General features: G+C 39.8%; 4 protein-coding genes and 1 non-coding gene across 5 annotated transcripts; 3 read left to right on the plus strand and 2 right to left on the minus strand.

The window, feature by feature from the left end:
• Positions 1 to 7,920: 7,920 nt before the first annotated feature.
• On the minus strand, positions 7,921 to 9,081 carry LOC133631830 (transcriptional activator protein Pur-beta-like). The gene has a single exon (XM_062023994.1). It carries the CDS (start codon positions 9,070 to 9,072, stop codon positions 8,110 to 8,112), a length of 963 nt encoding a protein of 320 aa, XP_061879978.1. The 5' UTR covers positions 9,073 to 9,081; the 3' UTR covers positions 7,921 to 8,109.
• A 3,188-nt stretch (positions 9,082 to 12,269) lies between these two features.
• On the plus strand, positions 12,270 to 21,506 carry LOC133631831 (histone H2A.V). The gene is made up of 4 exons (XM_062023995.1): positions 12,270 to 12,398; positions 16,490 to 16,681; positions 16,750 to 16,879; positions 19,399 to 21,506. The coding sequence occupies exons 1-4, from the start codon at positions 12,396 to 12,398 to the stop codon at positions 19,458 to 19,460; spliced, it is 387 nt and encodes a 128-aa protein (XP_061879979.1). The 5' UTR covers positions 12,270 to 12,395; the 3' UTR covers positions 19,461 to 21,506.
• A 6,091-nt stretch (positions 21,507 to 27,597) lies between these two features.
• On the plus strand, positions 27,598 to 33,517 carry rnmt (RNA (guanine-7-) methyltransferase). Its single transcript, XM_062023996.1, has 2 exons — positions 27,598 to 27,905; positions 32,062 to 33,517. The coding sequence occupies exons 1-2, from the start codon at positions 27,654 to 27,656 to the stop codon at positions 32,911 to 32,913; spliced, it is 1,104 nt and encodes a 367-aa protein (XP_061879980.1). The 5' UTR covers positions 27,598 to 27,653; the 3' UTR covers positions 32,914 to 33,517.
• A 4,168-nt stretch (positions 33,518 to 37,685) lies between these two features.
• trnai-aau (transfer RNA isoleucine (anticodon AAU)) lies at positions 37,686 to 37,759 on the plus strand. Its single transcript has one exon. It is a non-coding gene; the product is annotated as a tRNA-Ile (tRNA).
• Positions 37,760 to 49,275: 11,516 nt separating this feature from the next.
• On the minus strand, positions 49,276 to 68,177 carry hs3st1l2 (heparan sulfate (glucosamine) 3-O-sulfotransferase 1-like 2). The gene is made up of 3 exons (XM_062023997.1): positions 68,116 to 68,177; positions 53,447 to 53,795; positions 49,276 to 50,416 (listed from the first exon to the last, which is right to left on the minus strand). Exons 2-3 carry the CDS (start codon positions 53,684 to 53,686, stop codon positions 49,751 to 49,753), a joined length of 906 nt encoding a protein of 301 aa, XP_061879981.1. The 5' UTR covers positions 53,687 to 53,795; positions 68,116 to 68,177; the 3' UTR covers positions 49,276 to 49,750.
• Positions 68,178 to 72,089: the final 3,912 nt, after the last annotated feature.

The following is a 72,089-nucleotide window of genomic DNA, read 5'->3' on the forward strand; positions in this document are numbered from 1 at the left end:
AAACACTTCCGTGGACCTCGCGACGTCACGCGCATACGTCATCCTCCAAAGGCGTTTTGAACCGGAAGTTCCCCGGGAAATTTAAAATGTCACTTTACAAGTTAACCCGGCCGTATTGGCATGTGTTGCAATGTTAAGATTTCATCATTGATATATAAACTATCAGACTGCGTGGTCGCTAGTAGTGGCTTTCAGTAGGCCTTTAAATGAAAGAATTTGATCAATACAAAAAAAATACACAAGCCGAATTTGTACCCGCAAGTGCTTTACAGATGCATGCAATTGCAAGAAGGCAATCATTAAATCTAATCCTGACCTAATTCAAATAAACTTCAGAGTGTAGATAAAATAATTTCAGTTGTCATAATGCACAATTAAATAAAAGTGTTTTCATTTGACCGTTCCGGATTTCATGAGCGTAAAACCGAATTTCAGTCTTAACCAGGTTTCAGGTCCCGACTCTGGGCACCAGCAAGAGACCACTCCCTGAGGTTCTCAAAGGCCGAGATGGTTCAAATAGTTCTAGCATGTCAGACACGTACTTTGGCGCAAGACCATTAAAAAAAGTTGTTTTGAAGTCTATTCTCTTACACTGGACTAATACGGTTGTAGTTCCTGGTTCTAGTCAGGACTCGAGCAGCAGTATTCCGTATGTACTGCAGCTGCTTTGCGGCTCGTTTAGAGAGCCCAGTGAGACGACCATTAGAGTAGTCTAGCTCAGTGTTTCTTAACCATAGGGCCCATTGTTGGCTGCCAAAAAAATTCTGTTTCTCTATTGTGGTCCTTACGGGCCACAGCGGTACTCAGTTAAAATACAGTTTTCCACCACTTGTGGCAGTAATGACAATCTCAAACAAACAGAAGAAGTCTGGAGCTAAAGTCATAGAGAAGTTTCTTAAGCACCAAAATTATGATTACAATTTTATTGACAGTTTCTGTAAGAAAAATGTGTATTATTCATTATTAATTTAGTTAGAATGTATTTATTTCACCACTTTGTAATTGTATGTACATTTATTTTTCATCATTTTTTTATGAGTCCTTTCTTTTGCAGTGTATTTGATTAGTATTTATTTTTGTAATTAGACCTGACCTACACCTTGATTATAATCTTTGTGATTAACACATGGTTTAATATCCTGTTAAACTGTAAGTAGGTTAGATGTCATTATTGAACACGAGTAAGATGATCAATTCAGTCTTAATATTTGAGATCCCCCTGTGATGGAACATTTGGGGCCCTAGGTAAAAAAGGTTAAGAAACCATGGTCTAGCCTGCTGTAGCTCCATATTAGCTGGCCTACTACCAGCATATACAAGTTGAGCAATAGGGGTCCTATGACTGACCCCTGAGGAATCCCACTGATCATAACCTTTGATTTCGGCAATGTTTTGTGGGTGGTAAAAAGCTGCTGATATTACTGACCTAACGGGGTCACATTATGATTTGTTTTCCTACATTTAAAACACTTCCTTGTGGTCTACATAACATGTAATGGTAGTTCTTTGGTTGCGTGGATTATGTTTTACAGACCATTTTGAAGCCGCTTTCTGACCGTCTCTTTAGGATGCGCTGTTTTGTGGGCGGCTTTATTCAGAGGAAAAAGAAGGAGCTTATTGACTACAGCGCCAGACTACAATGGCGGACTAGCGCAAAGCTCTTCGGGTAAACCTCTACCGTTTATGGAGATATCTGCAGACGTCACAATTGGAAAAAACAACAGAGGTTGTGCAAATTACAAATGGCTTGTTCGGAAGAAGTAAGCCATGGTTGGATTTCACAATTTTGTGACTAACGCAGATCCCAAATACACAACAGCAAGATTATTATGTTCCCTTTGACTCTAATGTGGCCGTTAAAGTCCATGTTTGAAACGGAATGATCTTTATTGTCATTGCAGAAGTACAACAACATTTTGTTTGACTCCATGACTACCCATAACCTGATCATTAGGTTTCCAAGTGAGGGTCTCAAGAAGACTATTAACATTTCAGTCAGTGAAACGTAGATCTGAGTGTCATCTGCAGAGTTGTGGTAGGACACATTCTGGCTGCATATTAGCATGTACAAGTTGAACAATAGGGGTCCCATGATTGACTCCTGAGGAACCCCACAGGTCATAACCATTTGGTCAGAGACACATTTACCAATTCCAACAAAATATGTCCTGTGATCGAGCTAGGACTTGAACCAGCTAAGAGCAGAACCAGATATTCCCACTTAGTTGGTCAGAGACACATTTACCAATTCCAACAAAATATGTCCTGTGATCGAGCTAGGACTTGAACCAGCTAAGAGCAGAACCAGATATTCCCACTTAGTTGGTCAGAAACACAATTACCAATTCCAACAAAATACATCCTGTGATTGAGCTGGGACTTGAACCAGCTAAGAGTAGAACCAGATATTCCCACTTAGTTGGTCAGAGACACAATTACCAATTCCAACAAAATATGTCCCGTGATCGAGCTAGGACTTGAACCAGCTAAGAGCAGAACCAGATATTCCCACTTAGTTGGTCAGAGACACAATTACCAATTCCAACAAAATATGTCCTGTGATCGAGCCGGGACTTGAACCAGCTAAGAGCAGAACCAGATATTCCCACTTAGTTGGTCAGAGACACAATTACCAATTCCAACAAAATATGTCCTGTGATCGAGCCGGGACTTGAACCAGCTAAGAGCAGAACCAGATATTCCCACTTAGTTGGTCAGAGACACAATTACCAATTCCAACAAAATATGTCCTGTGATCAAGCTAGGACTTGAACCAGCTGAGAGCAGAACCAGATATTCCCACTTAGTTGGTCAGAGACACAATTACCAATTCCAACAAAATACATCCTGTGATTGAGATGGGACTTGAACCAGCTAAGAGCAGAACCAGATATTCCCACTTAGTTGGTCAGAGACACAATTACCAATTCCAACAAAATACATCCTGTGATTGAGCTGGGACTTGAACCAGCTAAGAGCAGAACCAGATATTCCCACTTAGTTGGTCAGAGACACAATTACCAATTCCAACAAAATATGTCCCGTGATCGAGCCGGGACTTGAACCAGCTAAGAGCAGAACCAGATATTCCCACTTAGTTGGTCAGAGACACAATTACCAATTCCAACAAAATACGTCCTGTGATTGAGCTGGGACTTGAACCAGCTAAGAGCAGAACCAGATATTCCCACTTAGTTGGTCAGAGACACAATTACCAATTCCAACAAAATATGTCCTGTGATCAAGCTAGGACTTGAACCAGCTGAGAGCAGAACCAGATATTCCCACTTAGTTGGTCAGAGACACAATTACCAATTCCAACAAAATACATCCTGTGATTGAGATGGGACTTGAACCAGCTAAGAGCAGAACCAGATATTCCCACTTAGTTGGTCAGAGACACAATTACCAATTCCAACAAAATACATCCTGTGATTGAGCTGGGACTTGAACCAGCTAAGAGCAGAACCAGATATTCCCACTTAGTTGGTCAGAGACACAATTACCAATTCCAACAAAATATGTCCCGTGATCGAGCCGGGACTTGAACCAGCTAAGAGCAGAACCAGATATTCCCACTTAGTTGGTCAGAGACACAATTACCAATTCCAACAAAATACGTCCTGTGATTGAGCTGGGACTTGAACCAGCTAAGAGCAGAACCAGATATTCCCACTTAGTTGGTCAGAGACACAATTACCAATTCCAACAAAATACATCCTGTGATTGAGTTGGGACTTGAACCAGCTAAGAGCAGAACTAGATATTCCCACTTAGTTGGTCAGAGACACAATTACCAGTTCCAACAAAATATGTCCTGTGATCGAGCCGGGACTTGAACCAGCTAAGAGCAGAACCAGATATTACCACTTAGTTGGTCAGAGACACAATTACCAATTCCAACAAAATATGTCCTGTGATTGAGCTAGGACTTGAACCAGCTAAGAGCAGAACCAGATATTACCACTTAGTTGGTCAGAGACACAATTACCAATTCCAACAAAATACATCCTGTGATTGAGATGGGACTTGAACCAGCTAAGGCAGAACCAGATATTACCACTTAGTTGGTCAGAGACACAATTACCAATTCCAACAAAATATGTCCTGTGATTGAGCTGGGACTTGAACCAGCTAAGAGCAGAACCAGATATTCCCACTTAGTTGGTCAGAAACACAATTACCAATTCCAACAAAATATGTCCTGTGATCAAGCTAGGACTTGAACCAGCTGAGAGCAGAACCAGATATTCCCACTTAGTTGGTCAGAGACACAATTACCAATTCCAACAAAATACATCCTGTGATCGAGCTAGGACTTGAACCAGCTAAGAGCAGAACCAGATATTCCCACTTAGTTGGTCAGAGACACAATTACCAATTCCAACAAAATATGTCCTGTGATCAAGCTAGGACTTGAACCAGCTGAGAGCAGAACCAGATATTCCCACTTAGTTGGTCAGAGACACAATTACCAATTCCAACAAAATACATCCTGTGATTGAGATGGGACTTGAACCAGCTAAGAGCAGAACCAGATATTACCACTTAGTTGGTCAGAGACACAATTACCAATTCCAACAAAATATGTCCTGGGATCGAGCCGGGACTTGAACCAGCTAAGAGCAGAACCAGATATTCCCACTTAGTTGGTCAGAGACACAATTACCAGTTCCAACAAAATATGTCCTGTGATCGAGCTAGGACTTGAACCACCTAAGAGCAGAACCAGATATTCCCACTTAGTTCCCTAACCTCGGTCATAAAATAACACAGTCAATTATGTCAAAGGTAGCGCTAAGGTCCAGCAGAACTCGGATTGAGGCTGCGTCTGTGTTCAGGCGGATATCATTCGCCACCTTGACCAGAGCTGTTTCAGTGCTGTAGTGTGGCCTAAAGCCTGATTGGAAAGTATCAAGCACATTGTTATACAGAAGTGACCTCAAAAACCTGTGTATTCAGTTAATTCCTAGTTTATTTTTCAAAAACGCTTCTCGGTTGCCTTGGTGGAGGTCTGCGTTCGAGTAAGGAAATGACCACACGTGTCATGGGCAAAAAAACATTTTTTTATTATTATTATTTCTGGTTGCAAAGAACTTTACAGCAGAACACACATGACCAAAACAGCTGCCATTTCACAGAACACAGTACAGAAAGTATGGATGTCTTTCAATCTCATGTGTTATATATCTCTAAATATATCTATATATTATACCTATGTCAATAAAAAAAGAACAAAACTATTGTTCCCAGGTGATTTTATCATGTGTCATTTCTCGCTGTTTGAGTAAAATCCAACGCAAAAAGGAAGTGGGACAATGACATGATTCCCCAAAAGCGCCTTTTGTTTAAAACGTTTATCATCGAGCTTAGAAGTAAGCTTCTTTTTTTTCTTCGCCATACACAATATGGTCTGACATTTTTTGGGGGGGATAAATACCATCGTGTAGAGCACTCAACATCGTATATGCAAAGAAAAAGAACACAAGGCAGCGAGAGCAGGCATGCAAAAGCATTGGGGGTAGGGCGTAAAAGAACAAATAGTTGACGATGGAGGCGTTTTCTTTCTTTTTTTTTGGGAAGCTGATCGAGGACAAAAGGTGACAAAAAAAGGAGCGCTGATGCTCTGTAAAGTGAGCTGGAGTGCCAACAATTTGTTACATTTCCTCTAAGGCAGGGGTGTGCAAACTTTATCCACCAAAAAAAAAAACATACGCTGTGGCCATTTAGAAACAATTCAATGTAGGTCAATCTATACCGGGGGTCAGCAACCCGCGGCTCTTTGGTGCTGCCCTAGTGGCTCCCTAGAGCATTTAAAAAAAAAGTTGTTTTAGTATGTTTTTTGTTTGAGGACAAACATGACACAAACCTTCCCAATTGTTAGAACTACCACTGTGTAATATGTTTGTGTGTATGCTTCACTGATGACAGTATTTAGCGAACATCGTTTTGTCCTACTAATTTCGGCGGTTCTTGACCTCGCCATAGTGTGGACTGTGACACAACAGTTTGTTTACATGTAAAATCTTCCACTCCTTTGTCTCATTTTGTCCACCAAACGTTTTATACTGTGTGTGTGAATGCACAAAGGTGATCATTGTTGATGTTATTGACTTGTTGGAGTGATAATCAGGCATATTTGGTCAGTGCATGACTGCAAGCTAATCAATGCTAACATGCTATTTACTAATGTTTTTTAATGTAAAAATGTGTAGAATATTACATTTCATCATTTCTGTCAACAAAGATTTGCTTGAGCCTGCGACAGTAATTTTGATAGTAGGCTATTATAGCTAGACACTTACATCACGTGTTGCCTTCGTTATAAGACTTATATAAGGTTTTTCATTTTTTGCGGCTCCAGACAGACAGACTTGTTTTTTGTATTTTTGGTCATATATGGCTCTGTCAATGTTTTGGGTTGCCGACCCCTGACCTATACTAACTAAAAATATATGTTTTGAATGCCATTTCAGAATACAAATAAGCTTCGGTTACAATTTGGACACCCCCGCTCTAAAGGAAAACAAAAGCAGGTATGAAGAAATATCAAAATGTAGTGTTTGTTAAATAAGCCACTTTTTTCTTTAAATAAAAGTCTCATTTGAGACAATATATATCTCTTTTTGAAAAATAATTGTATCTATAATTGTTTTTTAAATCTCTCCCAGTATACATTTAGTTATTTTGCACCTTTTTGTTTCCCCACAGCACCTCGTTTGTCTTACATTCGGGCATTCAACAGTTCCTCGGGTGGAGAGATCCGGATGACGGCTTTGACCCACGGGACATAGTCCTCCAGAGTGTAGATGGGGACGTGCCGGTTCTAAAACAAGTAGCACCTTGAGGGGGACACACACCAAGAAGCATGGAGGTAAGGGACAGGTGTGTGTCGGGCCGTCGTCCATATAATCCAAACGGGCCGTGTGCTTGTAACAGAACACCTGCCGGGGTGTGAGTCGGCCGTCCAAGCTGGACACCCTCAAGTTGGCCAGTCTTGGTCCGAAGAGGCGGGTATAAGTCACTACTGACGCCGTCCAAAACACAAACGACAGGTGAGCTCTTTTGATTGGCTCTCAACCAGGAAGTAGGGTGCGCCTGCTCGATCGTACTGCTATCAAATGGACAAGTCAACATAATGATGCATCTCATTTAGAATATTGTTTTAAAAAGTATGCTCGTTTCAAAGTGACAGATTATTTTGCTAATTTTACGAAGTATAGCTCAGGTTATATATTAGCAAATAGGTTTGACAAAGCAAGAAAACTCAAACAGGGAAAGCTACGATTACGGCCGCTAATTCTATCAACCTCAAGTCTTTTATAGTCGCCAAGTGAGTGAGCTACAAAAAAAAAAAATCCAAATTGGCGTCAACTAACATTGGCATTAACATTTTACGTAGGAGTGGTTGCCATTTTAATCTACGCGTCGACATGCACTTTAAAATGTGGCTACTTTGCTGTTGGTGCAGACATGATGCTACTTGTATTCTAGACATTAGCTACACGGAGGGAAATATTTACAGATTTCATTTGGTCTTTTGAGTCCAAACTGACTCCAGAAATAAAGAAAACAAAAACTTTTGCCCAATATTCTAATTGAGATGCACCAATATATATATATATATATATATATATATATATATATATATATATATATATATATATATATATATATATATATATATATATATATATATATATATATATATATATATATATATATATATATATATATATATATATATATATATATATATATATATATATATATATATATACATATATATGCAATATATACACATATATATTCAATATATATATATATATATATATATATATATATATATATATATATATATATATATATATATATATATATATATATATATATATATATATATATATATACACATACATATGTACATACATATATATATCTCAACCAATAGGGATCCACACTCATTTCTCCATCTACGTTTTAGAATATATATATATATTTTTTTTTTAACTCTGAATTTTAAAAAGTCATGCACTCTGGATCTCGTTTTATCTCCCTGGCTTTGTATCGTCTGGTCAGCTGGATCAACAAACACAAACAAGTGGGGAGTCAGTCGTCATCCACGTCGTCGCCCTCGGACTCCTCCGCCGCCCGGTGCTCGAACGCCTTGTCCCGGTGCCGCTCCTGGATCTCCTTCATCTCCTCGGCGTAGCGGCTGAACGCGCCCCCGAACTTGCCCCAAGCCTTGAAGGGGATGGTGATAGAGTTCCGGTAGCTGGGCTTCACCTCGCTCACCCGCAGGAAGACGCCGTACTTGTTGGAGCCCACGTCGAAGAAGAAGCGCTTGGAGTCCACCATGATGGAGGTGCCCTCCGGGAGCTCGCTGAAGCCCGCCGTGCCTCCGCCGCCGCCCGCCAGCTCGTCGTCGTCGCCGCCGTAGTCGTCTATCAACTTGGCCAAGGCGTCGCGGAACTCTATCAAGCCCTGGGCCGGCAGGGCGATGGTCTGTCCGGCCTGCATGCCGGCTACGGGCATGCCGCCGACACCGAAGCCGGGGCCTCGGTTCACGGTCTGGCGGATCCGGAGAAAGCGGCCCCGCTGGTTCTCCTTAAGGTCGAGGTAGTACTTTCGGTTCTCACGCACCAGGAATTCGCTCTTCAAGGCCCGCCGAGGCCCGCTGTCATCGCCGCCCGATGACTGGGCGATCTGCTCGGGAGTGCTAGGCCCCAGCTGCGCGTAGTGCTCGATGAAATCCCCGAGGTAGTCGCGGAACTCCGCCGCCACTGACATGGAGAGAGTCAGCCGACTTTTTGATCCTCCGGCGCCGACCTCGGCGATCTTGATGAACCGGCCTTTGGCGTTTTGCTTCACGTCAAGATAGAAGCGTTTGTTCTGGATGTCCAGCCGCTTGGAGGCCAGCTCCTGGGTCTCCGGCTCCCGCTGGTAATGCTGGAAGCCTCCGCCACCACCACCACCACCGCCGCCGCCTCCTCCTCCACCACCACCACCGCCACCTCCTCCCCCTCCGCTGCTGCTGCCACCGCGCTCACTTCCACTGTCCCCATCCGCCATCTTCGCCACCAGCAGCCCGTTTCTCTACGCAGCTTTCACTCCCACCCTTTGCCAGCCAGTTCACTGAGGAAAATAAGCCGGATGCTGAGGATTGGACAGTGATTGGCCACCTTGGAAGCCACTCGTAACGTCCTGCGTTTTAATTGGCCAACCTCCTGTCCGTCAAGTGAGAGACAACCCCTCTTGATGACGTAAGAAAGTCAGATTTACAGCAGAAAACAGCAGTGTGAGTGTTATAGCTACAAGTGCTTTGACCTTTTGGGTGTAAACGTTTATCGATAACTAAACATGGTAATTGGGCGATCGGCAGGTTTAAGTGTCGCTTAGAGTAATATGATATCCACATTCCACAACTACGATGTCTTGTATTTCGTACATTTTGAGGAAGAGTCCCCCTGGAAGGACACTCCACAAGTCCCGCCTACTTTTTTTTTCCTTCTTTTTTTTAATAGATTTTTTATTTAAAAACAAACATACATTTATAATTCACACAAAAGTCAAGGCAATTTCAACATCAAAAAAAGAAAACAATAGCAAATACAGATATAGTAATAATACTAAAAAATGAAAAGAAAAAAAAAGTAGGGATGTCCGATAGTGGCTTTTTTGCCGACATCCGATATTCCGATATTGTCCAACTCTTAATTACCGATATCAACCAATACCTATATATACAGTCGTGGAATTAACACATTATTATGCCTTGGACAACCAGGTATGGTGAAGATAAGGTCCTTTTTAAAATAATTAATAAAATAAAATAAGATAAATAAATTTAAAAAAAAAAATTGAATAAAAAAGAAAGTAAAACAATATAAAAACAGTTACATAGAAACTAGTAATGAATGAAAATGAGTCAAATTAACTGTTAAAGGTTAGTACTATTAGTGGACCAGCAGCACGCACAATCATGTGTGCTTACGGACTGTATCCCTTGCAGACTGTATTGATATATATTGATATATAATGTAGGAAGCAGAATATTAATAACAGAAAGAAACAACCCTTTTGTGTAAATGGGGGAGGGAGGTTGCCTCCTACTGATATGGAAGAGTATAACATGGTTACTCTGCCGATCTCTAGACGGCACCGACACTCAACAACGGCCCATTATTTGCAGACTATAATTGCTGGTTTGCAAAAAATATTTTTACCCCAAATAAGGGAAATTAAATAATCTCCCACGGCACAGAGGTTGAAAAACACTGCTCTACAGCTCCACAGATATAACAGCCATCAACCTCCATGTTAAATTTAAGTTTCAAAAAAATCCTTTGAAGGGTATAGTCCAGACCTGGGCAAATTAAGGCCCGGGGGCCACATGCGGCCCGTTAAGCTTTTCAGTCTGGCCCGCCGGACATTCCCAAATCATTTTTTTAGATCTTTAAGATGGAAAGTCTAGCTGCCATTATGATGTGCAGTGATGTTTTCTAATGACCGTAAGTCTTCAACTATACAAAGCATTTCAATGGTTGGAATCTGCGTTTATGGATGACATACCAGTTACTATGGTCATCTAATTAGTTACTATGGTCATCTAATTAGTTACTCTGGTCATCTAATTAGTTACTATGGTCATCTACGTCACAGCAGCTCAGACGAGGCACCAGGCAATGTGGGCGGGATGCGTTTCCACAGACGAGGAAGGAGCTTTTCACAACAAAGTTCTAAAGCTTAGTGACGTATCAGATTGTAGGTGGGTTTATTTTGTACCCTTCGCGTTCATATTTCATGGTTTGTTGTATTTATGTTGCGTTTCACTTGATTGTAAACTATGTCGATCGAAAGGGGGTGTGACATTCATATTTTGTCAATATTCAATGTTTTATCGTTCATATAAAAATTTACCATTCCATTACGTTTTTAAGGCGGTCTGTCATAACGTTTTTAGCATTCAATCAGACATTATTGTGAAGTTTTGTGTTAGTGTCCCTAAAAATAGATATACCGGCCCCCAGACACATTTTTTCTCTAAATGTGGCCCCCGAGTCAAAATAATTGCCCAGGCCTGGTATAGTCCATTAATAATTTTGAATTGGATTTCTTTAATTTTGGGAAGAATTGGGTAGGTAATATATCTTGTCCTTATTTTCCTTAGCTCAACTTTTGTAAACTCCTGCAGGATATATTGTCTATGAACTGTGCCCTGAACTTTTTTATTTTTTTTAATTTTTTATTATTATATATATTTTTTGACTTCTTTGTCTTGTCTTTATTGCACAATATGCAATTTAACCACACAACTGTGTTTTTTTTTATTATTGAACAACAAACATACATTTATAATTCACACAAAAGTCAAGGCACTTTCAACATCAAGGAAAGAAAACAAAAGCAAATACAGAGTAATAATACTAATAAATAAACATACAATAAAAAGGGCTACCTAAATCACTTTAAATGTTTTTAACAAAGATATCAATTAAGGGCCTTTTAATTCTCCAAGATTTGATTGATAATTGTAACCCATTAAGCCAAATAGAAAATGTGGGCCTTACTTTCATAAATCGACATTTATGTAGAAAAACAACTCCCGGCAATAGTTTTATTTTTATATTTTTTATTTTATAAACCTTTATTTATAAATTGCAACATTTACAAACAGTTGAGAAATAATAATCAAAATAAGTACAAAAACAGTACAAAACTCCCGGCAATATTTTATTTATTTTTTATTTTATTTTTTGTGTGCCCTGAACTTTGCTAGCCAGTTTACTGAGGAAAAGAAACCGGATGTTAAGGATTGGGCAGTGATTGGCCGCCTTTGAAGCCACTCGTAACATCCTGCGTTTTTAATTGGCCAATCTCCTGTCCGTCAAGGGAAAGACAACCCCTTTTGGTGACGTAAGCAGTCAGATTGTATTTACAGTGGAAAACAAGTGTGAGCGTTATATCTACAAGTGTTTTGACCTGGTGTAAACGTTTATCGACAACTAAATGTGCTAATTGGGCGATCGACAGGTAGAGTAATATGATGTCCACATTCCACAACTACGATGTGTTTTGTACATCTTGAGAAAGAATGGAAGGACACTCCACAAGTCCCGCCTACTTGTTGGTTCCGTGTGCAAAAGGCAGGCGCTTCTTGTGAGGGGGGGTGGGGGGGATGGGAAGACGTCCACCTTGCAAGCCGAGCGCCTATTGGCCAAGGCGAACACTCCGAAGTAGCAAGCCGCTATCTGATTGGGCGCCGGGCCGAGTTGGGCTGCCACCGGGGTTGGAGTGTAAAAGGCTTCGCGAAGGGATTTATTATTTCTTTTCCCATCGGAAGCTGAAATTGGTTTGCTATCCACGCAAGGCTTCGGTCAGATAAAGAGTGGGAAATGGTACGTGCGCCTCTCCTGCTATTGCAATAAGCGTGCGGTGGAACGCGGACAATATATTTTATTGGCCGTGCGTGTAGCGAGAAAGTGCTGTTGGGAATCACAGCCTGTCATAGAGCTACAGCGCTAGCATTAGCGCTAATATCAAACTGTTCATTATAACATCGTTTATTGACTTTAAAGGGTTACAAATTAAATGTTGCACATCAATGTCGTGGGTTTGTGTTTAATATTAAAAGGCTAGTTTTTTCTCAAGCGAAATTAGTTTTAAATGTAGACCCCAAATTGACCTCGAATGACCAGGGTTGAAACTTTTTGACAGTCTAATCAACTATAATGTGACTTGAGTTTCTTAAATGTTTGTGTTGTTTTTTTTAATGTTTTTATTTTTTGCTGCGATTGGCGTGACATGCAAAGTTTCTGCACACATTTTTCCGGCCACAGTTTAATTTGCTGGCGCATTTGTTTTGTTTTGGTTGTGTTTGGCGGGAAGGCGTTGACCAGTCCTCGGCCTGCACATGTGACAAGTGTCAGAGGCCGATACTTTTCGTATCACTTGTGTGTGTGTGTGTCCTATTTTCAGAAACACTAATACAAAAATTCACAATGTTTGATTTTTTTTTACTGAATGAGACACCCAAATGTACAAGAAAAATGTGGGATTTACAATATTAACTATGAACGATAAAACACTGAATATTAAAAAATAATAAAACAATTCTGTATCACATTCAAATGAGGGCCAGTATCGACCCTGATTTAGATTGCATCTTCTTAATATGTTGCAGATAATTTATTAATCAGGATCGTAATGCCCGGGCAATAGTTTTATCGATACTCCTAATATATTCGATATGTACTGTAGATTCAACAGTATTAGTCAATGTAACAATTTGGGCTGCAGCTATCGATTATTGTAGTAATCGATTAGTTTGTTCGATTAATCGAGTAATCAGATTAAACACACTTCATTATGTTCCGCTTACCGTCTTAACAGTATTTTATCTTGTTTTATATTCTATATTCCCTTCTATTTAACTTAAGTCTTTACCTTTTATTTACCTTATTTTACAGTCTATTTAACTTATTTGATCTTTTATTTACTGTCTTTACCATGTTTGATTTTCTTTTACCTTTTTTATATTTATTCCTATACCTTTTGATTTACCTTCAATTCAACTTATCTTCTATATTCCTTCTATTTACTTTTTATTGTCCTTCTGTTTAATAATAATAATAGATTGTATTTGTAAAAAGCACTTTACATTGAGTAAACAACCTCAAAGTGCTACAGTGTATTAAAAAAAAAAAAAGATAATGCTTTACTTTTAATCATCGTATTTTACCCTTTATTAATTAAATTTTTTACCTTTATTTACCTATTCCTTGTTTACCTTTTATTTACCTTTTTTTTTTACCTACTTTTACCTTTCTCTACCTTCTTTTACCCTTTTTCATCCTATTTTACCTTTTCCATGTCTTCTTTTACCTTTTCTATATTCCTCCTATTTTACCTTTTAATTCACTTCTATTATTTTCTACGTACCTTTGACCTTGTATTCAGCTTTTATTTACCTTTTTTTTTGCAGCCCAGATTTTACAATTGTTCATTAGTTGCACTCAAAAAATTAATCGCTGCAACAGAACATAAATCTATGCTTTATTCTAATCAAATTAATCGATTAATTGTGGTAGCCCGAGTAACCATATCAACAAAATGATACAATTGTATTTCCTTTATTACATTTATTATTGTTTTAGCACAAAAAACTCAAGAAAAGTAAATACCACTATAGATTTTCTATTTAAATCATTGTCTTTTCCCCTTAGAGTGCTCCTTTTTCCAATAAACAAGTTAATATGATATATGAATAGCAAAGCAGCAATATAAACAACAAAAGAGATATATGTTAAAATAAACTTAACAGATAAATTCAGGAAATATATTAGTACGTTCATATTGGGTACTGATTTTGGTATAATTACTGTTTATATTTGAATCGATCCACCACCTACGAGTGACAGCAATTTAGTTACATAATAATAATAATAATAATATATTTTATTGGTAAAAAGCACTTTACATTGAGTAAACAACCTCAAAGTGCTACAGTGTATAAAAAAATAAATAAAAACTAGAACAGCCAAATAGCTAAAACTAGTATGCATACATCTAAAAAAAATGCTTTTTTAAAAAGAAGGGTTTTTAAGCCTTTTTTAAAAGCATCCACAGTCTGTGGTGCCCTCAGGTGGTCAGGGAGAGCGTTCCACAGACTGGGAGCGGTGGAGCAGAAAGCCCGGTCTCCCATTGTTCGTAGCTTTGTCCTCGGAGGTTAGCCTCTCTTATTATATTTTCTTATTCTCATTAGAGGTGCAGAGTGAATGAAATGTGAAATAAAAAAATATGATTCAGAGCAATTTCTAAGTGAGATAAACAACAGCGCCCAAAGAACGGATTTTCCAAAGCATTTTTTGTGTCATTTTAATAATTAGTTTTGTCTTTAAATATAACAAAATTTAACATGGCAGGTTTGGATTTTTTTTATTTATTTGACTAAATATTTTAAATTAATGTATTTAATATGTGAAATAAATGAACTGAAATTGTCCCTGAATTAAGCTGTTATTTATTGGTTGAATTATGGAATAGATTTAACCTGGGTTAAAGGCCTACTGAAATGATTTTTATTTATTTAAACGGGAATAGCAGATCCATTCTATGTGTCATACTTGATCATTTCGTGATATTGCCATATTTTTGCTGAAAGGATTTAGTAGAGAAAATCGACGATAAAGTTCGCAACTTTTGCTCGCTGATAAAAAAAAAGCCTTGCCTGTAGCGGAAGTAGCGTGACGTCACAGGAGCTAGTATTCCTCACAATTCCCCGTTGTTTACAATGGAGCGAGAGAGATTCGGACCGAGAAAGTGATGATTACCCCATTAATTTGAGCGAGGATGAAAGATTTGTAGATGAGGAACGTTACAGTGAAGGACTTGAGAGGCAGTGATGGACGTATCTTTTTTCGCTCTGACCGTAACTTAGGTACAAGCTGGCTCATTGGATTCCACACTCTCTCCTTTTTCTATTGTGGATCACGGATTTGTATGTTAAACCACCTGGGATACTATATCCTCTTGAAAATGAGAGTCGAGAACGCGAAATGGACATTCAGTGCCTTTTATCTCCACGACAATACATCGGCGAAATGCTTTAGCTACGAGCTAACGTGATAGCATCGTGCTTTAACTGCATATAGAAACAAAAGAAATAAACCACTGACTGGAAGGATAGATAGAAAATCAACAATACTATTAAACCATGGACATGTAAATACACGGTTAATGCTTTCCAGGCTGGCGAATGTTAACAATGCTGTGCTAACGACGCCATTGAAGCTAACTTAGCAACCGGACTGCACAGAGCTATGCTAAAAACATTAGCTCTCCACCTACGCCAGCCAGCCATCATCTGCTCATCAACACCCATGCTCACCTGCGTTCCAGCGATCGGCAGAAGGACTTCACCCGATGCGTTTGGCGGCCCGGAGACGTAGGAAGTCAAGGTGAAGTCGGCGGCTAGCGCGGCTAGCGCTCCAACAAAGTCCTCCTGGTTGTGTTGCTGTAGTCCGCTGCTAATACACCGATCCCACCTACAACTGTCTTCTTTGCAGCCTTCATTGTTCATTAAACAAATTGCAAAAGATGTCCAGAATACTGTGGAATTATGAAATGAAAACAGAGCTTTTTGTATAGGATTCTACTTGGACTTCGTCACACGCATACGTCATCATACCGCGACGTTTCAGCCGGATATTTCCCGGGAATTTTAAAATGTCACTTTATAAGTTAACCCGGCCGTATTGGCATGTGTTGCAATGTTAAGATTTCATCATTGATGTATAAACTATCAGACTGCGTGGTCGCTAGTAGTGGCTTTCAGTAGGCCTTTAAGGTTGTTATTGCAGGTTCAAGTAAAAATAATTCCTCTTCTTAATTGATGGTTGACTGACTACATTTCTCACACTTTCCTGTTATGTGAAGTCATATGTGTGTGTTAGTACGGAGTAAATGGTTGTGTATTGTGTCATGGCAGGCTGGTGGCAAGGCAGGAAAAGACAGCGGCAAAGCCAAGGCAAAAGCGGTGTCTCGCTCGCAGAGGGCCGGGCTTCAGTTCCCGGTGGGTCGCATCCACAGGCACTTGAAGACCCGCACCACCAGCCATGGTCGCGTTGGAGCCACAGCAGCCGTGTACAGCGCCGCCATCCTGGAGTACCTCACGGCTGAAGTACGTATCGCAGTGTTTTTTGTGCCGTTTGTCTTATTTTACCTTACGACTTGCTCTCCTTGCCACAGGTGCTGGAGTTGGCAGGCAACGCGTCCAAAGACTTGAAGGTGAAGCGCATCACTCCTCGTCACTTGCAGCTGGCCATCCGTGGCGACGAGGAGTTGGACTCGCTTATCAAGGCCACCATCGCTGGCGGAGGTGAGCCAATGTTGTTGCTTTTATGCCCACATTTCACGTATTGTGAATAAGAGGACACGCAATGCAAGATTAGGAATTGGGACTAGGTTTCAATCAATGTACCTTACACAAGCACAATGTACAACATTATTACTAGGGGTGTAACGGTAAACCAAAAATGTCGGTTCGGTACGTACCTCGGTTTAGAGGTCACGGTTCGGTTCATTTTCGGTACAGTAAGAAAACAACAAAATATACATTTTTGGGTTATTTATTTACCAAATTTGAAAAATCTTCCACCAAAAATATTTTTCTTTGTGTAATATTTGATGTGAAGTAATGGGAACCTTGGATAGGTCAATAATTCATAATAACATTGATTTTGATTCAATATTATGTTTTGAGCAATGACAGTTTGAAAGAAAAAAAACAGCTTTGTTTTACTAGTCAACATTGCAACCCTCAGGAAGAGGTGCTTTAAGACATGGCTAGCTCGCTAGCGGCTAATGTCCATCCGCAGTGTTTTAGCTACTTCTAAATCACTAATCCTGGCCTCCATGGCGACGAATAAAGTGAGTTTCTTACAAGTAGCATTATCACTGCAGGATGAGGAATAGCTAAACATGCTTCACTACACACCGTAGCTCACCCGCGTCACAATGTAAACAAACGCCATGGGTGGATCTACACCTGACATCCACTGTAATGATATCAAGTACAGGGGCGTATCTAGTCGATACTACTACGATTACATCTTTTTTCCTGTTTATAAAATGTATATTATGTTTATAAAGTCAGTAAATACGTCCCTGGACACATGAGGACTTTGAATATGACCAATGTATGATCCTGTAACTACTTGGTATCAGATTGATACCTAAATGTGTGGTATCATCCAAAACTAATGCCAAAGTATGAAAGAAGAGAAGAATAAGTGATTATTACATTTTAACAGAAGTGTAGATAGAACATGTTAAAAGAGAAACTAGGCAGATATTAACAGTAAATGAACGAGTAGATTAATAATGAATTTTGTACCGCTTGTCCCTCATAATGTGTACAAAATAATAGGTGTATAAATGACACAATATGTTACTGCATACGTCAGCAGACTAATTAGGAGCCTTTGTTTGTTTACTTACTACTAAAAGACAAGTTGTCTTGTATGTTCACTATTTTATTTAAGGACTAAATTACAACAATAAACATATTTTTAACTCTTAAGGCCCAAGCTGTTTGTTTACATGCTTTTTTTTATTTCTCTTTGCTATTTGGGATTATTGGACCCTAATTACAATAAAAACTAAGACTCATCTTTTGATATGATGTAATTAGTCCGGGGGTCGGCAACCCGCGGCTCTAGAGCCGCATGCGGCTCTTTAGCGCCGCCCTAGTGGCTCTCTGGAGATTTTTCAAAAATGTATGAAGAATGGAAAAAGATGAGGGAAAAAAATCTATTTTTTTGTTTTAGTATGGTTTCTGTAGGAGGACAAACATGACACAAACCTCCCTAATTGTTATAAATCACACTGTTTATATTAAACATGCTTCACTGATTCGAGTATTTGGCGAGCGCCGTTTTGTCCTACTTATTTTGGCGGTCCTTGAACTCACCGTATAGTTTGTTTACATGTACAACTTTCTCCGACTTTCTAGGACGTGTTTTATGCCACTTCTTTTTCTGTCTCATTTTGTCCACCACCCTTTTAACGTTGTGCATGAGTGCACAAAGGTGAGTTTTGTTGATGTTATTGACTTGTGTGGAGTGCTAATCAGACATATTTGGTCACTGCATGACTGCAAGCTAATCGATGCTAACATGCTATTTAGGCTAGCGATATTGTACATATTGCAGCATTATGCCTCATTTGTAGCTATATTTGAGCTCATTTAGTTTCCTTTAAGTCCTCTTAATTACATTTATATCTCATGACACATGTAATATGGCTTTTAATTTTTTGCGGCTCCAGATAGATTTGTTTTTGTATTTTTGGTCCAATATGGCTCTTTCAACATTTTGGGTTGCCGACCCCTGACTTAGTCCATAAGTACACAAACGTGTATTTCATGTTTAGTGACATGCTAAATCTTATTTTTACACTTTTTTTTTTCTTCAAATCCCATTGTATGTTATACTCTTCTGACACCACCAGGTGGCAGTATAAGTGTCCACATAAGCGGTCATAAGACCCCAATTCAGTAGTGTGCACCATTTTGGAAATCAGAGCTAAAAGGAGCTGTCCACGCATGTGGCCACTAAGGCCTTCAGATTAATGTACCCTAACATGTTTTTGTTAAAATAAAGCCAATAATGCAATTGTTTTGGTCCCCTTTGTTTAGAAAAGTATCGGAACCCATTTTGTTACCGATACCCTACTAGCTATGGGTCAGAGTTGGTGTCACAACCATGAGGGAGGAGGTTTTTCTCTCATGAAAAGTCTCCACTCCAAAAGCGAGCGTCATAGAAAAGTCACTTTTGCAAGATAAGGGATCTTTTCATGTGTGACCTCACTCCTGTTTGTCCCTGCGTGTGTTTCCAGGCGTCATCCCCCACATCCACAAGTCCCTCATCGGCAAGAAGGGCCAACAGAAGACGGTATAAACGCCGCCTTGACCTTCGCTCCCTGGGCTTGGCTTTTGATTGGACCAGAGGTTCACAATTGTCCTTTTTGTTGTTGTTGTTGTTATTTTTACTATTAATGTTTTATGATGGCAAACCAAGAGTGAGTGTCAGCCCCCCCCAACTAGGAAAAAGAAACACTTAATGACTAGAGATGTCCGATAATATCGGACTGCCGATATTATCGGCCGACAAATGCTTTAAAATGTAATATCGGAAATTATCAGTATCGGTTTCATAAAGTAAAATGTATGACTTTTTAAAACGCCGCTTCTCCTCCACACAAACAGCGTGCCGGCCCAGTCACATAATATCTACGGCTTTTACACACACACACAAGTGAATGCAAGGCATACTTGGTCAACAGCCATACAGGTCACACTGGTCACACTGTGGGTCTGACATAATATTGTGAAAGTCCAGTCCATAGTGGATCTAACATAATAGTGAGAGTCCAGTCCATAGTGGATCTAACATAACAGTGTGAGAGTCCAGTCCATAGTGGATCTAACATAATAGTGTGAGAGTCCAGTCCATAGTGGATCTAACATAATAGTGTGAGAGTCCAGTCCATAGTGGATCTAACATAATAGTGTGAGAGTCCAGTCCATAGTGGATCTAACATAATAGTGTGAGAGTCCAGTCCATAGTGGATCTAACATAATAGTTTGAGAGTCCAGTCCATAGTGGATCTAACGTAATAGTGAGAGTCCAGTCCATAGTGGATCTAACATAATAATGTGAGAGTCCAGTCCATAGTGGATCTAACGTAATAGTGTGAGAGTCCAGTCCATAGTGGATCTAACATAATAGTGTGAGAGTCCAGTCCATAGTGGATCTAACATAATAGTGAGAGTCCGGTCCATAGTGGATCTAACATAACAGTGTGAGAGTCCAGTCCATAGTGGATCTAACATAATAGTGTGAAAGTCCAGTCCATAGTGGATCTAACATAATAGTGTGAGAGTCCAGTCCATAGTGGATCTAACATAATAGTGTGAGAGTCCAGTCCATAGTGGATCTAACATAATAGTGTGAGAGTCCAGTCCATAGTGGAGCTAACATAATAGTGTGAGAGTCCAGTCCATAGTGGGTCTAACATAATAGTGAGAGTCCAGTCCATAGTGGATCTAACATAATAGTGTGAGAGTCCAGTCCATAGTGGATCTAACATAATAGTGAGAGTCCAGTCCATAGTGGATCCAACATAATAGTGAGAGTCCAGTCCATAGTGGATCTAACATAATAGTGTGAGAGTCCAGTCCATAGTGGATCTAACATAATAGTGTGAGAGTCCAGTCCATAGTGGATCTAACATAATAGTGTGAGTCCAGTCCATAGTGGATCTAACATAATAGTGAGAGTCCAGTCCATAGTGGATCTAACATAATAGTGTGAGAGTCCAGTCCATAGTGGATCTAACATAATAGTGTGAGAGTCCAGTCCATAGTGGATCTAACATAATAGTGAGAGTCCAGTCCATAGTGGATCTAACATAATAGTGTGAGAGTCCAGTCCATAGTGGATCTAACATAATAGTGTGAGAGTCCAGTCCATAGTGGATCTAACATAATAGTGAGAGTCCAGTCCATAGTGGATGTAACATAATAGTGAGAGTCCAGTCCATAGTGGATCTAACATAATAGTGTGAGAGTCCAGTCCATAGTGGGGCCAGCAGGAGACCACCTCAAGCGGAGACAGGGCAGAGATGTCCCCAACTGATGCACAGGCAAGCGGTCCACTCCGGGTCCCGACTCTTGTTACATTGTTTAATGCATCCAGCGGGGCATCACAACGAAATTAGGCATAATAATGTGTTCATTCCACGACTATATATCGGAATCGGTAATTAAGAGTCGGACAATATCGAAATATCGGCAAAAAAGGCCATTATCGGACATCTCTATCAATGACCCTTTGTGTGTGTCGTTAGAATGTTTGACTGGGAGTTGAAAAACAGCGACAGTGAATTTGTTTGATTGGCCTGTTATGTTTTGTATTGAAAAGAAAAAAAAAAAAAATTGTTAAATACTGTATATATATATATATATATATATATATATATATATATATATATATATATATATATATATATATATATATATATATATATATATATATATATACAGTATATATATATATATATATATATATATATATATATATATATATATATATATACAGTATATATATATATAAGTCAAATTAGTTTTACGGTTACTACCTTGATGATATTTACTATAGTGCACAATATTTTTGAACGGCGTTTTACAGAATAAAACTTAAATGTGCGACGGTGCTTTTCACCTTTTTGTTGTTTTCTGATCCGCACAATTTTAAGAAGTATAAAGAGCTTCTTTTATTTTTGTATGACATTGAAATGAAAACATTGTAAGAGCAAGCAGGTGTAGTTGGAGTGCAAAAGTATTAAGAAAACTTGAACATTTGTTGGCACTGAACCCTGCAGGTTTGGCCTCACTGTGACATATCACCACCACGGTGACATATTACCACCTCTGTGACATATCACCACCACGGTGACATATCACCACCACGGTGACATATCACCACCACGGTGACATATCACCACCACGGTGACATATCACCACCACGGTGACATATCACCACCACGGTGACATATCACCATCACTGTGACATATCACCATCACTGTGACATATTACCATCACTGTGACATATTACCACCACTGTGACATATTACCACCTCTGTGACATATCACCACCACGGTGACATATCACCACCACGGTGACATATCACCACCACGGTGACATATCACCACCACGGTGACATATCACCACCACGGTGACATATCACCATCACTGTGACATATCACCATCACTGTGACATATTACCATCACTGTGACATATTACCACCTCTGTGACATATCACCACCACGGTGACATATCACCACCACGGTGACATATTACCACCTCTGTGACATATCACCACCACGGTGACATATCACCACCACGGTGACATATCACCACCACGGTGACATATCACCACCACGGTGACATATCACCATCACTGTGACATATCACCATCACTGTGACATATTACCATCACTGTGACATATTACCACCACTGTGACATATCACCATCACTGTGACATATTACCATCACTGTGACATATTACCACCACTGTGACATATCACCATCACGGTGACATATCACCACCACGGTGACATATCACCACCACGGTGACATATCACCATCACTGTGACATATCACCATCACTGTGACATATCACCATCACTGTGACATATCACCATCACTGTGACATATTACCACCACTGTGACATATCACCACCACGGTGACATATCACCATCACTGTGACATATTACCATCACTGTGACATATCACCATCACTGTGACATATCACCATCACTGTGACATATCACCATCACTGTGACATATCACCATCACTGTGACATATTACCACCTTTCCTGGACCTCAGCAGGGCTTTATAGCACTCAAACATTGTGTTTACCTTTGTGCGTCTATGTGTTTGTGTGTGTGACACTTTGTGCGTCTATGTGTTTGTGTGTGTGACACTTTGTGCGTCTATGTGTGTGTGTGTGACACTTTGTGCGTCTATGTGTGTGTATGACACTTTGTGTGTGTATGACACTTTGTGCGTCTATGTATGTGTGTGACACATTGTGCGTCTGTGTGTGTGTGACACTTTGTGCGTCTATGTGTGTGTGTGACACTTTGTGCGTCTATGTGTGTGTGTGATACTTTGTGCGTCTATGTGTGTGTATGACACTTTGTGCGTCTATGCATGTGTGTGACACATTGTGCGTCTATGTGTGTGTGTGACACTTTGTGCGTCTATGTGTGTGTGTGACACTTTGTGCGTCTATGTGTGTGTGATACTTTGTGCGTCTATGTGTGTGTATGACACTTTGTGCGTCTATGCATGTGTGTGACACATTGTGCGTCTGTGTGTGTGTGACACTTTGTGCGTCTATGTGTGTGTATGACACTTTGTGCGTCCATGTGTGTGTGTGACACTTTGTGCGTCTATGTGTGTGTGTGACACTTTGTGCGTCTATGTGTGTGTGTGACACTTTGTGCGTCTATGTGTGTGTATGACACTTTGTGCGTCTATGCATGTGTGTGACACATTGTGCGTCTGTGTGTGTGTGACACTTTGTGCGTCTGTGTGTGTGTGTGACACTTTGTGCGTCTAAGTGTGTGTGTGACACTTGAATTGAACTCCATGACATTCTTTGAATGAAAATCACAAGCATTTCTTCTTTTATACAATCTTTGTAAAGAACTTGACTATTTTGTGTTTTTGAATAAAAATCCCTTTGTATGCGATTACGGACCAAACTTTTTATTTGAAACCGGAAAGTCAGGTTACGTGTTCATTTATCTTTTTGAAATATTATTTGACTAAATTCCTCTCAGTAGGCTCTGGGGGGCTTTGTTTTTTTTAATATTTTATGTTTTGTATATATTGCCGAAAATTGCTATCCTTTGTCTTTCAAGTTATGATATAAAACACGAAATAATGCGTATCGGAAGTAGCAATTATACAGTAGGAAGGGAAGCCATTTGTCGCAGTTTACCTGATGAATGAAACGTGACGAATTGGGTTGTTGCATTATCCACTTTAGCAGCCAGATGGCAGTAGAGTGTTGTATATCTTCAAATGTGTTCTGTCCAAAGCATCAGTTGCGATGGAGGCTTTCCATCTGCATTGCACAATGTTTACCCCCCCACCTCATCACAGGGCCTGGGAGATTCACTCATTCACCCATTTATTTATTTTTTAAATCCCTTTTTTTTTTTTTTTAATGGGAGATTCACTCATTCACTCATAAAACTATTTTAAAAAATCACTTTTTTTTTTATGGGAGATTCACTCATTCACCCATAAAAAAAAATACAAAAATCCCATAATATTTTTTAAATGGGAGATTCACTCATTCACCCATAAAAAATTAACAAAAATCCCTTTTTTTAAATGGGAGATTCACTCGTTCACCCATAAAATTTTTACAAAATCCCTTTTTTTTTATAATGGGAGATTCACTCATTCACCCATAAAAAAAAAATCCCATACATTTTTTTTATTTATGGGAGATTCACTCATTCACCCATAACATTTATTTTTTAAATCCCATATTTTTTTTTATGGGAGATTCACTCATTCACCCATAATTTTTTTTATTTAAATCCCATAATTTTTTTTAATGGGAGATTCACTCATTCATCCATAATTTTTTTTTAAATCCCATAATTTTTATTTTTTTTATGGGAGATTCACTCATTCACCCATAAAATTTTTACAAAATCCCTTTTTTTTTTTTTAAATGGGAGATTCACTCATTCACCCATAAAAAAAAATCCCATACATTTTTTTATTTATGGGAGATTCACTCATTCACCCATAACATTTTTTTTAAAAAATCCCATAATTTTTTTTAAATGGGAGATTCACTCATTCACCCATAATTTTTTTTTTAAATCCCATAATTTTTATTTTTTTTATGGGAGATTCACTCATTAACCCATAAATTTTTTTTTGAAATACCTTTTTTTTAAAAAAAATGGGAGATTCACTCATTCACCCATAAAAAAAAAGCTTCCCTACAGTAAATATTAAAAAAGCTAATCATATCACCCATAAAACTATGTATTTCCAATAAATTAAATAATACTTTATTGGAAACACATGGTGGTTTTACAGATACCTTTTTTATTATTATTATTATTATTATATAATTAATTGTATATGATTACTTGTCTTAGTGTCTTATCAATGCTAAACATCCATCCATCCATCCATCCATTTTCTACCGCTTATTCCCTTTGGGGTCGCGGGGGGCGCTGGAGCCTATCTCAGCTACATTCGGGCGGAAGGCGGGGTACACCCTGGACAAGTCACCACCTCATCGCAGGGCCAACACAGATAGACAGACAACATTCACACTCACATTCACACACTAGGGACCTTTTAGTGTTGCCAATCAACCTATCCCCAAGTGCATGTCTTTGGAGGGGGGAGGGGCCTATCCCCAGGTGCATGTCTTTGGAGGTGGGAGGGGCCTATCCCCAAGTGCATGTCTTTGGAGGTGGGAGGGGCCTATCCCCAAGTGCATGTCTTTGGAGGTGGGAGGGGCCTATCCCCAGGTGCATGTCTTTGGAGGTGGGAGGAAGCCGGAGTACCCAGAGGGAACCCACGCAGTCACGGGGAGAACATGCAAACTCCACACAGAAAGATCCCGAGCCCGGGATTGAACTCAGGACTACTCAGGACCTTCGTATTGTGAGGCACATGCACTAACTAACCCCTGTACCACCGTGCTGCCTATATTGTTTATATATACATATAATAAATACATAGAGCAATATTGCCCCCTTGTGGTTCTGTGCTGTCACAACTCCCTCCTCCAACCATAACAGTATATTCCGGCCAATTTATTAAGGACCTGCACTAACCCCTGTGCCACCGTGCTGCCCTGTTTAACTAATCATTGCTCCCAAAAAACAATGAATTAAAATCAACGTTGCTATGGATTATTGATCTATTTAAGGCTCCAAGTACTTCACATATTCCACTTGTGGAGGGAGTTTTATGCCATTTTTTAAATAAAAAAACCTATAATTGACGTATGGATTTGAAGTGAAATGCAGGCGTTGAAAGTAAAAATTAAATAATGTATGACCTATTATTTGACACCTTTATGAGTGGGGCCATTTTGGATGCCCAATGTTATGAATTATTGACCTATTTAAGGCTCTGATTCCTTCAATTCAATTATTCCGTTTTTTCCCCACAAGAAGATTTAGAGGAGGATATATAACATACCTAATTCTTCCCAAAATTAAAGAAATACAGTTAAATGGTTTCAAATGATCAATTAAATATTGGAAAAATGATTAAAAGTACAAAAGCCCTTAAATTGATATCTTTATTGAAAACAACTAAAGTGATTTAAATTAGCCTTTTTTTTTTTGTCTTTTTGAATTTTGTATTTTATCATATTGTTTATTATTTTGAATACTGTATTTGTATTTGCTTTTATTTTCTTTCCTTGACATGTTTTGTTATGTTTACGTTGACAGGTAAATGTTGCAATTTATAAATAAAGGTTTATAAAATTAAAATAAAAACTAATACATAAATACAAAAAATAAATAAATAATGATAAATATCTAAACATGGCCGCCACCAAAGAGAAAGAAGCTTTTGCTATGGAAATCTTGGAAAATGATTAAAAGAACAAAAGCCCTTAAATTGATATCTTTATTGAACACATTTAAAGTGATTTAAATTAGCCTTTTTGAATTTTGTATGTTATCATATTGTTTATTATTATTATTTTTAATACTCTATTTGTATTTGCTTTTTATTTTCCTTCCTTGACACGTTTTGTTAAAGTCATCATTTGGTTGAATATGTTGAAAGTGCCTTGACTTGTATGTACATTGTGGATATGTGTTTGTTGTTCAATAAAAACTAAAAAACTAAATAAATCAATAAAAACTTCTGACGCATGCGCAAACGGATCGGGCAGCTCACTAAATCGAGCAGTGATAGGCACTAAAAACGTTTGGACAATACCAATTACAAAACGTGTAATAAATTACACATTCCAAATCCATCCAATCCTTCCATTTTCTACCTCTTCGACGGGGTAAATCTCGGTGGTTTTATCGTTGTTTTTTTTTTCATCTCTTCTAACATAGGAAATTCCCATTTTTGACCCGGAAGCGACTAATGCGACTTTGATTGAAGTGACATGTTTTGTTAAAGTCATAATTTGCTCAACCTTGGTTGAAAGTGCCTTGACTTGTATGTACATTGTGGATATATGTTTGTAGTTCAATAAAAACTAATAAAAATAAAAATAATTCTGACGCATGCGCAAACGGATTGGGCAGCTCACTAAATCGAGCAGTGATAGGCACTGAAGACGTTTGGACAATACTAATTACAAAATGTGTAATAAATTACACATTCAAAATCTACGATGTAAATCTCGGTGGTTTTATCGTTGTTTTTTTTCATCGCTTCTAAATTCTAACATAGGAAATTCATATTTTTGACCCGGAAGCGACTAATGCGCATGTTCTATCTCGGCCCGGAAGTGAATAATGCGCATGCTCATCGTCTGACAATAAACATTCAAACATGGACGCCAGCAAAGAGAAAGATGCTTTTGAGACAGAAAGACCTAACTTAAAGAAGAAGCACGATGAAGACGAAGACGAGCGACCTTCCAAGACGAAGAAACTCGACGTGGACCACAACACGAACGTAGCCAAGCACTACAATCAGCTGCAGGAGGTCGGCCTGGCGGCGCGTAGTCAGAGTCGCATTTTCTACATGAGGAACTTCAACAACTGGATGAAGAGTGTCGTCATCGGAGAGACCCTAGACAAGGTTAATTATTATTATTATTATTATTATTATTATTATTATTACGTGTGAAGAGTGTCGTCATCGGAGAGATCCTAGACAAGGTAAACATACTATTATTATTATTATTATTATTACGTGTGAAGAGTGTCGTCATCGGAGAGACCCTGGACAAGGTTAATTATTATTATTATTACGTGTGAAGAGTGTCGTCATCGGAGAGATCCTAGACAAGGTACATTATTATTATTATTATTATTAAGTGTGAAGAGTGTCGTCATCGGAGAGATCCTAGACAAGGTAAACATACTATTACTATTATTATTATCATTACGTGTGAAGAGTGTCGTCATCGGAGAGACCCTGGACAAGGTACATTACTATTATTATTATTATTAAGTGTGAAGAGTGTCGTCATCGGAGAGACCCTAGACAAGGTAAACATACTATTACTATTATTATTATTATTATTATTACGTGTCAAGAGTGTCGTCACCGGAGAGACCCTAGACAAGGTACATTATTATTATTATTATTATTATTATTAAGTGTGAAGAGTGTCGTCATCGGAGAGACCCTAGACAAGGTTAATTATTATTATTATTATTATTATTATTATTATTATTATTACATGTGAAGAGTGTCGTCATCGGAGAGATCCTAGACAAGGTAAACATACTATTACTATTATTATTATTACGTGTGAAGAGTGTCGTCATCGGAGAGATCCTAGACAAGGTAAACATACTATTATTATTATTATTATTATTACGTGTGAAGAGTGTCGTCATCGGAGAGATCCTAGACAAGGTAAACATACTATTACTATTATTATTATCATTACGTGTGAAGAGTGTCGTCATCGGAGAGACCCTGGACAAGGTTAATTATTATTATTATTACGTGTGAAGAGTGTCGTCATCGGAGAGACCCTGGACAAGGTACATTACTATTATTATTATTATTATTAAGTGTGAAGAGTGTCGTCATCGGAGAGACCCTAGACAAGGTTAATTATTATTATTATTACGTGTGAAGAGTGTCGTCATCGGAGAGACCCTGGACAAGGTACATTACTATTATTATTATTATTATTAAGTGTGAAGAGTGTCGTCATCGGAGAGACCCTAGACAAGGTTAATTATTATTATTATTACGTGTGAAGAGTGTCGTCATCGGAGAGACCCTGGACAAGGTACATTATTATTATTATTATTATTATTAAGTGTGAAGAGTGTCGTCATCGGAGAGACCCTAGACAAGGTAAACATACTATTACTATTATTATTATTATTATTATTACGTGTCAAGAGTGTCGTCACCGGAGAGACCCTAGACAAGGTACATTATTATTATTATTATTATTATTATTAAGTGTGAAGAGTGTCGTCATCGGAGAGACCCTAGACAAGGTTAATTATTATTGTTATTATTATTATTATTATTAAGTGTGAAGAGTGTCGTCATCGGAGAGACCCTAGACAAGGTTAATTATTATTATTATTATTATTATTAATATTAAGTGTGAAGAGGTCCATTACTATTTTTATATTATTATTATTAAGTGTGAATAGTGTCGTCACCGGAGAGACCCTAGACAAGGTTAATTATTATTATTATTATTATTATTAAGTGTGAAGAGGTCCATTACTATTTTTATATTATTATTATTATTATTAAGGGTTGTCATCAGAGGGACCCTAGACAAGGTCCATTATTATTATTATTATTATTAAGTGTGAAGAGTGTCGTCATCAGAGAGACCCTGGACAAGGTTAATTACTATTACCGGTATTATTATTATTATTATTAAGTGTGAAGAGTGTCATCATCGGAGAGTCTTGGACAAGGTTAATTACTACTATTATTATTATTATTATTATTATTATTATTATTAAGTGTGAAGAGTGTTGTCATCGGAGAGACCCTAGACAAGGTTAATTATTATTATTATTATTATTAATATTAAGTGTGAAGAGGTCCATTACTATTTTTATATTATTATTATTATTAAGTGTGAAGAGGTCCATTACTATTTTTATATTATTATTATTATTATTAAGGGTTGTCATCGGAGAGACCCTAGACAAGGTCCATTATTATTATTATTATTAATATTAAGTGTGAAGAGGGTTGTCATCGGAGAGACCCTAGACAAGGTCCATTCATACTATTATTATTATTATTATTATTAAGTGTGAAGAGTGTCGTCATCAGGGAGACCCTGGACAAGGTAAACATACTATTACCATTATTATTATTATTATTAAGTGTGAAGAGTGTCGTCATCAGGGAGACCCTGGACAAGGTACATTCATACTATTTTATATACCGGTATGTCAAATTCCAGTTAAGGATAGTATTAATGACCTAGGAATACTTATCACTAAAAATCAGAGTTCTAGATCGGTCTTGAACTTTACTCCAATTGTAGAAAAAAACAAGAAAAGATTTAACTGATGGCCAAAGAGAGATTTATCCTTAAAAAGGCACAACCTTGCTTTCCAAAGCAGAAGGTATCTCCAGGCTTACGTATGCGGCTATTTCTTTACATGTTTACCAAAACAACTATTATGTTAGATCCACTATGGACTGGACTCTCACACTTTAATGTTAGATCCACTATGGACTGGACTCTCACACTATTATGTTAGATCCACTATGGACTGGACTGTCACTATTATGTTAGATCCACTATGGACTGGACTCTCACTATTATGTTAGATCCACTATGGACTGGACTCTCACACTTTAATGTTAGATCCACTATGGACTGGACTTTCAAAATATTATCTTAAATCCACTATGGACTGGACTCTCTCACTTTTATGTTAGATCCACTATGGACTGGACTCTCACACTTTAATGTTAGATCCACTATGGACTGGACTCTCACTATTATGTTAGATCCACTATGGACTGGACTCTCACACTTTAATGTTAGATCCACTATGGACTGGACTCTCACACTATTATGTTAGATCTACTATGGACTGAACTCTCACACTATTATGTTAGATCCACTATGGACTGGACTCTCACACTATTATGTTAGATCCACTATGGACTGGACTCTCACACTATTATGTTAGATCCACTATGGACTGGACTCTCACACTATTATGTTAGATCCACTATGGACTGGACTCTCACACTTTAATGTTAGATCCACTATGGACTGGACTCTCACTATTATGTTAGATCCACTATGGACTGGACTCTCACTATTATGTTAGATCCACTATGGACTGGACTCTCACACTATTATGTTAGATCCACTATGGACTGGACTCTCACACTATTATGTTAGATCCACTATGGACTGGACTCTCACACTATTATGTTAGATCCACTATGGACTGGACTCTCACACTTTAATGTTAGATCCACTATGGACTGGACTCTCTCACTTTAATGTTAGATCCACTATGGACTGGACTCTTACACTTTAATGTTAGATCCACTATGGACTGGACTCTCTCACTTTAATGTTAGATCCACTATGGACTGGACTCTCTCACTTTAATGTTAGATCCACTATGGACTGGACTCTCTCACTTTAATGTTAGATCCACTATGGACTGGACTCTTACACTTTAATGTTAGATCCACTATGGACTGGACTCTCTCACTTTAATGTTAGATCCACTATGGACTGGACTCTCTCACTTTAATGTTAGATCCACTATGGACTGGACTCTCACACTTTAATGTTAGATCCACTATGGACTGGACTCTCTCACTTTAATGTTAGATCCACTATGGACTGGACTCTCACACTTTAATGTTAGATCCACTATGGACTGGACTCTCTCACTTTAATGTTAGATCCACTATGGACTGGACTCTCTCACTTTAATGTTAGATCCACTATGGACTGGACTCTCACACTTTAATGTTAGATCCACTATGGACTGGACTCTCACTATTATGTTAGATCCACTATGGACTGGACTCTCACACTTTAATGTTAGATCCACTATGGACTGGACTCTCACACTATTATGTTAGATCCACTATGGACTGGACTCTCACACTATTATGTTAGATCCACTATGGACTGGACTCTCTCACTTTAATGTTAGATCCACTATGGACTGGACTCTCACACTTTAATGTTAGATCATATAATGTATTCTCTTCCTTTGCAATCTACTAATGAAAGCTTCAATCAATGAAGGTGCGCGGGGAGGACCACCGCCGCCGCGTGTCCGTGTTAGACCTGGGCTGCGGCAAAGGGGGGGACCTGCTGAAGTGGCGCAAGGGCGGCATAGACCACCTGGTGTGCGTGGACATCGCCGGCGTGTCCGTGGAGCAATGCCAGAGTCGCTACGAGGACATGAGGAGGAAGAGCCGGGCGGGCGAGAGGGTCTTCAGCGCTCAGTTCCTCACCGCCGACTGCACCAAGGAGGTCCTGTCCGAGAAGTTTGACCAACCCAACCTGAAGTTTGACATATGCAGCTGCCAGTTTGTCTACCATTATTCCTTCGAGAGCGAGGCCAAGGCGGATTTGATGCTGAGGAACGCCTGCGAGAGCCTCAAACCCGGGGGGTTCTTCATCGGCACCACGCCGGACGCCTACGAGCTGGTCAAGCGCCTGGAGGCGTCCGAGTCGCTCTCCTTCGGCAACGACCTCTTCCGGGTGTCCTTCCGGTCCCGAGGGGACTACCCGCTCTTCGGCTGCGAGTACCACTTCAGCCTGGAAGGGGTGGTGGACGTCCCCGAGTTCCTGGTCTACTTCCCCCTGCTGGAGCGCATGGCCCGGCGCTACGGCATGCGCCTGGTGTCCAAGCACCGCTTCTCCGAGTTCTTCCAGGAGAAGATCAAGCTCAGCCACCACCGCAGCCTCATGATGAATATGTCCTCGCTGGAGGCCTACTCCGGCGAGGACGGGCGCGGCGGCGACGAGTACGGCCACGCGCGGGAGCACTGCGACAAAGCGGGCTCCGGAACCCGGCTGGGGACGCTGAGCAAGTCCGAGTGGGAAGCGGCCAGCATCTACATGCTCTTCGTCTTCCAAAAGATGTCCTGATGTTGCCGGGCACTACAACTCCCAGAATGCACGGCGGCGCCGAGACCACATCTTCCTCATCAAGGTCCTCACACTGCTGCTCAGGTACCTCCTGAGACATTTTTGCTCAAAAGAAGAACGTCCATCATGGAAGCATCTTATTTTCAGAAATTGAAGTCAAATTATTATTTTTATTATTATAATTAGTAGTAATCTGAAGCACAATAGAAGAATGAGTCACACGGTCCTATTGTTGTAGCATTGATACAGAATATTAACCAGGAGGTTGCCTACAGCCATAACCCATGTTTTTGTTTCACCTCGTAGGCGTTTATTTTGCATCAGGCGACTATGGGAGGTCGTGGTTACCTTAATTAAAGTGTTGTTTACTTTAGTAATATTATTATGGAGTCTGATGTCATCACAAGTTAAAACTTGTTTTTTATCTAAAATAAGAAACTTTTTTTTTTTTTTTTTTTTTGCGGTGTTTGTATCCTATATGCTATAATATAGTTTGTGCATTTTTATGTTATGCACGTATTTTGTCGTCAGGAAAAAACATAAAAAATTAAAATATAATACTGCATCTTTTTTATTGCCCTTCCATGTGGGGAAACTCGAAAAACATAAACATATAATATACATTTGGGTTGTTTTTCAAAATGTAACATATGTAATATTTACACATATTATGTATACTGATATATTATTATGATTTTATATAATTTTTATTTAATACATTTGGAAAAAAATTAAATAAAAAAAGTAGAGATGTCCGATAATAGCGGTCTGCCGATATTATCGGCCGATAAATGCGTTAAAATGTAATATCGAAAATTATCGGTATCGGTTTTTTAATTATCAGTATCGTTTTTATTTTTTTATTTTTTTTTTTTATTAAATCCACATAAAAAACACAAGATACACTTACAATTAGTGCACCAACCCAAAAAACCTCCCTCCCCCATTTACACTCATTCACACAAAAGGGTTGTTTCTTTCTGTTATTAATATTCTGCTTCCTACATTATATATCAATATATATCAATACAGTCTGCAAGGGATACAGTCCGTAAGCACACATGATTGTGCGTGCTGCTGCTCCACTAATAGTACTAACCTTTAACAGTTAATTTTACAAATTTTCATTAATTACTAGTTTCTATGTAACTGTTTTTATATTGTTTTACTTTCTCTTTTATTCAAGAAAATGTTTTTAATTTATTTATCTTATTTTATTTGATTCATTTTTTTAAAAAGTACCTTATCTTCACCATACCTGGTTGTCCAAATTAGGCATAATAATGTGTTAATTCCACGACTGTATATATCGGTTGATATCGGTATTGGTAATTAAAGAGTTGGACAATATCGGCATATCGGATATCGGCAGAAAGCCATTATCGGACATCCCTAAAAAAAAGTATTTTAACATTCTCATTGTAGGGCATTGTGGGTACAATTTTGGATTATTTACATTTTGGAATAAGGCTTTAGCATAAAATAAATGGAAAAGGTGAAGTACTATGAATACTTTCTGGAGGCACTGTATCACCGGGGGCAATTTTGCAGCAGATTTTTGGAAATACTACAGCAAAATCAGGTATTTTAAGCCCAAACTATCACAAAATAGCACACATAACCCTAAACTAGAGGGACTGGTTATTACACAATTTCCCCCATCGTTTGATTATTATAATTGTTTACCAACAAGCTAATGGAATACTTGCTTTGGAATCAAAAGTTAAAAGACAAGCACATATTTTAGTTCTGTAGGTGTAGAATTTAATCTGAAAGGGTGTCAATGACGAAAAAACTTGGAATAGTTTGTAATATTATACATCAAGTTAAAAACTGCGTTTACATGCATAATTGTTTTAGTTTTTAAAAGTGAATTACATTAATCATTAAAAATGAAATGCCCTATTGACACACATTATGTCCAGGACTTTGCGGGCAGTTTATGGGAAGAACTTCTAAAAATCCAGGTATATTAAGATCCTGTGTGGACCGATACATTAATCTCAATGTTTAAAAACGTTTAATTTATTTTGTTACAATTGTTCAAATTCTGTGCTTTTTGGGGTTATTGTTACAAAAAAAACTAACTTTTCATTTTTAAATTTTTTTTTTTATGGGAGATTCACTCATTCACTCATAAAACTTTTTTAAAAAATCACATAATTTTTTTTTTATGGGAGATTCACTCATTCACCCATAAAAAATTAACAAAAATCCCTTTTTTTAAATGGGAGATTCACTCGTTCACCCATACATTTTTTACAAAATCCCTTTTTTTTTAAATGGGAGATTCACTCATTCACCCATAAAAAAAAAATCCCATGCATTTTTTTAATTTATAGGAGATTCACTCATTCACCCATAAAAATTTTAAAAGAAATCCCATAATTTTTTTTTTATGGGAGATTCACTCATTCACTCATAAAACTTTTTTAAAAAATCACATAATTATTTTTTATTATGGGAGATTCACTCATTCACCCATAAAAATGTTTACAAAAATCCCTATTTTTAAAATGGGGGATTCACTCGTTCACCCATAAAATTTTTACAAAATCCCTTTTTTTTAAAATGGGATATTCACTCATTCACCCATAAAAAAAAAATCCAATGCATTTTTATTTATTTATAGGAGATTCACTCATTCACCCATAAAAATTTTTTTAAAAATCCCATAATTTTTTTTTATGGGAGATTCACTCATTCACTCATAAAACTTTTTTAAAAAATCACATAATTATTTTTTATTATGGGAGATTGTTATAAAAAAATAACAAAAATCCCTTTTTTTAAATGGGGGATTCACTCGTTCACCCATAAAAATTTTACAAAATCCCTTTTTTTTAAAATGGGAGATTCACTCATTCACCCATAAAAAAAAATCCCATGCATTTTTTTTAATTTATAGGAGATTCACTCATTCACCCATAAAAATTAAAAAAAAAATCCCATAATTTTTTTTATGGGAGATTCACTCATTCACCCATAATTTTTTTTAAAAAATCCCTTTTTTTTAATTTTAATTATATATATATATATATATATATATATATATATATATATATATATATATATATATATATATATATATATATATATATATATATATATATATATATATATATATTAATGGGAGATTCACTCATTCACCCATAAAAATTAAAAATAAATCCCATAATTTATTTTTTTATGGGAGATTCATTCACCCATAACATATTTTTTTCCATTTATTTATTTATTTATTTCAGGCAATGACATAAAAAAATACTTAAAAAAAAAAAAAGTACATAGTTGACAACACATAATAATATAAATGAATATAGTGCAAAAGGTAATGTATAGTATGTAATGCATGATTGTCCAGTTTTGCCTGATAGGGAGTGGGAAGAAGATTATTTATTTAATCCCACCCCCATAATATATATAATACAATAGGCGATACTGCATATTTGAGTATCGATCCGATACCAAGTATTTTCAGGGGCAGTATTGGTCATATCAACTTAGACTTAGACAAACTTTATTGACCCACTTAATGCACACAAGGGCACCAAAAAGAGGGAGAAATCAAAAGGTATAAAGTAGACAAACAATTTACCATTCTAGCAATATAAAATATAACATATATGTAATATTCACATATTATATTAATATATATATAGTATATGCATGGAGAGGAGCCAGATGAGGTGGTTCGGGCATCTGGTCAGGATGCCACCCGAACGCCTCCCTAGGGAGGTGTTTCGGGCACGGGGAAGACCCAGGACACATTGGGAAGACCCAGGACACGTTGGGAAGACTATCTCTCCCGGCTGGCCTAGGAACGCCTCGGGATCCCCCGGGAGGAGCTGGACCAAGTGGCTGGGGAGAGGAAAGTCTGGGTTTCCCTGCTTAGGCTGCTGCCCCCGCAACCCGACCTCGGATAATCGGAAGAAGATGGATAGATATATTATATGTACTGATATATTATTATATTATATTTTTATATAATATATACAATGCTGATACTTCAATTTTTTCAGGATCATTACAATTATATTACAGTTATAAACAGACAAGAACGATATCAAGTAGGTACTTACATTATTTCCTTATCCTAAACTGTAAAAAGAAAAATCTGCACAATTTACGGTAAAATGTGGAATTCACCGTGAAAAAATACAGTCACGGTGTGTAGGATTAGGACATTACGGTAAGTTGATGTCGAATCCGTAACAAATAACAAATAAAGAGTTAAAATACACATTTACTACAATAATTATATCATAATTTAGTGACACAAAATGTTGTGACAAAATAATATGTCTTTACTTGCTCGCTTAGTACTGCGATAACGTGGTCATGTCTGTGCAAAGCCACTAGAGGGAGCCCGTCTCATTCACCAACATCTTCAAAGTGACCACTTCAAAAAACTTCCCCAGGTACAAAGTTGTTGTTCTCTAAGATATAAAAGATGAACGTTTGACTGAATCGAGTGGACAAACAACGACAGCGTTGAGCCACTCGAGCGGTTTTTGAAGGAAGCAGGCGTCTACGTCGTGGACTTTGCTAGCTCGCTAGCAATGGCGGCTATGCTCATTATATATTTGTCACTTTATAGCACTTTTGACGGAGTTACATCCACGGCGGGTTAACTGGCTTGGTTAGAGCGTGGTACTAATAACGCGTGGAGTTAGCTAGCTATCGAGTAATGACGGCTATGTGAACATTATAAGTATTGCCAACAGTCATGTTAGTGTATAGATAAAGCACGTTAGACTGCGCTTCAACATGGCCGGTTAGCTCAGTTGGTTAGAGCGTGGTGCTAATAACGCCAAGGTCGCGGGTTCGATCCCCGTACGGGCCAACTGTTTTGAGTCGGTAATGTTGTCTCTGTTGATATAAACCTTTGTTTTTGTAGCCCAGCGGTCCCCAAACTACCAACCCGCGGTGTGTCTCAAGTATTTATTTATTTTATTTGTTAGCTAGCTCTCTTTGCTTATAATGTCTATTTTCTGCTGGATCTACTCTCTATTTTATGCTGCCCTTTTTTTGTTTTTTTTGATTGATTGATTGAGACATTTATTAGTAGGTTGCACAGTGAAGTACATATTCCGTACAATTGACCACTAAATGGTAACACCCGAATAAGTTTTTAAACTTGTTTAAGTCGGGGTCCACTTAAATTGATTCATGATACAGATATATACTATCATATATACTATCATCATAATACAGTCATCACACAAGATAATCACATTGAATTATTTACATTATTTACAATCAGGAGTGTGGAGGGGGGGTGGGGTGGGGGGTGTGGGGGGGTGGGATATGGACATCAAGTAGTGGACATAGAGAGAGAGAGAGAGAGAGAGAGAGAGAGAGAGAGAGAGAGAGAGAGAGAGATCAGAAGGCATAAGAAAAAGAATCTGCATTTGATTGTTTACATTTGATTATTAGCAATCCGGGGAGGGTGTTAGTTTAGGGTTGTAGCTGCCTGGAGGTGAACTTTTATAGCGGTTTTGAAGGAGGATAGAGATGCCCTTTCTTTTATACCTGTTGGGAGCGCATTCCACATTGATGTGGCATAGAAAGAGAATGAGTTAAGACCTTTGTTAGTTCGGAATCTGGGTTTAACGTGGTTAGTGGAGCACCCCCTGGTGTTGTGGTTATGGCGGTCATTTACGTTAAGGAAGTAGTTTGACATGTACTTCGGTATCAGGGAGGTGTAGCGGATTTTATAGACTAGGCTCAGTGCAAGTTGTTTAACTCTGTCCTCCACCTTGAGCCAGCCCACTTTAGAGAAGTGGGTAGGAGTGAGGTGGGATCTGGGGTGGAGGTCTAGAAGTAACCTGACTAGTTTGTTCTGAGATGTTTGGAGTTTAGATTTGAGGGTTTTGGAGGTGCTAGGGTACCAGGAGGTGCATGCGTAATGGAAAAAGGGTTGAACGAGAGTTCCCGCCAGAATCCTCAAGGTGCTTTTGTTGACCAGAGAGGAAATTCTGTAGAGAAATCTCGTTCGTTGGTTAACCTTTTTGATTACCTTGGTTGCCATTTTATCACAGGAAAGGCTAGCCTCTAGAATGGAACCTAGGTAGGTGACCTCATTTTTCCTGGTGATGACACTGTCACCTACTTTTATGGTGAAGTGATTGACTCTCTTAAGTTTGATGTGGGACCCAAACAGGATGGATTCTGTTTTACCCAAGTGGATGGATAGCTTGTTGTCAGCGAGCCAGGTGCAAGTTCTACAGAGCTCAGCACTGAGGATTTTCTCCACCTGTGACTTGTCCTTGCCGGATACCAGCAGGGCAGAGTCATCCGCAAACAAAAACAATTCACAGTCACATGCCGATGACATGTCGTTTATGTATATTAGGAACAGTAAAGGTCCCAATATACTGCCTTGGGGGACTCCACAGCTCACCGAGAGGGGGGGGGGGACATGGTGCCGTTCACCTCTACCACCTGTTCCCTCCCCTCCAAGTAAGATTGCATCCAGCTCCATGAGGTTTTGTTAAATCCGATTGCTCTGAGCTTATCCAACAGTATAGCGTGGTTAACGGTGTCAAAGGCCTTCTGAAGGTCCAGCATGACCATGCCGCAGTATTTGCCCGCGTCCACCTCATGTTTGATGTGGTCGGTCAGATAGAGAAGGCATGTCTACGGAGACAGCCCTCGCAAAAATGACTAATGATCTATTGCTAACGATGGATTCTGATGCGTCATCTATGTTGCTGCTTCTTGATCTTAGCGCCGCTTTCGATACCGTCGATCATAATATTTTATTAGAGCGTATCAAAACACGTATTGGTATGTCAGACTTAGCCTTGTCTTGGTTTAACTCTTATCTTACTGACAGGATGCAGTGCGTCTCCCATAACAATGTGACCTCGGACTATGTCAAGGTAACGTGCGGAGTTCCCCAGGGTTCGGTTCTTGGCCCTGCACTCTTTAGTATTTACATGCTGCCGCTGGGTGACATCATACGCAAGTACGGTGTTAGCTTCCACTGTTATGCTGATGACACTCAACTCTACATGCCCCTAAAGCTGACCAACACGCCGGACTGTAGTCAGCTGGAGGCGTGTCTTAATGAAATTAAACAATGGATGTCCGCTAACTTTTTGCAACTCAACGCTAAGAAAACGGAAATGCTGATTATCGGTCCTGCTAGACACCAACATCTATTTAATAATACCACCTTAACATTTGACAACCAAACAATTAAACAAGGAGACTCGGTAAAGAATCTGAGTATTATCTTCCACCCAACTCTCTCGTTTGAGTCACACATTAAGAGTGTTACTAAAACGGCCTTCTTTCATCTCCGTAATATCGCTAAAATTCGTTCCATCTTGTCCACTAGCGACGCTGAGATCATTATTCATGCGTTCGTTACGTCTCGTCTCGATTACTGTAACGTATTATTTTCGGGCCTCCCTATGTCTAGCATTAAAAGATTACAGTTGGTACAAAATGCGGCTGCAAGGCTTTTGACAAAAACAAGAAAGTTTGATCATATTACGCCTATACTGGCTCACTTGCACTGGCTTCCTGTGCACTTAAGATGCGACTTTAAGGTTTTACTACTTACGTATAAAATATTACACGGTTTAGCTCCAGCCTATCTCGCCGATTGTATTGTACCATATGTCCCGACAAGAAATCTGCGTTCAAAGAACTCCGGCTTATTAGTGATTCCCAGAGCCAAAAAAAAGTCTGCGGGCTATAGAGCGTTTTCTATTCGGGCTCCAGTACTCTGGAATGCCCTCCCGGTAACAGTTAGAGATGCTACCTCAGTAGAAGCATTTAAGTCCCATCTTAAAACTCATTTGTATAATCTAGCCTTTAAATAGACCCCCCCTTTTTTAGACCAGTTGATCTGCCGTTTCTTTTCTTCTCTCCTCTTCTCCCCTGTCCCTTGCGAGGGGGAGTCGCATAGGTCCGGTGGCCATGGATGAAGTGCTGGCTGTCCAGAGTCGGGACCCCGGGTGGACCACTAGCCTGTGCATCGGTTGGGGACATCTCTGCGCTGCTGACCCGTCTCCGCTCGGGATGGTTTCCTGTTGGCCCCGCTGTGGACTGGACTCCCGCTGATGTGTTGGATCCACTGTGGACTGGACTTTCACAATGTTATGTCAGACCCACTCGACATCCGTTGCTTTCGGTCTCCCCTAGAGGGGGGGGGGGGGGGTTACCCACATATGCGGTCCTCTCCAAGGTTTCTCATAGTCATTCACCGACGTCCCACTGGGGTGAGTTTTTCCTTGCCCGTATGTGGGCTCTGTACCGAGGATGTCGTTGTGGCTTGTACAGCCCTTTGAGACACTTGTGATTTAGGGCTATATAAATAAACATTGATTGATTGATTGATGTGTCAGTGGAGTGGTTAGTTCTGAAGCCGGATTGGAATTTGTACATGAGTTTATTAGTGGCAAGGTAACTATCGACCTGTTCATAAACTATTTTCTCCATTACTTTCGAAATGGAGCTGAGAATAGAAACAGGTCGGTAGTTGCTGCAGCTCTTACATATACTGTAATATTGACATATTATATATACAGTATATTATATATACTGATATATTATTATATTATATTTGTATATAATATATACTGTACTATAATTATTATAGTACAGTAATAATGCTGATACTTCAATTTTTGTACATCAGGGGTGACCAGCTAATTTTAGCTCAGGGGCCGCATGGAGGGAAATCTGCGCACACGCGGGCCGGACTATTAAAAATCATGGCATTAAAAATAAAAAATAAAGACAACAATGAATACGCCCCGCCAGCGTCAAATCCAGTTTTTTTTTTTAAATTTGTCCAAATCGTAATACATTTTTAAAAATGTTTAAAAAAATCTATTCTGTTACAGACTAAAAACATGCTAGTAAAATGATTGTTTGTAGTCGATCTATATTTATTTCCTTTTTTGTATGCGTTAAAGGCCTACTGAAATGATTTTTATTTATTTAAACGGGGATAGCAGATCCATTCTATGTGTCATACTTGATCATTTCGCGATATTGCCATATTTTTGCTGAAAGGATTTAGTAGAGAAAATCGACGATAAAGTTCGCAACTTTTGCTCGCTGATAAAAAAAAGCCTTGCCTGTACCGGAAGTAGCGTGACGTCACAGGAGCTAGTATTCCTCACAATTTTCCTTTGTTTACAATGGAGCGAGAGAGATTCGGACCGAGAAAGTGACGATTACCCCATTAATTTGAGCGAGGATGAAAGATTTGTAGATGAGGAACGTTACAGTGAAGGACTTGAGAGGCAGTGATGGACGTATCTTTTTTCGCTCTGACCGTAACTTAGGTACAAGCTGGCTCATTGGATTCCACACTCTCCTTTTTCTATTGTAGATCACGGATTTGTATTTTAAACCACCTGGGATACTATATCCTCTTGAAAATGAGAGTCGAGAACGCGAAATGGACATTTAAAGTGACTTTTATCTCCAAGACAATACATCGGTGACACACTTAGCTACTGAGCTAACGTGCTAGCATCGTTCTCAAATGAAGATAGAAACAAAATAAATAAACCCCTGACTGGAAGGATAGACAGAAGACCAACAATACTATTAAACCATGTACATGTAACTGCACGGTTAAAAATTCTCAGCCTGGTAAGGCTTAACTATGCTGTTGCTAACGACGCTAAGGCTAATTCAGCAACTTAGCAACCGGACCTCACAGAACTATGTTAAAAACATTAGCGCTCCACCTACGCCAGCCAGCCCTCATCTTCCCATCAACAGCCGTGCTCACCTGCGTTCCAGCGATCGACGGCGCAACGAAGGACTTCATCCGTGGGTTTGGCGGCAAGCATCGGCTAGGCGTCTGCTATCAGGGTAAGTAGTCCTTGTTTTGTTGCTGTAAGTATTGTACTTAGCCGCTAAGACACCGATCGATCCCACCTACAACGTTCTTCTTTGCAGCCTCCATTGTTCATTAAACAAATTGCAAAAGATTCACCAACACAGATGTCCAGAATACTGTGGAATTTTGTCGAAGAAAACAAGAGGTTTTTTTATCGGGTCCGATGGGGTCCAACCACTTCCGTGGATTTTGTGACGTCACGCGCATAAATCATATCCAAAGGAGTTTTTCAACCGGAAGTGTGGCGGGAAATTTAAAATGTCACTTTATAAGTTAACCCGGCCGTATTGGCATGTGTTGCAATGTTAAGATTTCATCATTGATGTATAAACTATCAGACTGCGTGGTCGCTAGTAGTGGCTTTCAGTAGGCCTTTTATAACATTAAGGATGTAATGTTGTGCAGAGGTGTACTTATAAAAAATGTTATGGATAAATGATACAATTTATATTCGCGGCGGACAGTGGGGTGGGGGGTTCGCGGCAAACATTTCCTTCTTATTAGGGGTCGCGTAACAGAAAAGAATTGCGAAGCACTGCCTTTGTCCAAAATGAAACAATACAAATACAAACTAGAAAATTCCCTCCGAAATGTTGAATTTGTCTTGGGTTCCGGGTCGTGAACTTGCGGCCTTTTGGGCAGTTGCTTTAAAGACCAATGCAAAATTAGTTAAAAAAAACGTTAGCATGTTAACATTAGCATAGTCAGGTCCTAGTAGGGGTGTAACAATACGTTTATTTGTATTGAAGCGTTTCGGTACGGAGGTTCCGGTTCGGTTCGGAGGTGTACCGAACGAGTTTCCACACGGACATATTAAGTAGCGTAACGCACGTTGTGTAAACAATGCACACCGAGGCACAACACACGGCATGCTAGTAGCTAACGGGCTAGGATACGTCCTCTTTTCACCGGACATGTCCTCTTTTGCGGAGCTGTCAGGGCGGAGTTTCTTAAATGCCTCAAATGTCCGGCATTTTGAGTTAGTGTATTTTCAATGTACGTTCAGGGTTAAGAAGGGGTTAAAAACAAAACAAATTGTGTGCGCAGGGAAGGGCAGAGACAGAGAGAGAGAGAGAGAGTTATGATAAACGCGCATGCGTCGCCAAGCTCTGCTTTTTATCCATAGATTTATCACATTTAATGTTTTATTATCTATAGCAGGGGTGTCAAAAGTGTGCCCCGGAGGCCATTTGCGGCCCACAGCTAATGTTTTAAAGGCCCACGGCACATTCTAAAAATACTATTACAATAAACAAAAAGTGAAATAAAAAAGCTCAAAGGTTAAATGTAATTTAGAAAAAGTTGCAATGTTGACTAATAAAACAAAGCTGTTTTTTTTCTTTCAAACTGTCATTGCTCAAAACATAATATTGAATCAAAATCAATGTTATTATGAATTATTGACCTATCCAAGGTTCCCATTACTTCAATCCAATCCAATCCACTTTATTTATATAGCACATTTAAACAACAAAAATGTTTCCAAAGTGCTGCACAACAATATTAAAAACAATATTCAAATGTTATCCTTAGCTCCACCAATGACTGAATAAAAAACAAAAAATAAATAAATATAAAAACAATATAAAAATAAATATGATTAAAAACGATTTTAAAGGGTAAAACCAATTAAAACAGTAAATAGAAATCAAAATTTATTAAAAAAAAAAAACCCAGAGAGGACAACAGAGGACCACACAACTCACGTAGTGTTAAAAGCCAAAGAATAAAAGCGGGTCTCAAATATTCCATTAAGAAAAACATTTTGGTGGAAGATTTTGCAAATTTGGTAAATAAATAACCCCAAAATGTATATTTTGTTGTTTTCTTACTGTACCGAAAATGAACCGAACCGTGACCTCTAAACCGAGGTACGTACCGAACCGACATTTTTGTGTACCGTCACACCCCTAGGTCCTAGTGTTAGCATGCTAACAATGAAGCAGTTTACATACTTACATGATGAATCCACAATTTCTGGGTTCAAATGTACAACAAAGCTAAATCTGCAGAATAAAATGTCAGCAGGCAAATGTTAGCGTTTTAAAGAAACATTGTGCAAAAAAACAAAATGATGTAGTCGTGCTTCATACTAGGACGTGTAGCAAAGCCTGGACTTTAAAGCATCTGAGAGCGATCACAGATTCTCACTTTGGGGACACAGAAACAAACATATTATTTGAAGAATATCTTTAAAAAGGCCACATTTGTATTTTATTTTGACACAAATTGCGTTGTATCAATTGAGACTTTTATTTTGATGGATTACAAAAACACACACAAATTATATGACATTAGTCTTGGAAAAAACCAGAAGAGGTGCATCTAAAAAAATGGCATCCATAAGTCACCCTAATGTGCGGGTGTCAAACTCAGTTTTATTGAGGGCCACATCACAATCATGGCGGCCCTCAGAGGGCCACATGTAACAGTGACCATATATGAATACAAAAGTATGATAGCCTTGTTGCACAATTTTTGATTTATTAAATTTTTTGCACATTGTTGGTTTACTTGCTTTGAAATTGTAAAGGAGATGATAATCACATATTTAAGTGTTGATTTTTAAAAACCAAAAAAAAAATGCTTGCAACATGAGATAATATTCAAGTGTAGATTCTATGCAAGTTGATGTCATAATTGCAACAACAAATACATTTAGCCAGAAAGTACTTATTTTTAATTTCCAGCCTTTCGCATGACACTTAAATGACCACATAAATTGATTTGGCTGGCCACATTAAAAAATGTGGTTGGCCACTTTTGCGTTGACCAGCATTCCTCCAATGGGGAATTCAAATTGCTAGTCTCTCCCAGATTCTTTTTATGGCAATATGCTGATGTTTATATTCAATCACCAGGCAGAAGTTGGTATTTTGTGGTTTATTCTCCAAGCTTAGAGGACAAACCTGAGACCAATCTAGCACACCAGCGTTCCCCAGCCCGGTCCAGATCGGTCTGCTCTCCACCTCCTGTCCCCCCAAGCTCAGCACTGCCCTGTGCTCCTTATCTTAGGAATGTTATGGCAGTCTCAACAGCGCTCTGCCTGTCTATTCAAGGACACTCGAATCCAAGCACTTTGTACCACACGAGACATTAGCTGATGTAAATATGACTATAGGAGTTTAGAAAGAAGTAACACTTAAATATGGATATGATTCTGATCTGCTTCCCACACCACTTTAAAAAATGTGGCTGGTCACACTAAAAAAATGTGACTGGCCACATAAATGAAGCGGCAGATTATATACAATGGTGTGGTAGATGACATAAAATGACACGGCGAGCCACTTTAAAATGATGTGGCAATCCACAATAATCTAATGTGGGGGGCCACAATAAAATGGTATGGTTGACCACATAAAGTCATCGAAAGTTTAAAAAACACCTTATTTTGCTGTACCTGTGCTAATGTATCTAGAATGAAAAATAAATAACATTTTTATTTAGTTTTTTTTGACGTGGTGGACCACGTAAAATAATGGAATGACATGGAAGGCCACATTAAAAATTATGTGATTGGCCACATTAGAATTTTATGGCACGGGCCAAATTAAAAAGAGGTGGCTGGCCACATAAATGATGTGGCGGATCACATAAAAAGGTGTGACAGATCACATAAAATGACATGGAAGGCCACTTTAAAATGATGCGATGGGCCACATTAGAATTATGTGGGGTGCCAAATTAAAATTATGGGACACATTAAAAAGAAGTGGTGGGCCGCTATAAAAAAAAAAGGGCTGGCCACATAGATGATGTGGCGGATCACATGAAAAGGTGTGGCAGATCACATAAAATGACATGGCGAGCCACTTTAAAATTACATGAAAGGCCACTTTAAAATGATGTTTTGGGCCACATTAGAATTATGTGGCGTGTCAATTTAAAATTATGGGACGGGACACAATAAAAAGAAGTGGTGGGCCGCGTTAAAAATGTAGCTGACCACATAGATTATGTGGCGGATCACATGAAAAGGTGTGGCAGATCACATAAAATGACATGGCGAGCCACTTTAAAATTACATGAAAGACCACATTAGAATTATTTGGCGTGGCACTTTAAAATTATGGGGCGGGACACATTAAAAAGAAGTGGTGGGCCACATTAAAAAATGTGACTGGCCACATAAATGATGTGGCAGATCACATAAAATGATGTGGCGCGCCACATTAAAATTACATGGAAGGCCACTTTAAAATGATGCGGTGGGCCAAGTTAGAATTATGTGGAATGCCACTTTAAAATTATGGGACGGGACACACTAAAAAGAAGTGAGGCCACATTAAAAATGTCACTGGTCACATAAATGATGTGGCAGATCACATGAAAAGGTGTGGCAGATCACATAAAATGACATGGCGCGCCACTTTAAAATTACATATAAGGCCACATTAAAATGATGTGATGGGCCACATTAGAATTATGTGGCGTGCCACTTTGAAATTATGGGACGGGACACATTAAAAAGAAGTGGTGGGCCACATAAATGATGTGGCGGATCACATGAAAAGGTGTGGCAGATCACATAAAATGACATGGCGAGCCAATTTAAAATAATGTGGAGGGCTACTTTAAAATGATATGGCAGTCCACAATAATTTAGTGTGGCAGGCCACAATAAAATGATACGGTGGACCACATAAAGTCATCGCAAGTTAAAAATAACAACTTGTTTTGCTACTCGTGCTAATGTATTAAAAATGAAATAAAAATACTAAATTTTTTCGTTTGTTTTATGTGATGTGGCGGGGACCACGTAAAATGACGTGGCGGGCCACTTTAAAATGTCGTGGAGGGCCACATTAGAATTATGTGGCGCACCATTTCAAAATTTTGCGACGGGCAATGTTAAAATGAAGTGGCGGTCAATAATAAAATAATGTGGCAGTCCACAATAAAATAATGTGGCAGTCCACAATAAAATAATGTGGCGGGCCACAATCACATGTTATGGTGGACCACATAAAGTAATCGCAAGTTAAAAAGAACAACTTGTTTTGCTACTCGTGCTGATGTATTTAAAATGAAATAAAAAAATCCAAAAAAATCTTTTGTTTTACTTGACGTGGGGGATCATGTAAAATTACGTGGCGGGCCACATTAAAAATGTTGTGGAGGGCCACGTTAGAATTATGTGGCGCACCACTTTAAAATTTTGCGACGGGCAATGTTAAAATGAAGTGGCAGTCCACAATAAAATAATGTGGCAGGCCACAATAAAATGATACGGTGGACCACATAAAGTCATCGCAAGTTAAAAAGAACAACTTGTTTTGCTACTCGTGCTGATGTATTTAAAATGAAATGAAAATACTACATTTTTTTCTTTTGTTTCACTTGACGTGGGGGACCGCGTAAAATGACGTGGCGGGCCACGTTAAAAAGTGGCCACATTAAAATTATGTGGCCCAGCACTTTAAAATTTTGCGACGGGCAATGTTAAAATGAAGTGGCGGTCAACAATAAAATGAGGTGGTGGTCAACAATAAAATAATGTGGCGGGCCACAATAAAATGAAATGGTGGACCACATAAAGTCATCGTAAGTTAAAAAAAACTACTAGTTTTGCTACTCGTGCTAATGTATTTAAAATTAAATAAAAATACTAAATTTTTTCTTCTGTTTTATGTGATGTGGCGGGGACCACGTAAACTGATGTGGCGGGCCAATTTAAAATGTCGTGGAGGGCCACATTAGAATTATGTGGCGCACCACTTTAAAATTTTGCGATGGGCAATGTTAAAATGAAGTGGCGGTCCACAATAAAATAATGTGGCAGTCCACAATAAAATTATGTGGCAGTCCACAATAAAATTATGTGGCAGTTCACAATAAAATAATGTGGCGGGCCACAATAATATGATATGGTGGACCACAAAAAGTCATCGCAAGTTAAAAATAACAATTTGTTTTGCTACTGGTGCTGATTTATTTAAAATGAAATAAAAATATGAAATGTTTTTCTTTTGTTTTACTTCACGTGGGGGACCACGTAAAATGATGTGGCGGGCCACCTTAAAATGTCGTGGAGGACCACGTTAGAATTATGTGGCATGCCACTTTTAAATTATGGGACGGGACACATTAAAAAGAAGTGGTGGGCCACATTAAAAAATGTGGCTGGCCACATATATGATGTGGTGGATCACATAGAATGACATGGCGAGCCACTTTAATTAAAATTACATGGAAGGCCACATTAATATGATGTGATGGGCCACATTAGAATTATGTGGCGTGCCACTTTAAAATTATGGGACGGGACACATTAAAAAGAAGTGGTGGGCCACATTAAAAATGTGACAGGTCACATAAATGATGATCACATGAAAAGGTGTGGCAGATAACATAAAATGACATGGCGAGCCACTTTAAAATAAAGTGGAGGGCTACTTTAAATTGACGTGGCGGGCCACAATAAAATTATACGGTGGACCACAAAGTCATCGCAAGTTAAAAAGAACAACTTGTTTTGCTACTCGTGCTGATGTAATAAAAATAAAATATGTGATGTGGCGGGCCACTGTAAAATGTCGTGGAGGGCCACATTAAAATTATGTGGCGCACCACTTTAAAATTTTGCGACGGGCAATGTTAAAATGAAGTGGCGGTCAACAATAAAATGATGTGGCGGACCCAATTAGAATTATGTTACGGGCCACATAAAATGAAGTGGCTGGCCAGATTTGGGCCCCGGGCCTTGAGTTTGACACCTGTGCCCTACTGTAACAAAATAAGTAATCGAAACAACTTTAAAGTTGGGTACACAAAATGTTTGAAGAGTTCCCAGTGCAACATTTCTCTTGTATTTCAATCAAAGTTGATGAGTCGCTATGAAAGAAGTGCTAGTGGAAAATGGCTCGGGTGGAGGCGGCAGCACGCTTCTAAAAGTTTGGCGTGGCCCCCGTCGGCCATTTTGTACCTGAGCGCTATGGTTTGTCGTCCCTGAACGTGTCAGCACCAGGAGAAGGACCTCCCGACCATGCTGAAGAACATCTTGTTGGGCTCCCTGAAGTAGCGGCAGAGCTTCCAGAAGGTGTGGGTGCTCAGGGGCGCGTGCGGCCGCCCTTTGGACTCGTCCAGGCACTTGTCGTGTCCTGCCGACAGGAGGCAGTAGAAGCCCTTGGTGGTGTTGTAGTAGAAGTTGTCCGGCGTGATCCGCGGCGGCAGCTCCAGGAACCGCTCGGCTTCCCTCAGCTCGGGGAAGGGGTCTCGGATGAGCGCGTCGCCGTCCACCACGTGGATCTGCTCCCGGGGGAAGACCTCCAGCCAGCGGGCCAGGTGCTGGTGGTACAGGCTCCTCTGCAGCGCTCTGTAGCCCGGGTCGACGGAGCCCTCGTGGAGCAGGAGCTCCTCCAAAGGCTGGTAGGGCTTGCGGCGCGCCAGGCGGTTGTGGAGGACTTGGGTGTAGTCGGAAATGAGCCTCTGGGCCGGGTCGCGGACGATGAGCAGCAAGCGGACGGCGGGGTTCATGGCCCGGACCCGCGCGGGAACTTGTGGGGCCGCAAAATAGCCGGGGGTCTTCTCCACGGTCAGCTGACCGGGCAGGGTGAAAGGCATCTGGGTTCGATACCAAGCCAGGCCTCGGCGGTAGTGCTCCTCCACGTTAAAGTAGTGCACCTGTGAGGATACGTACAGTAAAAATCGATGACATTTGGTAATTTCCCGACCAACAACGTGGATTCAACGTTAGACACCAACGTTGTCTAAATTGACAAATACAACTATTTTGCCACGTTGTTTCATAGTCAGTTTTAAAGGACATGTACGTATAATCAACGTTGTATCAATGTCTTGTGCCTGCTGGCATGTTCATACTCAAAACTCCATCCATTCTCTACCGCTTGTCCATACGGGGTCGCGGGGGGTGCTGGACATGTGTAAAGATTTTATTTGCAAGTTATGGTAAGTTTTTGTGTGTGCTGATTTGCTGAAGCCTTCAAAAATGTTTTAGTTGGTGTACCAATAATATTAGGAAAGAATAATAAGGAAACAATGAATATCTCAAGGTGTTAAGGCAGGGGCGTCAAACCTACAAACAGGTTTTATCCGTCCTGCGTGATGAGTTTGCCAACTTGTAAAATTAGCTGATTTTTTTTAACGAAAGAAACTGCTGTTCTAAATGGATGTCACAATAGCAATTCTGGTAGGCAAGCAGACGGTTTATACCGGGGCCAAGCAAGAGGTACACAGTAAAGGGTGACTGTGGCTCCTCCTCCTCGACCCGCATGAAACTTAAAACCTGCCGTTTTACGTCTTCTGCGTCGAACACACGGTCATTTGGCACCCTCGTTACCCCAAAATGTCTCCGTAAAACACGAGAAAAGTGAACTTAATCCTTTTGAATAGTTTTTATCTCCGTTTCTTAGGGTTTGTTGAGTTAGCTCTGGATTGATACGTGGACACGACAAAGGAGATATTTGATACCTAAAAGAGTTTACTTGTTGTGTTTTTTGTTCAATCCCAGAAAGACTGTGACTTAAAATGTAATCCTGGCTTTGTAGATACACTGAGACCAAGTCTAAGCTCATTGTGGTTTTTGAAATTGCACCAATTTCCTCAGAATTTTCACCAAACTGAGTGTTTTGTCCAGAGGATTATTTGTTATTTGTACATTTTCATAATGTGCTTGTTCTTGTAAATAATGTAAATAATTCAATGTATATATTAGGGGTGTAACGGTACACAAACATTTCGGTTCGGTACGTACCTCGGTTTAGAGGTCATGGTTCGGTTCATTTTCGGTACAGTAAGAAAACAACAAAATATACATTTTTGGGTTATTTATTTACCAAATTTGCAAAATCTTCCACCAAAAATATTTTTCTTAGTGTAATATTTGATGTGAAGTAATGGGAACCTTGGATAGGTCAATAATTCATAATAACATTGATTTTGATTCAATATTATGTTTTGAGCAATGACAGTTTGAAAGAAAAATTAAAACAGCTTTGTTTTATTTGTCAACATTGCAACTTTTTCTAAATTACATTTAACCTTTAAGCTTTTTTATTTCACTTTTCTTATGTTTTTGTTTATTTGAATAGTATTTTTAGAACGTGCCGTGGGCCTTTAAAATATTAGCTGTGGGCCGCAAATGGCCTCCGGGGCACACTTTTGACACCCCTGCTATAGATAATAAAAAATTAAATGTGATAAATCTATGGATAAAAAGCAGAGCCTGGCGACGCATGCGCGTTTATCATAACTCTCTCTCTCTCTGCCCCTCCCTCACCAATGCTGCACAATTTGTTTTGTTTTTAACCCCTTCTCAACCCTGAACGTACATTGAAAATACACGCAACTCTAACTCAAAATGCCGGACATTTGAGGCATTTAAGAAACTCCGCCCTGACAGCTCCGCAAAAGAGGACATGTCCGGTGAAAAGAGGACGTATGGTCAGTCTATCCTAGCCCGTTAGCTGCTAGCATGCCGTGTGTTGTGCCTCGGTGTGCATTGTTTACACCAGTGTTTTTCAACCTTTTTTGAGCCAAGGCACATTTTTTGCGTTGAAAACATCCGGAGGCACACCACCAGCAGAAATCATTAAAAAACTAACTCAGTTGACAGTAAAAAGTCATCGCAACTGTTGGATATGACTTTAAAGCATAACCAAGCATGCATGACTATAGCTCTTGTCTCAAAGTAGGTATACTGTCACCACCTGCCACATCTTATTGGACTTATTTGGAGTTTTTTGCCGTTTAGTTCTTGTCTTGCGCTCCGATTTTTGATGGCTTTTTCTCTTTTTTTGGTATTTTCCTGTAGCAGTTTCATGTCTTCCTTTGAGCGACATTTCCCGCATCTACTTTGTTTTAGCAACCAAGACTATTTCAGTTGTTTTTATCCTTCTTTGTGGGGACATTGTTGATTGTCATGTCATGTTCGGATGTACATTGTGGACGCCGTCTTTGCTCCGCAGTAAGTCTTTGCTGTCGTCCAGCATTCTGTTTTTGTTTACTTTGTAGCCAGTTCAGTTTTAGTTTCGTTCTGCATAGCCTTCCCTAAGCTTCAATGCCTTTTCTTAGGTGCACTCACCTTTTGTTTATTTTTGGTTTAAGCATTAGATACCTATTTACCTTCGCACTGCCTCCTGCTGTTTCAGACATTTACAAAGCAATTAGCTACCAGCTGCCACCTACTGATATGGAAGAGTATTACACGGTTACTCTGCCTAGCTTTAGACAGCACCGACACTCAACAACAACACATAATTTGCGGATTATAATTACTGGTTTGCAAAAAATATTTTAAACCCAAATAGGTGAAATTAGATAATCTCCCACGGCACACCAGACTGTATCTCACGGCACACTAGTGTGCCGCGGCACAGTGGTTGAAAAAGACTGGTTTACACAACGTGCGTTACGCTACTTAATATGTCCATGTGGAAACTTGTTCAGTACACCTCCGAACCGAACCGGAACCCCCGTACCGAAACGTTTCGATACAAAAACACGTACCGTTACACCCCTGTGTTAAGGGTATCCACATCTGCTTGGTTACCTTTAACACCAAGCTGTCTTGATTGATCTAAATTGTATGGCTTTAATGGACAAAATGCATCAAGTTGCCCTCTCATCCTTCCTTTGTTCTGTAAAAGTCTGGAGACGCCTTGCTTAATGAAAGGTCGATTAATGATGTCCTACCTCTGCCTTTGCCACCTCCACGTCCGGGTGCAGGTTGAGCATCTCCAGCAGGGCTCTGGTGCCACCTTTACGCACGCCAATGATAATGGCGCCCGGCAGCCGCTGTTTGCTGGCGCTGTAGGACGACGGCGAGTGGACGGAGGGCCCGGGACCCCTGCTGCGGAATCCTTTGAAGCAAACAGACAGCTGAGTGTGCAGCAGCAGGAGCGCCAGCAGCGCCAGCAGCAGCGTCCACAGCATGGTGACACACTCGCACACACACACAGCGGAGGTTATGTCCAAACACTCATGGACCTTCCAGACGTGTTCTCGGTTTCAGGCAGCGGGGGAGGCTCTTCACTGATGTCACCTGTGACAAAGATCAGACATTCTGTCAGGTCAGGGGTGTCAAACTCCTTTTCATGGCAGTTATGGATGCCCTCAGAGGGCCGCATTTAACAATGAGTATTATATGAATATACATGTATATATATATATATAGTGCAGGGGTCGGCAACCCAAAATGTTGAAAGAGCCATACTGGACCAAAAACAACAAAAACAAATCTGTCTGGAGCCGCAAAAAATTAAAAGCCATATTACATGTGTCATGAGATATAAATGTAATTAAGAGGACTTAAAGGAAACTAAATGAGCTCAAATATAGCTACAAATGAGGCATAATGATGCAATATGTACATATCGCTAGCCTAAATAGCATGTTAGCATCGATTAGCTTGCAGTCATGCAGTGACCAAATATGTCTGATTAGCACTCCACACAAGTCAATAACATCAACAAAACTCACCTTTGTGCACTCACGCACAGCGTTAAAAGTGTGGTGGACAAAAATGAGACAGAAAAAGTGGCATAAAGCACGTCCTAGAAAGTCGGAGAAAGTTATACATGTAAACAAACTATACGGTGAGTTCAAGGACCGCCAAAATAAGTAGGACAAAAGGGCGCTCGCCAAATACTCGAATCAGTGAAGCATGTTTAATATAAACAGTGTGATTTATAACAATTAGGGAGGTTTGTGTCATGTTTGTCCTCCTACAGAAACCATACTAAAACAAAAAAATAGATTTTTTTTCCCCTCATCTTTTTCCATTCTTCATACATTTTTGAAAAATCTCCAGAGAGCCACTAGGGCGGCGCTAAAGAGCCGCATGCGGCTCTAGAGCCGCGGGTTGCCGACCCCTGATATAGTACATTAACAATATATTTTTTGACATAAGCTGCTGAAGTGTATTCCCGGTCGTGTCATCCTTCTGCTTTTGCTTCAGTAAAGCGTCTCCGACTTCTCTTTTGATGCAGCCGCGCTGCCATGTGTTACAATCATTGTTTGTAAGTTATCACAAAAAAACTTTGTGTTGAAATGAGTTCCTAGCAAGAAGACAAAAGCTGTCTTTGAAACCTACCAAGAAGAAGGCTCGTAAAACTCCACTGTGTAAGGGGGAGAGCCGCATGAAGGGTTTTCTGTTTTCTCTCGTGTTTGGTAATCAACAGAAAGATATTGTTCTAACCCAGGGGTCACCAACGCGGTGCCCGCGGGCACCAGGTAGCCCGTAAGGACCAGATGAGTAGCCCGCTGGCCTGTTCTAAAAATAGCTCAAATAGCAGCACTTACCAGTGAGCTGCCTCTATTTTTTAAATTGTATTTATTTACTAGCAAGCTGGTCTCGCTTTGCCCGACATTTTTAATTCTAAGAGAGACAAAACTCAAATAGAATTTGAAAATCCAAGAAAATATTTTAAAGACTTGGTCTTCACTTGTTTAAATAAATTCATTATTTTTTTTACTTTGTTTCTTATAACTTTCAGAAAGACAATTTTAGAGAAAAAATACAACCTTAAAAATGATTTCAGGATTTTTAAACACATATATCTTTTTACCTTTTAAATTCCTTCCTCTTCTTTCCTGACAATTTAAATCAATGTTCAAGTAAAAAAATTTTTTTTTATTGTAAAGAATAATAAATACATTTTAATTTAATTCTTCATTTTAGCTTCTGTTTTTTCGACGAAGAATATTTGTGAAATATTTCTTTAAACTTATTATGATTAAAATTCAAAAAAAATATTCTGGCAAATCTAGAAAATCTGTAGAATCAAATTTAAATCTTATTTCAAAGTCTTTTGAATTTCCTTTAAAATTTTTGTTCTGGAAAATCTAGAAGAAATAATGATTTGTCTTTGTTAGAAATATAGCTTGGTCCAATTTGTTATATATTCTAACAAAGTGCAGATTGGATTTTAACCTATTTAAAATATGTCATCAAAATTCTAAAATTAATCTTAATCAGGAAAAATTACTAATGATGTTCCATAAATTCTTTTTTTTATTTTTTCAAAAAGATTCGAATTAGCTAGTTTTTCTCTTCTTTTTTTCGGTTGAATTTTGAATTTTAAAGAGTCGAAATTGAAGATAAACTATGTTTAAAAATTTAATTGTCATTTTTTTCGTGTTTTCTCCTCTTTTAAACCGTTCAATTAAGTGTAAATATCATTAATTATTAATAATAACATAGAGTTAAAGGTAAATTGAGCAAATTGGCTATTTCTGGCAATTTATTGAAGTGTGTATCAAACTGGTAGCCCTTCGCATTAATCACTACCCAAGAAGTAGCTCTTGCTTTCAAAAAGGTTGGTGACCCCTGTTCTAACCCAAGGACTTCAAAGCGGACAGATGGAAGGATCTGCCCAATTTCCAGACAAACTCTTTTTGAACTATTTTACGGAACTCTTTATGAACTATTTTACAAACTCTTTTAGAACTGACCTTTCCTGTGAATTGTTTACGACCTTCTCTGTGAACTTTTTGCGACCTTTGTCCTTTGGAAACAAAGGTGGCCATGTGGTCGGGGGAGGGTCCAAAATAAAAGAAGGAGGCATGCAATCTTTTGGCAGAGCGTGCTGAGATACTGTACAAGGGTACAGTGTAAAGGCGACTCTCCTCAATATGTTGAGTCCAAATTGAATTCTGTCTCTGTTTGCTTCTTTGCTTCTTGTCTTGTTTAATAGATGTCATCAGTGTTTAAACCTGACACCATGTCATCCTTCTGTCCGGACGAGGATGACAAGACCGGAAATACACTTGACTGCAATACAAATCTATACATTTTACTTTAAAAACTGGCAGCTCAGTCTGTCAGGCTTGTCCCGGACAGTTTGGTTAAGTTTTAGTTTTTCCTCAGTGTTTATTTCCTGTCAGCACTCTTATTTTGGTTCAGTTTCCTCTTTGTCTCTCTGAGTGCTGTGTCCCCTCAGCTGTGGCTGATTGGCACCTGGCCACACCAGGTGTCAATCAGCCAGCTGCAATTGAAACCTGCTTTGCACTCCAGTCAGGGCTGGATTATTGTCGTTCGAGCTGATACTTGTCGATGTCTTTGTTTGCGGTAAGCTCTTCCTGTTTAATAGTTCCTACAGTTTGCTGTCTCCTAACTTCTTGTTTTTCTGTTAGCTATATCCAGTTAGCCGTTAGTTATTCCTAGTTCCTGTTTGCTCGTTCCTGTTCCCTGTCTCCAGTTTGCCTGTGCCTGTTTCCTGGTTTGTGTTTTGCCTTATTTTTATGGACATTAAATCATGTTTCCCTGTACCAAGCCTGCCTTCTCCGCATCTTGGGGTTCGTCACCAACACCTTGTGACACAGTCACCAGAATTTTACAGTAGAAGCAGTGTTTTTTTGTTTTTTTTTTACAAAAAATTGAATGAATGGAATGGAAAAACAATACCACTGTTTTTTTAGCGGTAAAATTCATACAACAGAGCTGGCAGTTTGTTTTTTTTATACCGTAAAATCTTGTTTCAATGTTTTTTTTGTTAGTTTTTTAATGTTTTAGTGACTGTATATGGAAAAAAACAGTACCAAAGTTAATTTTAAGGTAAAAAAATAACTCAGTCGGCGGAATTTAACTGTAAAATCTGTTGTCAAATTTACAGTCTACAACATACTTGCCAACCCTCCCGTTTTTAGCGGGAGAATCCCGGTATTCAGCGCCTCTCCCGACAACCTCCCGGCAGAGATTTTCTCCCGACAAACTCCCGGTATTCAGCCGGAGCTGGAGGCCACGCCCCCTCCAGCTCAATGCGGACCTGAGACTGAGTGGGGACCGCCTGTTCTCACGTCCGCTTTCCCACAATATAAACAGCTTGCCTGCCCAATGACGTCATAACATCTAGGGCTTTTAGAGAGTAGAGTGCACAACTGCGCACACAACAAGGAGACGAAGCAGAAGAACGAGGAAATTACAGACATGGCGACGCCGTCGACGAGCAAGATGAAGAAATACGCTTGCAAGTTCCAAAACGAATGGAAACAAGAATTTCAGTTCATCCAGGACAGTTCGAAGGGGAAGGTGTATGTTGCCTGTAAATATGTAGAACAGACTTCTCCATTGAACACGGTGGCCGAAATGATATAACGGTACTCATCATGAACGGAGAAGTTAAACAGGACAATACTGCCATCTAATGGATAGCCACCGGAACACTGAAATTCAAGTATTTCTTTTATGTAAATAAAATAAATATATATATATATATATATATATATATATATATATATATATATATATATATATATATATATATATATATATATATATATATATATATGAAATACTCGAGTTGGTGAATTCTAGCTGTAAATAACCACGCCCCCCGCCCCCAACCACCCCTCCACCCCCGACCAAGCCTCCCAGCCCCCACCCCCTACCCCCCACCTCCCGATATTGGAGGTCTCAAGGTTGGCAAGTATGGTCTACAATTTGATAATTTATTTTGAAATCATAAGTCAAGCAGATATTTAAGTACTATGTTTATCTTTATTTGAACATTTATTTGGAATACACGATAATAGAATATTTGGATTTTGATTAGAGATGTCCGATAATGGCTTTTTTGCCGATATCCGATATTCCGATATTGTCCAACTCTTAATTACCGATTCCGATATCAAGCGATACCGATATATACAGTCGTGGAATGAACACATTATTATGCCTAATTTTGTTGTGATGCCCCGCTGGATGCATTAAACAATGTAAAAAGCTTTTCCAAAATAAATCAACTCAAGTTATGGAAAAAAATGCCATCATGGCACTGCCATATTTATTATTGAAGTCTTTTACGCCCCTTACTTTTGGAATTAGTCTTGCAAGAAAGCAAAACAAAGTACAGTATTCACCCATTGATGAGCGCGGATCTTGCAAGATTTACGTATGAGGAGTATTTCAGATTTGTACTCGAGCCTTTTGAGGTGTTCTTCCCCCCCCCCTCCCCCGGTCGTCCTACTTTTTGAATGATGTTTACCAGCGCGGAAGGCAAGACAAGCGCCAACAGGCACATTTAGCGAGTCAACTGACCTTCAGCCATGTGACTCAGCAGTGCATCATCTCACCAGCTGTCAACTTTCCCCAGACAACGCTTTCATTTGTTTGCTGACATTCGTGAGATGGAAACATCCTTTTTCTTCCTCCCGAGACAACAATCTGCCCTTGAGCAAAGCGAGACACGCTTCATTTGTTGTTCCACGAGCCGCCTGAGGGGGGAGCCGGTGTGGCGAATGGTCTTCAGCCCGCCTGCACTTCCTGTTGCTGTTGGTGTCGTTTGCCGCGCCGAGGCAGACCAGTTGTTATTAATTAGCGCCACTGTGGCTCAGCTGAACGGGAAACCTCATCTGGTTCCAGCGGCCGGGAGCTAATTGCATCTTCAGGGAGCCTCCGACCCCTCTGTGCCGTCTCAGCTTGGTGACGCTGTCGTCATTCATGGTGTTGTTGTTTTTGGGCACAGCTGCCGTGTTTGTAGCTTCTTGTCACTTACACTTGAACTTGTTAAGAACTATATCCTGCATTTTGACATTGACCATTTGCTCTGCAACAGTGTTTCTTAACCATAGGGCCGGGGCCCGCCCTAGAATATACAGTCGTGGTCAAAAGTGTACATACACTTGTAAAGAACATCATGTCATGGCTGTCTTGAGTTTCCAATCATTTCTACAACTCTTATGTTTTTGTGATGTAGTGATTGGAGCACATACTTGTTGGTCACAAAACATTCATGAAGTTTCCTTCTTTTATGAATTTATTATGGGTCTACTGAAAATGTGAGGGTCAAAAGTATACATACAGCAATGTGAATATTTGCTTACATGTCCCTTGGCAAGTTTCCCTGCAATAAGGCGCTTTTGGTAGCCACCCACAAGCTTCTGCTTGAATTTTTGACCACAAAATTGCTGCAGTTCAGCTAAATGTGTTGCTTTTCTGACATTGACTTGTTTCTTCAGCATTGTCCACACGTTTAAGTCAGGACTTTGGGAAGGCCATTGTAAAACAGACCTCACATGGACAAAGATAAGACCTTCTGGAGGAAAGTTCTGTGGTCAGATGAAACAAAAATGGAGCTGTTTGGAGGAGAAAAGGTGAGGCCTTTAATCCCAGGAACCCCACGCCTACCGTCAAGCATTGTGGTGGTAGTATTATGCTCTGGGCATTTGTGTCCTGGGCATGACATTAAAGTGCATCCGGCAGTGGAGGTTCCTCTATGGGGTCTTGGGGCACTAGGAGGTTAACCCCCTTTACTACTGTTACCCCAAGTGGCCCTTGGCAAAGGCCTAGTACCTGACTGCCCCCTAGCCAGGGTCCCCAGTCGTCTTGGACTCCATGCCACTGGACCCTGACCCCATTCTGTCAAGGATGGTGTGGCGACTGTCTGTGCGCCAGTCTCCTAAGTCACGCACAGGCATCCTCCATAAAGGGATACACCCCTACCAGGAGGATCGTCATACTCGTTCGAGTGACCGCCGATGAAAAATGAATGAATGCTCTGGGCCTGTTTTGCTGCCAATGGAACTGGTGCTTTACAGAGAGTAAATGGGACACTGAAAAAGGAGGATTACCTCCGAATTCTTCAGGGCAACCTTAAAATCATCAGCCCGGAGGTTGGGTCTTGGGCGCAGTCGGGTGTTCCAACAGGACAAAGACCCCAAACACACCTCAAAAGTGGTAAAGGAATGGCTAAATCAGGCTAGAATGAAGGTTTTAGAATGGCCTTCCCAAAGTCATGACTGAAAGGTGTGGACAATGCTGAAGAAACAAGTCCCTGTCAGAAAAGCAACACATGTAGCTGAACTGCACCAATTTTGTGGTCAAAAATTCAAGCAGAAGCTTGTGGAGAGCAACCAAAAGCGCCTTATTGCAGTGAAACTTGCCAAGTTTGCTGTATGTGTACTTTTGATTGGTCACATTTTCAGTAGACCCATAATAAATTCATAAAGGAACCAAACCCTATGAATGTGTTTTGTGACCAACAAGTATGTGCTCCAATCACTCTATCACAAAAATAAGAGTTGTAGAAATGATTGGAAACTCAAGACAGCCATGACATTATGTTCTTTACAGGTTTATGTAAGTAAACCTTTGACCACGACTGTATATTCTAGGGCGTAGATTAGGATCTTTGTTTTCCGCGAGCAGACATTACAATGGCTTGTCTGTTTTATTCGCCATATTACATTTTTCCCTTTCAACCAGCTTTTCCATGATGTGATCCATCTTGCGATTCAGTTCAGAAATCGCCCCAGATTGTGATCCCACAGCCCGGCCCAATCCTTCCATTGCGGCGAACAGCCTTTGGGCTCCTTGAGTGGCTGCCATCGTCTTACGAATTTGACGATACACCAGAGCAATGCCCAGCCCAATCAGCAGGTGCCCCACGATCCAAATAGGTAGATGTCTTCCACGTCCTCCATGGAAAGGACTGAGAGGCACATGATTCTCCATTTATCCCAGGAATCTCTCACGTACCCCTGTAGCAATGGTTCCATCAGGATCAGGGCAGCCAGGCTCCCCCGAACCTCTTTTCCTCGTCGAAAAGATTTGATCAATTGCGTCGAGAGTCCAGCTGATCGTTTCCATGTCTGATGTTTAGATTTGGAGGACAGCGCCAAGAAAGAAGCTTCAAAAAAGTGTAGACAAGACAAAACAAAGAGAGCAAGCAGGGAGAAGAAGGGAGCGGGAAAAAATGCGACCGCCCTCACCAGAGGCAAGACAGAAAAGCAAGACAAGACATCCCTCACCGCGGTGTGACAATTATGTTCTTTACACGTGTATGTCAACTGGCCCGGGTAAACCCGTGCATCAAGGCGGCCGGGATCTTAGCAACTAATTGTCCAAAGGGCATTGAGCATTTGCCCAAAGAGGATATATGTATTACATGAACGCTAACATGTCTTGCATAGCCTTGACCACAACCCATCGGGGGGGCGTGAGAAATTCCAAGTCAATCCGACTTATAACAGCGTCGCATATGGTGTACGTGTCGGAGAAATAAAAGCATGTTTTGACACATTTCCCCCCTTTTGTGTGTGACGGTTCAGGAGCAGAAGCTAGCTAACATGATACCCCCCCAAAAAAAGCCCCTCCCATCGCTTAACCCCGACACCCCCCCACCTCTTTGTCCTAGCAACCAGAGCGTGCACGCTGCGAAGATCTGGGTCAACCGTATCAAAAGCCAAACTACGCCAACTCCCGCTACTCCCGGGTGTGAAAGAGGCGCGAAAACTGAAGCGTCGACTTCTTTCTCTTGCGGCGCATTTCAGCCCAGGAGCACACGCGTGTGTCAGAAGATATGACGGCCTTCTTAGGTCGGCGGCTCCAGGGCGCCAGACTCCCATCCATGTTTGCTGGGGGTTTTCTCCCCCCAGATTCCCTGTCGCGTGCTGGGCTCCTGAGTCTAACTCCTGTGTGCTAAGGTGGGGGGGGGGGGGTGTTCCTGCGCCTGGAACCAGGGCCAGCTGACAGATGGGGGCGGGTGTGTTGTGTCTGGTCAATGTCATCACGGACCAGCGCGCCCAAATATTATCGGGGTCGAGGCTTTGGCTGTTTTTCTGGGTTAAACACATGCAGAAGAAGAGCGAGCTCAGCGTAATGGTGTCAACCGACCATTGCGCTGCCCATCCTCCATCAGGTGTGTTTGGCCTCCATCACCTGGCAGCACACCCGAAGGATGGCGACGACTGAAAGATCGATACGGCCGATACCAGATCTTTACGCTCTAATATCGATCCTCAAATCAAAATTAACTTTTTCCACCGAGGGCCACATACTGAAAAGTCAACAATGGAGGGGCCATAGTGATATTTTTTTTTTGAAAAAAATGCTAAGAACAGATATTGTGTCAGCTTTGTATTATAAGTGACTAAATATACTTTTATTGATTGTCAGTTTTAACATTTCAGCTTTTTCTCATTACGTACCGATTGTTTTGCTCTTTTTAACGTTACATTTTACTATTGTTTTTCCCACGTAAGAATATAATTTAAAAAACAATAATAGTATGATTGTTTAACTGCATAACTTTTTGTGTCTAAAATTCTGCATGTACGAAAATATTAATGTTGAGTTACATATTTAACAGTGTTTAAAGTTAGCATTATTTTATTTTTTACTTAACTAACTAAACGCTGTTTATATTTTAAGTATACCGTATTTCCTTGAATTGGCGGCGGGAATATGGTATTCGCATGCCTCGAATTACAGCCGGGTTAAACTGGTTTTGCAAAATAATTAGCACATGCTTGGCACTTCCGCCGGGTCAAATATGAGTCATTAAATGACTCCCTCCTGGTGGTAGAGGGCGCTAGTGATCCTTCTTGCGACTGCTGGTACTGCAGAAGAGTGCTGCAGAAGAAGACAACCGGCAGCAAGAGTGCGCAGCCATTGTTTGCTTGGACTTTTAACATGGAGGATTACGTATCTAAAATAAAACAGTTTTCTAAACTGGACTTTCAATCGAAGCAGGAGGTAATACTTTAAAGGAAGATCTCCATCGAGACAGAGAGACTTTTAAAACTGAAGAAAGATAAGAAAGACTTCTATATCGATGCTTTTCTTCAAAAGGAGCTGGCATGGACTCATTTATACCTAAAGGTAAGACAATAATAACGTTTTTTTAAATTAAATGTGCTTTTCATGATAAGGTAAGCGCCGGAGTGAGAAGAGGTTTTAAAATAATTAGCGCATGCTTGGCCATCCCGCAGGCTTCTGGTAAGCGCCGGAGTGACAGGAGGTTTTAAATTAATTAGCGCCCCTGCGGCTATTCAAGGAAATACTGTATTTCATTTTTATTTTGAAAGCTTTTAATATTCATCAAGGGTGTCTAAACTGAAAAGTCAAGTGTGGGGTGGCCATTTTGATACTTTTTTTTTACTTAAAACAAATTCTATAGAGATATTATATATGGTGAAGGACAAAATGTTGTGTTATTAGTGACTAAGTATATTATTATTAATTATCTGTTTAAAAATGGCAGCTTTTTCTCACTACATACCTTTTTTTTAAATTTTACTTACATTTTACTGTTGTTTTTTTCCCTGTGTAAGAATAGAATAACAATACTATTAATAATATGATTTTTTAACAGCATAACCTGTGTATCAAAAATTATGCCTGTACGGAAATAATAATGTTGAGGTACATATTTAACAGTGTTTATTATTAATAATTCATAAGTTAGCATTATTAAATTTTTTACTTAACTAACTAGTTAAATGTTTATATTTTAGGTACATTTTATTTTTATTTTGAAAGCTTTTAATATTTTAGATTAAGTGTATCTGAACTGAAAAGTCAAGTATAGGGTGGACAGGGGCAGCTTCGTTTTTTTTTGTCGAAAAAAAACAACAGTAAAAATTTATGAAAAACGAGCAAAAAGACAATGTAATGAGAAAAAGCTGAAATTTTTATACCACCTTATTTTTCTAACGCTTTGAACCCTGCGGCTTATAAAACAGCGCGGCTAATTTATGGATTTTTCTTCTCTTTTTTCTTCTCGGACATAACACTTTCCATACGCCACGGACAGAGACACTGAAAATAAAAATATGTTCCTACCTGCAAGTCCTGTCCGGAGTGATCCGTTTGCATCCCGGGGAAACAAACCTCGCAGCAAGCGAGTCAATGACTTCACCATAAAAGTGGGTGACATTGTTATCACCTGGAAAAATGAGGTCACCTACCTAGGTTCCATTCTAGAGGCTAATCTTTCCTGTGATCAAATGGCAACCAAGGTAATCAAAAAGGTTAACCAACGAATGAGATTTCTCTACAGAATTTCCTCTCTGGTCAACAAAAGCACCTTGAGGATTCTGGCGGGAACTCTCGTTCAACCCTTTTTCCATTACGCATGCACCTCCTGGTACCCTAGCACCTCCAAAACCCTCAAATCTAAACTCCAAACATCTCAGAACAAGCTAGTCAGGTTACTTCTAGACCTCCACCCCAGATCCCACCTCACTCCTACCCACTTCTCTAAAGTGGGCTGGCTCAGGGTGGAGGACAGAGTTAAACAACTTGCACTGAGCCTGGTCTATAAAATCCACTACACCTCCCTGATACCGAAGTACATGTCAAACTACTTCCTTAACGTAAATGACCGCCATAACCACAACACCAGGGGGAGCTCCACTAACCACGTTAAACCCAGATTCCGAACTAACAAAGGTCTTAACTCATTCTCTTTCTATGCCACATCAATGTGGAATGCGCTCCCGACAGGTATAAAAGAAAGGGCATCTCTATCCTCCTTCAAAACCGCAATAAAAGTTCACCTCCAGGCAGCTACAACACTAAACTAACACCCTCCCCGTTTGCTAATAATCAAATGTAAACAATCAAATGCAGATACTTTTTCTTATGCCTTCTGATCTCTCTCTCTCTCTCTCTCTCTCTCTCTCTCTCTCTCTCTCTCTCTCTCTCTCTCTCTCTCTCTCTCTCTCTCTCTCTCTCTATATGTCCACTACTTGATGTCCATATCCCCCCCCCCCCCTCCACACCCCTGATTGTAAATAATGTAAATAATTCAATGTGATTATCTTGTGTGATGACTGTATTACGATGATAGTATATATGATAGTATATATCTGTATCATGAATCAAAAGTGGACCCCGACTTAAACAAGTTGAAAAACTTATTGGGGTGTTACCATTTAGTGGTCAATTGTACGGAATATGTACTTCACTGTGCAACCTACTAATAAAAGTCTCAATCAATCAATCAATCAAATAAACACTGGCAAGCCTCGTCAAAAGAGTATCTTGGGATGACTTACTCAGATGTATTTAATGATGAACTAATAGTTAATTCAATCAATCAATCAATGTTTATTTATATAGCCCTAAATCACAAGTGTCTCAAAGGGCTGTACAAGCCACAACGACATCCTCGGTACAGAGCCCACATACGGGCAAGGAAAAACTCACCCCAGTGGGACGTCGGTGAATGACTATGAGAAACCTTGGAGAGGACCGCATATGTGGGTAACCCCCCCCCTCTTAGCATGTTTGTTAACATGTTTGAAGTTTGAGCTTTGCTACACGTCTTAAAACGATGCCGAGATCTCTGTGATTTCCCTTCCTACTGCATACGCTCAAAAGCAATATGACTCTGTAGAAGTCAGAACAATATCAAATGTTTCTTATATCGTGTGTATTGGTCTTATTGAAGTCAATTTCAGCACATTTTTAGCGTGACAGTAAATATAATTGCGATCATGTTTTGTATTTTCTGTTAGTTTTGGACTCCTTTAGTTCCTTTTTGTGCACCTCTGAGTTTGTTTTGGTTGCCATGGTTGCTCATTGTGTTCACCTGAGTAATCAGGCACGTTGTTCTGTCGGTTCGCTTTGATTTTTGTACTCCTTTCATTTCTTGAGGAGTAAATCATGTTCCTACCTGCACGCCTTGTCCGGAGTGGTCCGTCTGCATCCCGGCAGAACGAACCCCCGCAGTAAGCTGCGAAAACCCCGTCGCGACTCGATCTGATCGCACTCGACGCTAAAGCTGACACTTAGCATAGACTACGGACAAGGAATACTCACGAAACTGTGGCAGGAAACAAACAAATCTTACGGAGACAAGGCATGAAGCAAACAATGACGCCAGGTAAGGCGGGCTTAAATAATGCCTCTGATTAGTGCTCGGGAAGCAGGTGAGCGGGCGAACACTAATCAGAGACAGGTGAACACAATGAGCAACCATGGCAACCAAAACAAACTCAGAGGTGCACAAACAGGAACTAAAGGAGTCCAAAACTAACAGAAAATACAAAACATGATCATGACATATTGTGACCAAAAGGATCACAATTATATTTACTGTCACGCTAAAAATGTGCTGAAATTGTACATAAAGACTTCAATAAGACCAATACACACGATATAAGAAACATTTGATATTGTTCTGACTTCTTCAGAGTCATATTGTTTTTCAGCGTATGCAGTAGGAAGGGAAATCACATGGCCCCAATTGGCACGGTTTTACCCGACACGTGAAACGTGACGAATTGGGGATGCACTAATCACAACACCTTAATTTATCTTAACATCTTGTTTTGTGGCTGTTGCAACTTGGACCACAGCGTCAGTTGCTATGTAGGGAGGCGCTTTCCATCATTTTCAGCAGATTGCATTGCAAAATGATGACCCGCCCGCCCCGAAATTGGGGGCAAATGAATGCGTGTACCGTGGATCGGAGGTGTACAAAGTAGCCATTTCTGCGAAGCAGACTGTTTTTCTTTAAAACTGTCAACGCTCAAAAAATAATAATGAATCAAAATCAAAGCAGACTTAATGACCCATTGAAGGCTCCAATTACTTTACATCAAATATTGTACTTCAAAATATTTTAAATATTGAAAATTTGCTGTTTTCTATTAAAAAAAACAAGAGTTTTCTACCACAAAAAGGGCATAGAAAAAGTGATTCTCAAGCTATGGTGTGCGGGCTCCATTTAGTGGTAGCCAAATAATTACTTAATTAAATATTTAAACACTGAATAATTGTAAAATGAAATGTTCATACTAGAGATGCGTTAAAATGTAATATCGGAAAATATCGGTATCGGTTTTTTTTATTATCAGTATCGTTTTTTATTTTTTTATTTTTTTTTTTTTATTAAATCCACACAAAAAACACAAGACACACTTACAATTAGTGCACTAACCCAAAAAACCTCCCTCCCCCATTTACACTCATTCACACAAAAGGGTTGTTTCTTTCTGTTATTAATATTCTGCTTCCTACATTATATATCAATATATATCAATACAGTCTGCAAGGGATACAGTCCGTAAGCACACATGATTGTGCGTGCTGCTGCTCCACTAATAGTACTAACCTTTAACAGTTCATTTTACAAATGTTCATCAATTACTAGTTTCTATGTAACTGTTTTTATATTGTTTTACTTTCTTTTTTATTCAAGAAAATGTTTTTAATTTATTTATCTTATTTGATTTGATTCATTTTTTTAAAAAAGTACCTTATCTTCACCATACCTGGTTGTCCAAATTAGGCATAATAATGTGTTAATTCCACGACTGTATACATCGGTTGATATCGGTATCGGTAATTAAAGAGTTGGACAATATCGGCATATCGGATATCGGCAAAAAGCCATTATCGGACATCCCTAGTTCATACTGTCACATCTCTATTGTAGACACGAACGCCGCGTAAAAACGAGGCGTTGACTAAAAAGACATTAGAATTGGAACATATTTACAACGTGTGTGTTTCTTTTCTGTGTGTGTTTGTTGTGGTGACACAATTTGTGGAAAGCAACACAACAGAGCGAGTAAATTAGAAGCAGCGCACCATATGATAACACATGTTTGAAGGCAAGGAGAGGTCTTACCTGACTCTTTGGGTGTCTGCCTGCCGTCACGGGAGGAAGTGTGTGTGAGTGTGTGTGTGTGTGCCTAAGCTGTGTGTGTGTGAGAGCACTGTTTGTGCAGCAGACATATGCCCTGCGCCGCCTAGTCAGAGGCGGGAGGGAATATGTCTGTGAAGTATACACACACACACGCCTTAGGGACCCCAACACACACACACACTTTTTCTTCCTTTCTACCTCTTGTCTTTCATTTCCGTCGCATCAGGTTTAACCCAAACCCCCCCCCACCCCCCCCCCCCCCCCCCCCCGCCTCCCCGAAGATGATTTCCAGTTCTTAACCTTCCTCTTCCTCCACGAGTCATTAAATCATAAATAAGTCAGAGAGCGGCAGAACAAAACAACACACAAAGGCAGAAACAATTTAACGCCCTGGCATTTCCTTTCTTTATTGTCCTCATATCGCAGGGTGGACAAGCTTTTTTTTATTTTTTTTTTATTGGTCTTTCTTTTTTTTATGGTTTTTAATCTACAAAAGCTTTGACTTTTGTGGTTAATAATAATAATAATAATAGATTTTATTTGTAAAAAGCACTTTTATATTGAGTAAACCATCTCAAAGTGCTACAGTGTATTAAAAAATAAGAAAGAAATAAATACATTTATTAATTAATTAATAAAAAAATAAAGAAATAAATACAAATAAAAACTAGAACAGCCAAATAGCTATAACTAGTATGCATATATCTTAAAAAAAGGCTTTTTTTTTTTTTTTTTTAAAGTAGGGCTTTTAAGCCTTTTTTAAAAGCATCCACAGTCCGTGGTGCCCTCAGGTGGTCAGGTTGTCCAGAAATGATGGCTGACAGTGTCGTAATGTGACCATACCTGACTCCTATTTTGGTTTTAGGGAACTTTAGGAGACACAAAGACAGATTTGCTAGCGTTAGCTGTAGCGAGCTAACTAGCCCAGTTTATAGGGACGGCGTGGCGAAGTTGGTAGAGTGGCTGTGCCAGCAATCGGAGTGTTGCTGGTTACTGGGGTTCAATTCCCACCTTCTACCTTCCTAGTCACGTCCGTTGTGTCCTTGGGCAAGACACTTCACCCTTTGCCTCTGATGGCTGCTGGTAGCGCCTTGCATGGCAGCTCCCGCCATCAGTGTGTGAATGTGTGTGTGAATGGGTAAATGTGGAAATACTGTCAAAGCGCTTTGAGTACCTTGAAGGTAGAAAAGCGCTATACAAGTATAACCCATTTATCATTTATTTATTTATTATAGCAGTCCTAAGCGGCCTATAAGCTACGGTGTACCGATTGAGACGCATAATAAATTTAGCCCTTTAGCTAGTCCTACACCCCAGTCTACCGGGCACCACACCTTAGTCATAGGGGACTCCATCACCCGAAACGTAAAGCTTAGCAAACCAGCCACAATAAAGTGTATTCCCGGGGCCAGATCACCTGCCATTGAAGCTAATCTTAGGGAGCTAACTCGCAACAGGCCTAGTAAACACGTACGACAGGCTAATCGCACCACTAGTTATGCGAATATAGTGGTACACGTTGGCTCCAATGACACTAGGAGGAGACAGTCAGAGATTACAAAGAGAAACATAGCCAGGACTTGTGATCTTGCTAGAAAGATGTCCAGGCATCGAGTAATTGTCTCTGGCCCCCTGCCTGCGAGAGGCAATGATGAGAGATATAGCAGATCAGTCTCGCTTAACAATTGGCTGGCTTGCTTCTGTAGACAACAGGGACTAACGTTTATTGATAATTGGCCCTCTTTCTGGGGCAAACCAGGCTTGCTGATGAGAGACGGCCTTCACCCTAACCAGGAAAGCGCCATCATCCTGACTAGGAACATAGACTACTGTTTGAGTCACACTTGACTCAATGTTCCATCGATATATTTATTCTTCGTCTATTTTACGAAATACATCATGCTAATCAGTATTTAGCGTTCAGCCTGCTAATGTGACATTAGAGAGTTCCTCTGAAAGGATGGGGGAGGATGTGTTTGGGTGGGGTCGCAAAGGGCTGGGTCGTATTCTTGGCCACTCCTTATCTTTAATATGACCGTTTAGCAAAATTAGATGTTTTAAAGGGGTCATATCATGATTTTTTTCTTCTACATTTAAAACACTTCATCGTGGTCTACGTCAGTGTTTTTCAACCTTTTTTGAACAGAGGCACATTTTTTTTCATTGACAAAATGCGGAGGCACACCACCAGCAGAAATCATAAAAAAATTAAACTCAGAAGACAATAAAAAGTTGTTGTCACAATTGTTGCATATGACTTTAAAACATAACCAAGCATGCATCACTATAGCTCTTGTCTCAAAGTAGGTGTACTGTCACCACCTGTCACATCACACCCTGACTTATTTGGACTTTTTTGCTGTTTTCCTGTGTGTAGTGTTTTACTTCTTGTCTTGCGCTCCTATTTTTCGTGGCTTTTCCTCTTTTTTTGGTATTTTCCTGTAGCAGTTCCATGTCTTCCTTTGAGCGATATTTCCCGCATCTACTTTGTTTTAGCAATCAAGAATATTTCAGTTGTTGCTATCCTTCCTTGTGGGGACATTGTTGATTGTCATGTCATGTTCGGATGTACTTTGTGGACGCCGTCTTTGCTCCACAGTAAGTCTTTGCTGTCGTCCAGCATTCTGTTTTTGTTTACTTTGTAGCCAGTTCAATTTTAGTTTCGTTCTGCTTAGCCTTCCCTAAGTTCAATGCCTTTTCCGAGCGAGAACCTTGGACAAACTCTTCCATTTTCTTATAATAAAGCCGACAGTTGACTTTGGAATATTTAGGAGCGAGGAAATTTCACGACTGGATTTGTTGCACAGGTGGCATTTTCACAAATGTTTTGTAGAAACAGTCTCCGTGCCTAAATGCTTGATTTGATACACCTGTGGCCGGGCTAAGTGATTAGGACACCTGATTCTCATCATTTGGATGGGTGGCCAAATACTTTCGGCAATATGGTGCATGTCTCTTTCATCTGAAATGTTTAAGGACACTTTTTCGATAAAGTAGTTAAGTTTAATAAGCACACGTGTGTAATTTGTTTTCCTATTTTTATTGCGGTATTGAGCAAGAATCGTGTAAATTCCTAGGTATCGGTGTCGACGACTGACATTTTCAGAATCAGAATCAGAATAGTTTTTATTGCCATTGTTTGAGAACTGGTTCACAAACTAGGAATTTTTCTTGGTGCAACATAACACACATATAACACAGAATAGGTCATGAAATGAGCTGTCAGATCTTGTTGTTGTTCATGTGCCTGATGGCCGAGGGGAAAAAACTGTTCAGGTGTGGGTCTGGATGGACCGTAGTCTCCTGCCTGAGGGGAGAGGGGAGAATAGTTTGTGGTACGGTGACAACCCTCTTGAGGAGTGTGACAGACTCCCGCTGTCGTCCGGGTTCCATGGACCACCAAGGATAGACATTACGTTGAGCAGGTTTGACTTGGTTTATTTTTCAATAAAACCCTTCGGTCTCGTCGGGTCGCTTTTCAGCTCTGCGGCTCCTTCCACTGCTCGGTCTTCGGCCCGCTTTTCAGCCGGCCGCGTCTGCGTCTTCCTCTGGCTCTCCTTCTTCTGCCCCCTCGTTCTGGGCTGCCGCCCTTTTACACACTTGGAGGAGAATACACAATTGTGCCCAGGTGGGCGATCCACGCACCGGATATCTGTTACGGCGTCGATCCCGGCGCGCCCCGCTTCGCCGCTGGCCCGCCGGCCACGCCTCCTCGCCGCCATCTCGGGGTCGGCCCGGCGTGCCCCGCCTCGCTGTCGGTCTGCCGGCCACGCCTCCCCACAAGGAGTATTCAGTATTTTGGGCTAAATTTCACTTTATTGACCTGAGAAGGAAAACTATTTGCTCCATTTTCGAATGGCAGCCGCAGTATAAAGCTGCACTGAATATCTATGTCAGGATGTGTACACCCTCCGCCCCCCTCCCATCCATCCATCCATCATCCATCCATCCATCCA

This window comes from Entelurus aequoreus, linkage group LG17 (assembly GCF_033978785.1).
Source record: "Entelurus aequoreus isolate RoL-2023_Sb linkage group LG17, RoL_Eaeq_v1.1, whole genome shotgun sequence".
Classification (NCBI taxonomy): Eukaryota; Metazoa; Chordata; class Actinopteri; order Syngnathiformes; family Syngnathidae; genus Entelurus; species Entelurus aequoreus.

Bases quoted from the DNA above. Each gene is read 5' to 3' on its own strand.
- LOC133631830 (XM_062023994.1), bottom strand. From the start codon at position 9,072: ATGGCGGATGGGGACAGTGGAAGTGAGCGCGGTGGCAGCAGCAGCGGA.
- rnmt (XM_062023996.1), top strand. From the start codon at position 27,654: ATGGACGCCAGCAAAGAGAAAGATGCTTTTGAGACAGAAAGACCTAAC. The intron at 27,906-32,061 runs GTTAATTATTAT...CAATCAATGAAG, and splicing joins TCGGAGAGACCCTAGACAAG to GTGCGCGGGGAGGACCACCG.
- hs3st1l2 (XM_062023997.1), bottom strand. From the start codon at position 53,686: ATGCTGTGGACGCTGCTGCTGGCGCTGCTGGCGCTCCTGCTGCTGCAC. The intron at 50,417-53,446 runs GTAGGACATCAT...GTATCCTCACAG, and splicing joins TGGAGGTGGCAAAGGCAGAG to GTGCACTACTTTAACGTGGA.
- LOC133631831 (XM_062023995.1), top strand. The intron at 16,682-16,749 runs GTACGTATCGCA...TCCTTGCCACAG, and splicing joins TGGAGTACCTCACGGCTGAA to GTGCTGGAGTTGGCAGGCAA. The intron at 16,880-19,398 runs GTGAGCCAATGT...GTGTGTTTCCAG, and splicing joins GGCCACCATCGCTGGCGGAG to GCGTCATCCCCCACATCCAC.